This window comes from Nicotiana tomentosiformis, chromosome 8 (genome assembly GCF_000390325.3).
Source record: "Nicotiana tomentosiformis chromosome 8, ASM39032v3, whole genome shotgun sequence".
Lineage (NCBI taxonomy): Eukaryota > Viridiplantae > Streptophyta > Magnoliopsida > Solanales > Solanaceae > Nicotiana > Nicotiana tomentosiformis.
The window spans coordinates 71,335,597-71,407,685 of record NC_090819.1 but is presented as its reverse complement, the minus strand read 5'-3'; the positions used below and the strand labels follow the sequence as shown (position 1 = coordinate 71,407,685).

Genomic DNA, 72,089 nt, shown 5'->3' with positions numbered 1-72,089 from the left:
AACTAGAGATATAAATGCTTTAATTGATATGAAGCAAAGACATATTGATTCTTTATAATTAGAATTATTTAGTATGAATATATTTGATACTTTAAAATCCACTAAAGTACAAGAAAAGATTATATTGATTTCAGAACAAATTGCTATTGATATTTTTGCTGAACATCCTAGTGCTTTTTGGAATCGAAAAAAGCATATTGTCACTCTTCCGTATGAAGATAATTTCTCTGAGGATGATATTCCTACTAAATCTCGACCTTGTCAGATGAACGCTGAATTGGTAAATTTCTGCAAAAAAGAGATCGATAATTTGTTACAAAAGGGTTTGATAAAACCCTCAAAATCTCCTTGGTCTTGCGCAGCTTTTTATGTTAATAACGCTGCTGAAAAGGAACATGGCATTCCTAGATTGGTTATTAATTATAAACCTTTGAATAATTATTTGAAGTGGATAAGATATCCAATCCCCAATAAAAAGGATTTATTATCAAGATTATATGATGCCAATATATTTTTAAAGTTTGATTTAAAATATGGTTATTGGCAGATTCAAATATTTAAGGAGCATACTTATAGAATTGCTTTTAATGTTCCATTCGGGCAATATGAATGGAATGTTATGCCTTTTGGTTTAAAGAATGCCCCTTCTGAATTTCAAAAAATCATGAATGATATATTTAATCCATATCTGGATTTCATCATTATTTATATTGATGACATTTTGATATTCTCTAAAACATTTAAAATGCATATTAAGCATTTAGATATTTTTAAAAGGATTGTTATACAAAATGGTTTAGTTATTTCGAAACAAAAAATGAGTTTAATCCAAACTAATATTCGATTTTTAGGACATTATATCTGTCAAAGAAAAATAACTCCGATTCAAAGATCTATTGATTTTGCTTCAAAATTTTCCGATATTATTACTGATAGGTAGAGGTAGAGGTAGAGGAAGGGGAAGATCGTCCCCACATTCCCAAGGGAGAACATCCCCGTCATACTCTCAAGGATCATCATACGGATCTACATCAAACTCCCCAGTTATAAAAATGGGAAAAAAGAGCTTGATAAATGAGAAGATATCTCTCAAAGGTGAATCCTCATCAGGACCATCTGTTCATCTAGAAGATATTCCAGAGGATAGTCCGTTATACGCACACTTGCAAGCATATTTGGCTGCTCAAAAGCAAAGTGATACTTTTGCTTCAATTACGAAAGAGGACAATGATGATATTAAGTCCTATGAGAACTTGCTTAAAAAGAAATAATATTTCTTTTAGAAAATACAGAGATTCAGAGGAAAGAAGAGCCATGGAAGATATTCCAAAGGTACTTGATAAATGGATTATATTATCCGGGTGAGTTATACAAAACCCATTCTTACTATGAGACTATTCTCACCAGTACAGGCAGTGCAGAATTTCAACACTTTTCTGGTTATAGCACGGACGGGAATGTTTATAACTTCTCAAAGATTATTATCAAACAGATTATATCAGTTGAAGATTGGGGTATATTTACAATGAAAGAAAGGCAGATAAGCCTTAACAAATTCTGTATGAATTTTACCTATTGGGATTATATCCAAGCTTTTGATAAAGTGCTCTATTATAATAATGATAGACATAAGCACACTTGGTTCATAAAGGTATGTTCAAAAATATTTACTGAACCAATTCCTAATTGGTTTTTAAATTGGTAGTCATACCATGGTCCAACATTCAAGATATTACCTGACCCATTTCTTATGTTATACAAAGAATGGACAAAAGTTTCACCAGATTTAAACGAGTTATACCACACAGATCATATTTGTTTTTTAGAAAAGATTGACCAGATATATTTCTTTCTAGAATTCTCTATTCCCTGGATTCATAAGTGGACTCCAGAGTTGGGATTCACCGAAGAACAAATTTTTTGTTTATACAGGACTTTTTATAATACTTTCTGGGATAAATTGATGAAAAAGGATCCCCAAAACAAATATGTTATACGGTCAAGAACTCTTGAATTCCATTAAAGCAAAAATCCAAGAATATTCCAGCAACCCCCAAAAGGAAAAAATTGATGATAGCTCAGTTCGGCACATTGCCAGAAAGATCTCCTTTCAAGAAGGGCATAAAGAAGAAATGATTAATGATTATTTGGAAGAAGTAAAAAGATATTTGCTTCGTTCCATCAACCAATATGAAAAATCTGACATTCGATGCGGAGTGAAACTAGCAACGATGATATTGCAGATGATTCTCAACCTATTGAATCAGAAAAGATATTATCTGATGAAGCCTTACAAAATACAGAAGAATTCCTCCAAAGGATGAAAAGAAAAACAACCTAGACAGTGATAATTGTGGTCAACTACAGTAATAGCTGCCTGGGACCTACAGCACAGTGAAGCCGCCGGGAACCCCGCTCAAACAGTAGATACACTGTTTGTACAGTAGAAACACTGTACAGGGACCCAGAATATGGGACCCTCTTTTACTGTTTTAAGATTCTTTTTTTTCTTCTTATTTGTAGGCGCATTTGTTCAGAGAGAGGCATCAGCCAAAACACTCTCTCTCTCTCTCTCTCTTAAATTTCTCTCTCTATTGTAAGTACTACTTTGTAATCGAAGTTCAAGTAAATAAAATCTCAAGTTCTTCGTATTCAGGCCTTGCATCCTGGCCTCAAAAGGTATTTATTTTATTTTTATTTCAAGTCTTTCTTCTAGTCTCTCCTCTCTGGCCGTGACTATGTCCGGCTAAGAGATTTCATATCTATGTTGAATATCTAACTTCTCTCCTATATACATCATGAAAGATCTGGCCTCTATCAAAATATAAAGGAATTTTTTAATATAGTTTCTTGGCTTGGTTCCGAGATGGTGGTACAATCTAATCTAGCACTACTCTTATTGGCTTTGCCTTAGTGGCTCCGTCTAGCAAGCCGTGAACCTTAGCCCGTTAAACGTGATGAAAAAGGGCATCTTCTTTCACGGTTAGAACCGCTAGACACATGGGCTTAATAAGAATATGTATTAGATTAAGACAGGCCCCTTGCTTGGGTAAAAGGTTAGACCTTCCATACAGTCAGCAAACTATATAAAAATTCTTGTATATTTCGGTTCTTATATCCTTACTGGCCGTGCGTATTATCGCCAGCCTTTAAACTTAAGGATACTAAATTAGCTAGATTGGGATGGCCGTGCGGATTACCGCCAGCCTACACGATCGTGTTAAAATTACACGATCCTGTTAAAATGGTATCAGAGCCTAGGAACTTTTATGGTATATATGAGATAGATCTGAAGTATTCGGCATAGGTATGTTATTTTTATAATGAATTTAGGAGAAACTAGTATGAAAAATACTAGAGTTGAAGAGGTAGATATACCTCAAAACCTTGATTTATTAAACAAATGGACAATTCCTAAAGTCCCTATTAAAACAATTTATGATTATGGATGATTTGATAAACTTTCTTCAAAGCAACTAGTTAAAACTACTGAGCAATCTTTAGCTTTAAACTCGTCTGAACAGACTATTCAGTTGTTAAACAAACAAGATGTAGAATTATATAAAAATCAGTATAATTATCTGCATGTTGGTATGGTTCAAATTGCTTCTAAGCCATTAACCCTTAAAGGGTTACCAGAAACATTTTTGGCTGCTCTTAGAGATGCTAGAAACTTGAATTTTAGACAGTCTCTAATGGGTTCGATTGAATCTACTGTGGCCTATGGTCCAGTATATTTTAATACTCAACCCAATCTTCAATTATCTCTTTCTGATGTTAATATACTTGATGCATTGACATTAAATGTGAAAATGCATGGTTATAATTATGCGCCTGGATCTGAACTTATATGTTTATCTTATAGAATTTATTTTAAATTACTATTTATGTTAAACCCTAGATGTAAACTGTATGATACATCCGATCAGATTATATTGGTGGAAACCAATTTTGCAAAGTCTAAGGTCACCACGAGGAGACCTATTAAGTGGGAAGAAATTAATTTCCCAACTACTTGGACTTTGGATTCGGTTATATCTCCAAGTCAGATAACAAATGCTATCAGTAATACTGAATATTCTCATATTACTCAAAATCCGGATGGTAGGATTTGTATTCAATTTGATAATAATGGATCCACTTACAATAGACAGTCATTTTCTAATAATAGACTTTTGCCTGCTATTAGTCATAGTTATAATAGGCATTCATTTACTAATCGTAGATTGTTGCCTGATATTCAACATATTTCTCCTGTTGAACCAGTTTATGGACCAGCTAAAAATCGTGCTGCATCTTTACACACTATTTCTACTAAAAGTGATAAGCCTGTTGAAAGGGTTAAGATTAACCCCCAAACAAATATTGTTCAGCATAATGATAATATTTCTGATAAGGATATTCCTTCTGTATCCGAAATGGATTTTGACCCAAATGAAGTTTAATGATCCCACACCAAATAGATTTTAGTCCAGGGTCACAAGCAAGAAATTATGTTCAAAAGGATTTCTTTAGTAATAAATAGAACTGGTTTAAAACTTGGTTTTTTGATACTTATAGTAAAGAAGATTTAAATAATATTTCTCAAGAGTTTTATGAAAATTGTGCTTTACATAATCAAATTATATATTTTGTTCCTTGGTTTATAACCACCTATTTACCGCTTTACATAAAGATTTTAGAAAGATCTTATAAAGATGGGAGTGGTAATATTACTAAAGCCATATACCCACCTCAAGCACCTTTTGTTTTACCTAATAATACAGGTATTACGTTTACTGCATTTTAAAAATTTATTGATGAAGATGTTGTTGCAGTCAGCATCGTAGAAATTAATAATTTGATTTCTTAAAATAATTATTTAATTTTATATGTTAAAGTTTTGGGTGAACTATCAGTTCTCTTGATAAAAAACTTAATGAATTAACAGTTTTGATAAAAGAAATGAGTAGTAGCAAGAAGATAACTGATATTGCCTCTACTTCAGGAAGCAAATCAGAAGCTCAAATTGTTCTTACTCATGTTCAAAGACCCCCTGAGATTCAGGATTTTAAATTCAAATCTTTAAATGATTTAAAAGAACTTCTTGATAAAAAATTATCTCGTTTAAATATCAATCTTATTGATTTATCAAAAGATTTTGCTGATAAATTAGATACCACTTCTGATTATAAAAATGAAGTTTGGTCAGAGTTTAATAAACTCAGAGCTTATCCCAAAAAGAATAGTAAGTATGCTGATAAACCCAGAATGCAAACTTATTATTATAATCGGCTTACTCCTCAAGATGTCTTAATAGAGGAACGTGATTGGAATCAGACTAATACATCTTACAGTGGTTCCGAAATTTATGAATGGAATCTTGATGGTTTGACTGATAGATAATTGACTATTCTTGTGCATAGAATACTTATGTATGTAACTATCTGTAAAAGTGTGAAAAATACAGATAGAACTATTTGTAAAATGATTATTGCAGGTTTTACTGGTCAAGAACTCTTGGATTCCATTATTATTATTAATAATAATAATAATAATAATAATAATAATAATAATAATAATAATAATAATAATAATAATAATAATAATAATAATAATAATAATAATAATAATAATAATAATAATAATAATAATAATAATAATAATAATAATAATAATAATAATAATAATAATAATAATAATAATAATAATAATATATAATAATAATAATAATAATAATAATAATAATAATAATAATAATAATAATAATAATAATAATAATAATAATAATAATAATAATAATAATAATAATAATAATAATAATAATAATAATAATAATAATAATAATAATAATAATAATAATAATAATAATAATAATAATAATAATAATAATAATAATAATAATAATAATAATAATAATAATAATAATAATAATAATAATAATAAGAAAGACAGAAATGGGAGTAAAGCAGTTAACTCATAAAAACGAACTCGAAATTCAATTACCAGAGAACCCAGAATATCAAGTCTCATAAACTCATCTCAAAAATATCGAGGCAAATCCTACAGTCACAAACAAATACAACATATACAATCTGTTGTGGCACGTAACCCGATCCCACCATATCATCAACAGTAAATATCACAATCCGTCCTTATTCCGCCATTTCAATTCATTACTTTTCAATTTTCGTTGTAGCGTGCAACCCACTCCCCAAACAATTTTAATCAACAATAGCAATTTTACAACCAAAATCTACAATAACTTTTACATCAAGAGAGTAAATGTACAAGATAATGAAGAATCATATAATAATCAAAGAATCTCTAACAACTCGAATGTCTCAACCTTACCAACTCATTGGTATCTATCGATTAGTCAACCCATACAAGTAAAACCATGTTATAGAAAGCAACAAATATTACAAAACTATAAGGCAAGTAAGACATATGACAATTTAGATATGCAAGTAAAGCAAGTAGAGACAAGAAGCAAATAAGCATGAGATCATAGTAGGGATGGACAATTTAATACAAGAATAACTAAATGACAAGTAACAATTTTGGCATGGAAGTCAATAAAGCATGTAGAAATTAAGGCATGAAACAAGATATATCATAGAGTAACAAAAACATGGCAGCAAGTATCGTGACGGTGTATATAGACTCGTCACCTCGTATATACGTCTTTTCTAATATAATTCACATAACACGTAGTTCAATATTTCCTAATTCCCTCAAATCAAGGTTAGACCCAACACTTACCTCACTCTGCAACTCAAGCAATCAATCAACCATGGCTTTTCCTTTTGAACAAGCCTTCAAACCAACCAAATCTAGCAAATTATTGACCAAATGATTCAAAATAAGCTTTAGAAACTACCCACAAATGAAAGAGGTTCCATTTTGATCATTTTTTAAAAAGTCAACAAAAGTCAACCCTGGGCGTGCTTGGTCCCCCCCGAGCCTGGTTATGTGATTATTTTTTAAATCCGACCTCAATTCGAGGTCTAAATCTCAATTTTATAAAAATTTCCAATTTTACCCAAATCCCTAATTTCTACCATGAAAATCCTAAATTTGATATTGAAATTCTCATGAAATGTAATGGGTAATTGAAAGAAAATAGATTAAAGTCACTTACCAATGAATTTGGGAAGAAAAGTCTCGTGGATAATCGCTTCTAGAGTGTTTAGGGTTGAGAAATGGTGTGAAATGAGCTAAGTCCCATTTTTTCCCTCTTTTACCGAGCTGCAGGTGTCACAATTGCGAAGTCATGTTCGCAATTGCGAACATCGCAAATGCGAGACAATGGTCGCAAATGCGAACCATGCCTTAGAGCCACAGAAGTCGCAAATGCGAAGATATCCCCATCGCAAATGTGGTCAGGAACTTCACAAATGCGAAGCAAATTCAAGTGCACGCTGAGTCGCAAATACAACTCTGAAAGTTCGCAAATACGAACATGTTTCTCGCAAATGCGAGATTACCCAGTCCAGCCCATGCTCGCAAATGCGATCTATTGTTCGCAAAAGCGAGGCTCGCAATTGCAAGCCAGACCTTTCAAATACGAGATCTGTAGCAGAACACCAGCAACAGAAGTGCACCACCTATCTTCACACTCACCAAACTCATCCGAAACATGTTCGAAACTCACCCGAGCCCCTCGGGCTCCAAACCAAATATGCATACAAGTGTAATAATATCATAATAATTTGCTCGCGCAATCAAATCACCGAAATAACATCAAAATCTACAATTCAATCCTCAAGACGAATGAAATTTTAAAGTAAAACTCAAGAACACTAGAATCACATCTAAGCGTCCGAATCATGTCAAATTAATTCTGAATTGCAACAAATTTTGCAGACAAGTCTCAAATAGCGATATGGACCCATTCCAAGTTTCAACACCAAAATCCGAACCCGTTAGCTAAGAAGTCAACTTACGATCCAACTTAATAAAATTTCAAACCTTTAAAATGCTAATTTTCGGCAAAATGAGTAAAATCAATTTTGAGACATCCAATTATAATTTCGGGCATACGCCCAAGTCCAAACTTACAATACAGATCTACTGGAATCATCAAAATACCGATCCGAGGTCATTTTTACAAAATGTTGACTGTGGTCAACTCGAGTTGTTTTTAAAGCCAAAAATCATATTTTCTTCAAATTTTCACATAAAATCTTTTCAAATAGTGATGCGGACCACGCACGCAAACCAAAGAAACATCAAACGAAACTAACGGAGGTCTTAAAATACAAAATTAAGGGCTAATACATAAAATGACCTATCGGGTCATCACATTCTCCACCTCTAAAATAAACATTCATCCTCGAACGGACATAGAAAGGTACCTAGACTGGTGAAAAGGTGTGGGTATCTACTCTGCATATCGGACTCGGACTCCCACGTAGCTGCCTCGATCGGCTGACCTCTCCACTGCACACTAACTGAAGGATAACTCTTGGATCTCAACTTTCGGACTAGCCGGGCTAGAATGGCTACCAGCTCCTCCTCATAAGTCAAATCCTCGTCCAATTGGATTGAGCTAAAATCTAATACATGAGACTGATCACCGTGATACTTCTGGAGCATGGACACATGGAACACTGGGTGGACTGCTGATACACTAGGTGGAAATGCAAGCTCTTAGGCCACCTCAGCAACTCTCTCAAGAATCTCAAAGGGTCCGATATACCTAGGGCTCAACTTGCCCTTCTTTCCGAACCTCATCACACCCTTCATGGGTGAAACCCGGAGCAAAACCCTCTATCCAACCATGAATGCAACATCATGAACTCTACGATCAACATAACGCTTTTACTTAGACTGAGCTATGCGAAGTCGGTCCTGAATCATCTTGACCTTTTCCATGGCATCCTGAACCAAATCGATACCCAACAACCGAGCATCTTCCGGCTCAAACCAACCAACTGGAGAACGACATCGCCTCCCATATAATGCCTCATAGGGAGCCATCTGAATACTCAATTAGTAGTTGTTGTAGGCAAACTCCGCAAGTGGCAAGAACCGATCCCAAGAACCCTCAAAATCCATAACACAGGCGCGAAGCATATCCTCTAATATCTGAATAGTGCACTCAGATTGTCCATCCATCTGAGGGTGAAATGTTATACTCAACTCAACTTGTGAGCCTATCTCATGTTGTACGACCCTCTAGAAGTGCGATGTGAACTGCGTGCCTCGGTCAGAAATAATGGATGTCGGCACACCGTGCAAACGAATGATCTTGCGGATATAGATCTAAGCCAACCGCTCTGAAGAATAAGTAATTGCCACCAAAGTGAAATTCGCCGACTTGGTCAACCTATCCAAAATCACCCATACAACGTCAAATTTCTTCTGAGTCCATGGGAGCCCAATAACGAAATCCAGGGTAATACGCTCCCACTTCCACTCAAGAATATCAAGACTCTGAAGCAAACCACCAGGCCTCTGATGCTCGTACTTAACCTTCTAACAATTCAAACACTGAGCCACATGCTCAACTAAGTCTTTCTTCATTCTTCTCCACCAATAATGCTGCCTCAAATCCAGTTACATCTTGGCAGCACCCGAATGGATGGAATACCACGAACTGTGGGCCTCCTCAAGATTCAACTCATAGAGCCCATCTACATTGGGCACACAGATCCGACCCTACATCCGCAACACTCCATCATCTCCAATAGAAACCTTCTTGGCATCATCGTGTTACAGTGTGTCCTTAAGGACAAGCAAACGGGGTTCATCATACTAACACTCTATGATGCATTGATACAAAGAAGACCGAGAAATCGTGCAAGCAAGAACCCGACTAGGCTCTGAAACATCTAACCTCACGAATTGATTGGCCAAAGCCTGAACATTTGTTGCTAGCGGTTTCTCACCAACTGGAATATATGCAGGGCTACTCATACTCACAGCATTTCTACTCAAGGCATCGGCCACCACATTGGCCTTCCCGAGCTTATACAAATTGGTGATATCATAACCTTCAACTGCCGAAATGCGTATGCAATCACCCTAACATCCTGCATCAATATTGCACCAAGCCTAATATACGATGCATCACAATACACAGTATAGGATTCCGAATCCATGGGTAATACCAACACCGGAACTGTAGTCAAGGCAATCTTGAGCTTCTAAAAGCTCAACTCACACTCATCAGACTTCCTGAATGGGGCACCCTTCTAGATAAATCTAGTCAATGGGGCCCGGAGCTAAGTCAATATCCCTGTCAGGCGGCATCCCTGGCAGATCTGCAGGAAATACCTCTGGAAACTCACGCACAACAGGTACTGAATCCATAGAAGGAACCTCCGTACTAGAATCACGAACATAGGACAAATATGCTAGACACCCCTTCTCGACCATATGTCGAGCCTTCACATAAGAAATAACTTTGCTAGTAGAATGGCCAGGAGTCCCCCTCCACTCTAATCGGGGTAACCCCGGCATGGCTACGGTCATCATCTTGGCATGACAGTCCAATATAGAATGATAAGGTGACATCCAATCCATGCCCAAAATAACATCAAAGTCCACCATATCAAGAAGTAGGAGATCTACTCTAGTCTCAAAGCTCCCGATAGAATCCACACACGAGCGATAAACACGATCTACAATAATAGAATTTCCATAGGCGTGGACACATATACAGGAGCACTCAAAGAATTACGAGGCGCAATCAGATAAGAAGCAAAATAGCATGACACGTAGGAATAAGTAGAGCCCGGATCAAATAGAACTGAAACATCTCTATGGCAAATCGGAACAATACTTGTGATGACGGCATCAGATGACTCTGCCTCAGGTCTAGCTAGAAATGCATAAAATGAGGCTGGGCCCCATCACTCTGACCTTCGTCCCTTGGGCGACTCCTAACTGACTGGCTTCCACCTCTAATGGCCTGACCTCCAGCTCTAACAACCTGACCCCCGCCTCTTGTTGGTTATGCGAGCGGTGGAGCAACTGGTGCCGGCATGATGGCACAAGAACCCTGTTAAGGCTTGCTACTCGATAATCTAGGGCAATACCTCCTGATGTGACCTATGCCCCCACACTCAAAGCACTTTCTCGGTTGTTGAGGCTACTAAAGCTGAGACTGACCCTGACAGCCCGGATAGCCGTTGTAGTAACCCTGAAGCGGTGGTGCACTAATAGGATTTGAAGGTGCAATGAATGTTGGTTGCTCATAACGAGACCCATAAGAACCACAACCTCCCGAAGAACCATGGACCCTGAAGAGCTGGCTGAATCGGCCTAGGAGGATGGCCTCTACGAAAAGAACCTCTACCTCCAGATGAGGCACCACTGAAGCCACCGAAATGATGGGGCATCTTCTCAGATGTCGACCCTCTATCCTGACCACGAACTATCTTGATCCGTCTAGAAATCTCTACGGCCCTCTGGAGAGAAATATCATCCCCTGTCTCCTTGGCCATTTGAAGCCTAATGCCAAAGGTAAGACCATCAATAAACCTCCTCACCCTCTCTCTCTATCTGTAGGAATCAACATAGATGTATGATGGGCCAGATCCACAAATCTGGTCTTGTACTGGGTGACGGTCATGCCACCCTACTGAAGGTGCTCAAACTGCCTACGGTACTTCTTTCTCAGAGTGAAAAGAATAAACTTCTCCGGAAATAGCTGCGAAAACTGATCCCAGGTAAGTGAATGTGAACCAGCTGGTCTGCTCCGCTCAAAATCTTGCCACCACTTCTTGGAAAAACAGGTCATCTAGAACTCTACAAAGTCGACCTCATTGGTCTCAACAATACCTATGTTACGTAACACCTCGTGGCAACAGTCCAAGTAATCTTGTGTGTCCTTAGAGGGTGCACCGCTATAATGAACAGGAAAGAGCTTGGTGAACTTATCCAACATCATCAATCCCTCAGAAGACATTGTGGGCCTCTCCCCGGGCTGTGTAGCAACTATGGGCTGAACTACCCCAACTGCTGGAGTTGTCGAAGTCTGGTATAAAGGATCCATCTGCTCCGGAGTGTGAGTGGCAGGAGTCTGTGCTCCTCCCCCAGCCTGAGAAGCGACTGGTGCTATAGGAAATGCTCCGGTCGAAGCCACACTCTCCATGAGTCTAACTAAGCGGACTAGAGCGTCCTAAAGTAGGGGAGTGGAAATGAATCCCTCTAGGACCTGAGCAGGTCCGATTGGTACGGCCTGAACTGGGACCTCCTCCTCGTGGTCAAGATGAGGCTTCACCATGGGTGTTGTTGTTGTCATACTATAGGATGAGCTCTACCTCGGCCTCGGCCTCTACCCCTGGTAGTGGCTACAACAGGGGGCTCTGGCTCTTGCCCGACTTTGGACATTGTGCGAGTTATCACCATCTACGAGAGAACAAGTGTAGAATGGTTCACACTTCAATAATGGAAATAAACTGCACCATAGAGAAAGAAAAGTGAAATTTTTCTAAAGCCTTATAACTTCTGAGAGATAAGTACAGACATCTCTGTACCAATCCTCCAGACTCTATCATGCTTGCTCATGACTCGTGAGACCAATGCAACCTAATACTCTGATACCAACTTATCACGACCCGGAATTTCCACCGTCGGGACTGTGATGGCGCCTAACATTTTACTTGCTAAGCAAACCAACATTAGCTATATTTATTAACTATTTTTAACAATTCAAATAAAATGACAACAATAAAACTGAATAGTCTGAAATAAGGTGATAAACTAATAAGCAATGTAATCCAAATACAATCCCAGAAACTGGTGTCATGAATACATGAGCGTCTAGAGTACTACAGATAATTATCTGAATAAAACATAATTGTTTGAATCAAAGTAAATAGTTAGGATGACAAAGAAGGGGACTTAGCTATACCTCAAGTCTCCACTGATAGCTAGATACGAGCAATCTCACTCAGTGTTGTTGGGACCAACTCCGGCATCTGCACAAGAAGTGCAGAGTGTAGTATGAGTACAATTGACCCCATGTACTCTGTAAGTGCCAAGCCTAACCTTGCCAAAGTAATGACGAGGCTAAGGCGGGTCACTTACAATAACTTGTACGCAATAATAATAATAATAACAAGAAAGATAGGAAATGGGAGTAAAGCATTTAAAAATGAACTCGAAATCAATTACCAGAGAGCCCAGAATATCAAGTCTCATAAGCGCATCTCAAAAATACCGAGGTAAATCCAACAGTCACAACCAAATACAACATATATGATCTATTGCAACGTGCAATCCGATCCCACCATATCATCAATAGTCAATATCATAATCCGTTCTTATTCCGCCATTTCAATTCATTTTTAAATTTTTGTTGTGGCGTGCAACCCGCTCCCCAAATAATTGCAAAAAACAATAGCAATTTTACAACCAAAATCTACAGGAACTTCTACATCAAAAGAGTAAATGTACGAGACAATGAAGAATCACATAATAATCAAAGAATCTCTAACGACTCGAATGTCTCAACCTTACCAACTCATTGGTATCTATCAATTAGACAACCCATATAAGTGAACCATGTTATAGAGAGAAACAAATGTTACAAAACTATAAGGCAAGTAAGACCTATGACAATTTAGATATGCAAGTAGAGACAAGTATCAAACAAGCATGGGATCATGGTAGGGATGGACAATTTAATATAAGAATAACTAAATGACAAATAACAATTATGGCATGGAAGTCAATAAAGCATATTGCAATTAAGGCATGAAACAAGATATATCATGGAGTAACTAAAACATGGCAGCAAGTATCGTGACGGTGTATATACAGTCGTCACCTCGCATATATGGTGTTTCCCACATAATTCACATAACACGTAGTTCAAAGTTCCCTAATTCCTTCAAATCAAGGTTAGACCCAATACTTACCTAACTCTGCAACTCAAGCAATCAATCAACCATGGATTTTCCTTTTGAATAAGTCTCCAAACTAACCAAATCTAGCAAATTATTGACCAAATAATTCACAATAAGCTTTAGAAACTACCTACAAATGAAAGAGGTTCAATTTTGATTATTTTTTTAAAATCCAACCTCGGGACCGCTTGATCAAAACCCGAGGTTCAGACTAATACCCGATTACCCATTCACCCCCGAGCCCAGTTATGTGAATTATTTCGAAATTTGACCTCAATTTGAGGTCTAAATCTCAATTTTACAAAAATTTCCAATTCTATCCAAATCCCTAATTTCTACCATGAAAATCCTAATTTTGATGTTTAAATCTCATGAAATGTAATGGGTAATTGAAAGAAAATGGATTAAAGTCACTTACCAATGAATTTGGGAAGAAAAGTCTGTTGGAAACTCGTCTCTAGAGTGTTTAAAGTTGAGAAATAGTGTGAAATGAGCTAAGTCCCATTTTCCCCCTCTTTTACCCAGTTGCAGATGTCGCAATTGCGAAGTCATGTTCGCAATTACGAACACCGCAAATGCAAGACAATAGTCGCAAATGCGAACCCTGCCTCAGAGCCACAGAATCGCAAATGCAACAAAATGATTGCAAATGCAAAGATACCCCATCGCAAATGCGGTCAAGAACTTAACAAATGCGAAGCAGACTCAAGAGCACGATGAGTCTCAAATGCGACTCTGAGATCGCAAATGCGACCTCTGATAGTTTGCAAATGCGAACATGTTCCTCGCAACTGCGAGATTAACCAATCCAGCTCACGCTCGCAAATACATGCTATTGGTCGCAAAAGCGAGGCTCGCAATTGCAAGCCAGACCTAGCAAATGCGAGATCTACAGCAGAACACCAGCAATAGAAGTGCACCACCTATCTTCACACTCACCAAAGACATCTGAAACATGTCTGAAACTTACCCGAGCCCCTCGAGCTCCAAATCAAACATGCACACAAGTGTAATAATATCATACGAACTTGTTCGCGCAATCAAATCACCAAAATAACATCTAAATCTATAATTCAATCCTCAATAGGAATGAAATTTCAAAGGAAAACCCAAGAACACTATAATCACATCTAAGCGTCTAAATCATCTCAAATTAATTCCGAATTGCACCATATTTTGCAGACAAGTTTCAAATAGCGATATGGATCCATTCCAAATTTCAACATCAAAATCAGAACCAGTTATCTAATAAGTTAACTTACGGTCAAACTTAGTAAATTTTCAAACCTTCAAAATGCTAGTGTTCGGCAAAATGAGTCATCAATTTAGGGATCTCGAATTTTAATTTGGGGCATACGCCCAAGTCCAGAATCAAGATACGGACCTACCAAAATCATCAAAACATCGATCCGAGGTAGTTTTCACAAAATGTTGACCATGGTCAACTCGAGTTATTTTTAAAAGCCAATGATCATATTTTCTTCAAATTTTCACATAAAAGCATTTCAAATTGTGACACGGACCACGCACGCAAGCTAAGAAATATCAAACGAAGGTCTCAGAACACAGAATTAAGGGCTAATACTCAAAATAATATATCAGGTCATCACAACTGGCAGCTATGGTTAGAGGTGTTTTTAACAATTGTGCAGTGCTAACCGATCCGTTACCATTTTTGTAAGTCCCTTAATCACTGCGTATATTTCTTTTTTTTATTAGCTCCATATTTAACGTACACTTTTTATAATATTTAGTATGTGGAGGAACTATTGTTGCTGATGCGTGTACGAAACATAAAACGTCCACGCCTTGTGTACTGCATGGGATAAGATCAAGGAGGCTACCAGTAAACAGGGGAAGGATTTGGACTTTTGTGAGACAGTTGATGTTCCCCAAGACTTGTGCCTTATACCCCTAATTTTATATCCTCAAGGAAGCATGCCAAAACCTGGGGCTATGGAGTGGTGCAAGGCTAAGATGTTATATTGTGTGTGGCAAATTGGTAACAAGTATTTTGTGGCTATTGTTTTCCACTTGGCAGAGGGTTTGATTCGAATTTAAGATTGCAATGTCAGTTTGTATGATGATGGTAAACTAGAAGAACTTGTACGACCCCTCCCACTCATGATGCCTAGGATTTTGATGAAATTTGGCCAGTTTACAGACTTAGGCCAAGATGTGCTTACGAAGAAATGGTCCTGGGAGCGTATTAAGGATGCGCCATCCATTCTGCGAAAGTAAATTAAATGTGTCATCCATTATGTTTTACTCATTCTTCTAGTTTCTTTAATAACTAACTGTGTCTTTGATTATTGTAGTGAAATCAATGGAGCATATATAGTGAAGGTTATTGGCTTCTTCCTAACCGAGAGGCCAATAGTCCAGCTTAATGACAAGCAGATGGAGTTGTTCATTGTAGTGGATATCTTCAAGGGAAGGATGGACCCTTCTTAGCTTTATTAGTGTAATTTATGTTAGCGTTGGTCATGGGACAATTTCATTTTGCGTAGTAGACATTGGGTCCATCAATAAACTAGCTACTTGGTAATACACTCAAAGTCGCGTCTAATAACTTCATCAAATATGATATTACATCAGTACAACATTACATAATCCAAAAGACTTCCAACAAAACAAATTTATAGTAACTAAACTATTCCTACCAACAACAAACTCATGTTCCTTCTCACTTCATAATCCAAGTTGCCACGAATCTGACAACGACGCACAAGAGCATAACCCACTTATTCAGCCTCATTTCATTCATCTTAATCATCCCTCCAACATAATCATTTACAGTAATATGCCCCCCTTTAGTTCAATCTCTCCATCATCATCACTTTCCTCGTAAACATCCATTGCTAATATATTTTCAAGTACAGACACCTTCATCTGCAGAATAATTGTTTCACGCTTAATAGTGTTCCTTTCACAGTTCAAACTACTGATAAGGTCCGCAATCCTTGGATCTAGCATACCATTGTCTCATTCCCAAAATTAGCATCTTTTACCCTTTCGAGTGAAATGGAAAAAATAATTTATCAGTAAAATTAAATCCCTAAAATTAAAAAAAAGATAAATCTGTGGAATTTATCTTACCTTAGGTTTGAAAAATTTTGAGAATCGCCTACCAGCATTCACCGGGGTTGTAGCTATGAATTGACTGGCATCCATACCGCAGTGACAATTCTTTCTCGGCCAAAAGGATGCACTCGACCCTTGACCCATATTCCTTCAATTGTTTGAATATTATTTTTCAGAAGTAAAATTGGGGTTGAAATGTGATCAATTTGTTTGTTGAAATAGTCGGTAGAATGGGTAATTTTAAATGGGTCAAATGGGTAAATTTCAACGGATCAAAAAACAATATAGTTAAAAATGTGATCAATTTCATTTTGAGATAGCCGATCAAATGGGTAATTTTAAATGGGTCAAATAGCATTTCAACGGGTCAAAAAAATATATGGTTAGGGATTGGCCACATGGACATATTTTAATTTCCTAAACAGCACGAGCTATCTTCCATCAATCACTAGTCGCTGATAAACTTCTTTTATGGTTTATAAACCCTAAACCTTAACACTGGAGATTCAACATAAATCAATAGACTTCTTTAATGGGCGACTATCAACTTTAGGTTTTGTCCTCAACTCTTACTGCGGTCGAGGGTAAACTAATAGTCGAGAATATACTAAAATAAGAAATACACCACATTCGACCTTTATTTTTTTTATTTTATAATGTTTAAATATCTTATTAATCATCATGGAACATTTAAAGTTATTATACTTGGCGGCATATTTTATACCATTAAGAGTTGGTCATTCTAGAATATGTAACAACTCAAGAAGCAAGACATCTAAGTATAAGAGTGTTGTCTAGTGAAGTATTGTCAACAAGTAACACCTCTAAGTATGAACATTGTATATTGAATATTAGGTTGTAATATGAACGTGTGTTGATACTAATTAATATTGTGATCGATTATAATAGGTAATTAGTCTTCAAATTGCATGCATTCCCTTAACATTATGTTATAATAATGGGCAATGGCTATATAATGAAAGTTGTTTTAACCAATTATAGGCTAAGGTTGATACTGATATAATAGATACGTTATACTAATCCATTTTATCCAATTCAAAGTTTGCAATTTGTTAAATTTAGTACAACTTTAAGTTATTCACAAAATTGTCATTTCTTGAATTAAGGTAACTAAATTAATACTTTACAGTAATGAACAACTAATAACCGAGGACCTACCCTTATGCCTGTCCAATTTATGATTGATATACTGTTCTTCATTCTTTACAATGGAATTCTATTAGCTTATATTTACAATGGATCTATAGACCACCAGTGGGGTAAACTATATATTGTATGTTATTCAACAACTCATGTCAAATTTTTAATTCATTAGCGGGAAATTCAAATATTTGAAAGACTGAAATTTATATCCCCCGAGTTGTATATTTCTATTGCAACCTCTATATTTTATTTTGGGGCTTTTTTATAATTAACTGTTCTCAAATAGGAAAAAAAACAAGGAAGAATAATAAAAAACAGGGCAAAAAATTTAAAAATAGACAAAAATTTAAAATAAATATTTTTATTAAATAACTCCCTTCACAACAGCATACATTTTTCCCTATTAACTAAAGAAAAAAAATTAAACTGCATAGGGGAGAAGGATCACGGAGAGGGAAATTTTCTGGGGTAACATAGTGGTGAAGATTTGCACCAGCCCTATGAAAGAGAATCTGCAACATGCGTGCGATACGGCGAATGTTCCTCTCTTGCCTTACCTTGTCTTCTTGGATCTCTCGGATGAGCCTATCCAGTGATTCCCTGATGAAAATTGCATTCATGATTGGCCTTGGCCTCGGAGGTATTTCTCTGTTAAGTGATTGGACTATTTGGAAGAATGAGAATAAGTTTTTTCATCAGATCTAGTGAATTTATAGGCAGGATTGACACAAAATGGTGCCTTTCCATATGACTTCTCGTAAATGATGTGATTGTTTAGAGTTTTGAGAAATGAATTGATGCTTTGAATCGGCATATTCGATGGATTTCAATTACTTAGACAAGTCCTTTTTATATTGGCTGTCAGCACTTATTAACATTAGACATTAAATTAACTACCTAAATCAGTGATTGTCAATAGACTACCTAAACCAGCGCAACAGGTCTTGGTTAAATTAAAAATATCGATGGGGTTAACAATAGATCTGTAAGGCCACGTAAAACTTTAACCTAGAACCCGGGGTTTCATGATGCCAAGGTGGACTTATATGTTGATGATTGTATAGATTCTTCGCAACGAGCTTGCTCGCCGCGGTATGGACTTTTTAGGTTGAACAGTGCGTTGGGGAGTTGAGAAAAACCTTTGGCAGAGTAGGGCATTTCTGCATTCCACTATGCGATCGCAGAATCGCTCTGCGGGCCACAGATCGGCCGCAAAGTGCAACAGAAAATGGTAAATTTTGGAGGGTCATTTTGCGGTCCAATATGTGACCGCATAATTCTTTCGTGGGCTGCACAATCCATCGCATATTCGGCATGAAGATTTCTGAAGGGGAGTTCTGCGGCGCATTATGCGACCGCAGACCTAACCCGAACAACCTAGTTTTTGACATCACTTATGCAGCCCATTTTGTGAACCGCATATCCATTCTATGATCCACTCTGCGACCGCAGAGCTGTGCTCGAAGGGTCCATTTTCTGATTTTTATAACCCGACCCTAATTCGATATATAGACGTTAAGGACCATTTGTTAAGTAAAAATCCGATTTTTTGAGAGTGAGGAAGTGCTATAAAGTGAGAGGGGGTTCCTAAACTAATTGTTCATCAATTTTTGCTCAAGGCTTGGAGAATTAACAGGAAAAACTCACTAGGTCTTCATCCTAGATGTAAGATTATACTTCCTAGCTCTCAATTTCGAGATTTAACTGAAAATAGGTAATGAGAAAAGCAATTCTTGGGTGCGGGAGTTGTTCATTATGCATGCATGTACTATCAAGATTTGTGAGAAGATTGTTGAGCGCAATTGGGTAGACTTTTGGTAGTGGGATGAAGGAATCCACCATAGGAAGACCTTGAAATCATAATGTCCACCTTGCGTTTGATAAAATGCTCAAATGAGCTGGAACCATGAACTCCTTCCTAATTTGTGTTCAATTTTGTTATATTTTCAAATAGATCGAAGTGTATAAGACTTCTGAATCATTGTAATAATTTAAGGAAGCTCAAGGCACGGTATATTGGCTAAACTTCTCTCTTAGAATTGAATCCCACGATGTTCTTGTAAGTCCCGAGTTGTTCATTATAAATTGACTATTCCGAATAAGCTTGGTGTCGATATATATACTATATATATATATATATATATATATATATATATATATATATATATATATATATATATATATATATACGTTCAAAATGTGTTCCGGATATTTTTATCATATTATGTTATTCTTCGAGAGCGTGTTCAAAGTATGAGTTATGTATTAAAATGTTGTGACTTCAAGTTCAAGCCCAAATGAAAGTTATTCTGCCAAATTGTGTAAGAAATCTCTATGTTCCTAAGACTCTTATTTGCTCACATGTGTATTAAAGTCTTAATTTGAAAATCCTTGTTGTTGATGACCCATGATGATATTTGAAAGTGAAAGAAGGGAGTATGAAATATTAAGTACGGCCAACGTGCCAAGAATGATATTGCGTTATGGACATTGATGCCAATGAAATGAATGATATGTAAAAGATTATGAAATGAGTGGTAAATCCTTTAAATACTAAATGCTTTGGGAGTATCGTTTAGCCACAGAGGAAGGGTAGGTCGAAATAATCTAACCCTGAAACTAAACGTGTCGGTGTAGAAGTGATTGAGGGGTAAATCCACGTGTTAATGTGATGAGGTTGTTTCCCCTTATATGGGATGAGATTGATGTGTTGTGATATTTTTCCTTAAATAGGATGAGATTATTGCTAGCGAGATGTGATGTGATGTCGACCCACACAGCATTGTGGTGAGACGTCTTAGCCGATCGGGCCGAGATCGGATGCCATGCCGCGCACATGGTGGTATTGTGAGTGGATGTCTCGGGGTGAGACGGCTTAGCTGATCGAGTTGATATTGAACTTCGTGCTAAAAGCATAGTGGTATATCGGTACTAAAGATCTCCCAACTTAAAAAGATTGAAACTTACTTGAAATTTACCTTTCCCCTAACTTGACACTTTGATACTGTTTGAGTCTCTTATTAATTTCATGTTTCCTTCTCTGTTTACTGTTACTCATTATATTGAGAGGGTGTTTATTTTTACATACTAGTATTATTTCATATGTACTAACGTCCCTTTTGCCGGGGGCGCTGCATCTTTAATGGATACAGGTGGTTCCATAGCAGGTGGTATTAATCAATGATAGCAGCACACCCTCTCCTCAGCTGACTTGGTGAGTCCCACTTCATTTCGGGGTCATGTATCTCTTGTCCTTTGTACATAGCATTTTGAGATATAGTCGGAGCCTTGTAGTCGGCACTGTTGTAGCACTATTTTGTTTCTGTTAGAGGCTACGTAGACATAGTATGGATTGTATCTTGTTTGAGGAAAGTTAAACTAAAATTGTTGGAGTTGTATCACATGTTCCATTTCAACTATGAATGTATAGTGTACAATTTTGGAGACTTGTTAATGACGTAACTAATGGAAATGAACCGGTATTATTCACATGACCTCTTACTATATAATTAATGAAATTATTTTCTCTTTATTCATGGGTGAATTGGGTAGATGGCATTGTGCAGGCTTGCTCGACAGGGATATCTTGGTTGAGCGTCGGTCGCGCTCCCCAAGGTCGGGGCGTGACAAGAAGGTTGGTTAATTACATGTGGTTGAAGATAGAATAATGGGGTTGATCGTAAAACATTAGTCTATGGGATAAGTTGGTCACATGACTCCTTCTTAAAATAAGGAGGTTGATTCTAGATTATATGTCTACAATAGACAATGTGGGTGGTTGATTCTAAAACAGTAATCTATGACAGAAGATCACATGACTCCTTAAAATTCTACAATAGACAATGCTGGTGGTTGACTATAAAATAATAGTCTATCATGTACAATGCAGCAGTTGATAGTAAAAACAACAAGTGATTACAAACAACAAGTCTAGAATATTAAAAGAGATAATTATCTTTATTACAACACCAGTAGATAAAAGATCAAGAACACTAAAACAATACTTTTCAAGTCATTTTCTAGTTGTCAAGTTCTTTGCAAATAGAACATTTATTTTTTCCTTTTTTCCTGTTGCCAGAAGAACTAGGTTCTAAAATGCTTGGTCATCTCTTAGTCTTTCTTCTACCCTTTGTAGGCTCTACATCAGGTGGAAGTATTTTTGTGGACTGAATCTCGTTAGACACCACCCATTTTTCTTCTGTAAGGATTTTGTGAATGGTTCCTTCGTATGCAGCCAAATATGTTGAAACCTTATAGAATGGAGAGGAGTGCTCGTAAATGGAGGAACCATATCCATCCCAAAGCTCAATCTCAGAGCTGTCATTGCATGTGGGCAGGGTATATTTTTTAAATCAAACTGACAACAAGAATATGTATTCAAATCCAGATCAACTACTGCATCCCTGTTGTGATCGATAATGTTAAACTAGTTATTCTATAATTGATGCACTCAAAGCGTGCTGCCGACAACCATTTTATTCGTAATCTTATTTTCAGTAGAAGGAACAAAGAGGGTCAAAATATTTTTCATTTCAGTATGCCTCTCTTCAAATTTTTCTGCAAACTTTCGAACAATATGATTGAATAGGCCAATGATCGGGAAGTCTCTTTGATCCTTAAGCATTGCGTTAAGCGATTCTGCAATGTTTGTTGTCAACACGCCATATCGGTTTCCTGGAAAGAAGGCCCTGCTCCACTTTTTGGAACCCAATTTCATTCGCGAGGTGCATATTTTCAGTAATGTGATGCATGAAAAAACCATGATGTGCGACAGTAAAAACTTCTTTGAAGCCATTCCCAATAGACAAATACCGATCAGATATAATGCATAATTCATAATTGTCATCAACAATGTGCCGCGACTGTTCAAAAAAGTAGGTTCAAGAATCATCGCACTCTTTATCGACTGCATACAACGCAATTGGAAAAATGTGATTCTCTGTATCTTGTGCCACAGCATACAACAAGTAACCTCCATACTTGCTACTCAGAAATGTCCCATCAACAACAATAAACTTTCTCATATGCGCGAATCCCTTAATAAAAACTCCAACATATAAGAAAAAATATCTAAAATGCAATTTATCATCCACCTTCAAATCAACAATACTTCCTTCATTATAAGACAGCATAACATGGCGATACGCTTCCAACAAAGCATACCTCTCTTCCTGAGTACCCCTGATTATAGCCTTAGCTATTTCACCTATCTTCCAGCTCCTCCAATAAGTAAGATTTTGGTTAAAATCTTCAAAAATAGCATCCTTCAGATCTAACAGAGATGGGACTTTACCAGTAACATACTGTTCCTGTTAATATGCACCCAAAGTCTTTGACGACGTGTTAGGATGATGGCTTGATATGTGTTGTACCCCGCATGTGTGCTCGCCATGGTACTTGGTAATATAAAACCTATCAGAACTCTTGTACTTTAAAGCGCATAACTTCGACGAGCAACTCACATCTCAGCATGCAACCAAAGTTAATTTACTGCTATTCTTCTTCATATGAAATGTAAAATGGGTTTTCATAGAAGCAACCTCCAACTATTTCATTAGATCCAATTTGTTTTCGAAATATTTCCCAAGGAAAAAATATGTACCATCAGGGTGGCTGTGTTGTGTAGCTAACGAGTCTATCAAGCCTTCATTTCCAGCTGCCCGATTGACAATATTTGGGAGCTCTTCCGCTCTATCTATATCTTCCGGACCGTACATGTTCATTTTATTGTCACCAAAATCATATAAGTCATGACTAAATCCACTGAAGCCATCTTTCACCATTATTTCCTCCTCTACTTCTAAAATTAGTGGATGTGTTGGTGGTGGTGGTGTGGTGCAGCTGCGGCATTCGAACCTTGATGGGACCTTTCAACAGGAACTTCAGCCCCTTTTTCAAACTCATTTTCAGCCACAAATATCTTCAAACAAGGCCTTATACCATCAATTATAATATCAAGGAGGTACAATTGCAAATCATTGTCATTCTTAACGAAGGAAGGAGAAATGATGTCCCTCTTTGGCACAGAGCTAAGCATATATGTAATATTCAAATTTCTTGGGTAACATGTTAGTTTTCCACGTTTAATGATGACATCAACAAATTCATCAAATGTACAATTGTTAGGTATACGGATAAGTAATGTAACCTTTGTATAAGAATTCCAATTCCAACTACTTGGTGCCTCAACCCATTCACCAGAATATAGACCGCATACTAATATATAATCTTCCATCAGTCTATTGTGAACTATTGGTCTATTGTACACTAGTGATCGAGCACTATGCAGAAAATTTTTACAGAAATCCAAATTAACAATGAAGAAGAAGATGAGATGAAAACACTTATCAGATGAAGGAGTTACATAATATACCACCTAAAATGAATTATAAATCCAATGTATCGCCAAGTTCATCCCCAAATTCGACAGATCCAAAAAACTCCCAATTTTTCGATTTCTTCTCCGTAAATGATAAATCAAAAGAATTAAGCTTTAAGAGGAATAGAGAATAAGGGAGACGACCTATGTGTGTGAATGCAAGAAAAATAAGCTGCAAGTGAGGAATCAGCCATGGGAAATGGGGATTAGGACGGGACATGAGGCGGGAAAGGATGGGAATTTTTTTATTTTAAATATGGTAATATTAAAATTATATATGTTGGGGCCAAAGTGTAATAAGTAAAACTTTAGGAATAAAGACTGAACTTTCCCTCTTCACTTTATAATCCCACTTAAGCAGTAATTAAGCATGAAGGTCAGTCCTACAATAATTAAAACTTGAAGGTCACTTGGCCAATTCAATTTGAAATGAGGTCACTTCACCAACTGCTCCGACTAACTCCTACTAATAATGTGCAAACTGCAAAGTACAGAGAATAATCAAGTTTGAATAAAGATGAAGAATTGCAATCGGTTAACGGGCAATTCAAAAAAAATAAAATTATGAGGATAGCAACGTTGAATAAATACAGAAAATCCACCGAAAAGTTCAGAATTGAGCCGTGCGTAACTGATCCATTGATTGATTTTAGGATTAATTTCAGAGACCTCCCCTCAGGTTTGGCCTCATCACAGTCATCTCCCTTGTGGTTTACGATATTACGTATACCTCCCTCATTTTAATTTTGTTGTAATAATTCTCTAAACCTATTTATTATTAATTTTTATGAATTATGATATGACTAATTGACCCTTTCTAATATACTCTTCTCTTAATTAATTTTACTAACATCTTTTTTTTTTAAACTATTTTGCAAGAGAAATCTCTTGAACCGAGAATCTCTTGCTCATGCTTAAAATGGTCCCACGGCTATGTAACGCGGGGACAAAGTTATACTAATCCATTGATTGAAGAAATAGAGGACAATAAAACCATTAAGATCGTTAGCTTGACTTTTTTTCTGGTTTCTCACCCAGTTTTCAGCATTCGCATTGGAGCCCGACTATATCCGAATTCACGTCGCGTGGGACCCCATTCGGGAGGAACCGCTCCCTAACAATGATTTTTTCATACACAGAGCTCGAACTCGAGGCCTCTGGTTAAGGGAAGAGCAGCTCCATCCGTTACACCACATACTTTGGTGGTAGATCGTTTGCTTAACTTAATCATGAATAAGTCAAAGACTCAAAATCAGACTATCTCAAATCGTCACAATTCCTGCCAATGCATCTTCATTCTTTTAGCACCAAAAAACACAAATACTTCAGATTTGCCCAAAATTCCTCCTTAGCATCATCACCCTTTGGATGTCCACTCTCATCACAGTATCCAATCCTTAATTTGGCCATATGATTCCTAATTTGCTATTTAGGGATATTCTTATAATCTCCATACACCAATGCATACTCCAATATCTATGGCAAGAGATGGTGAGCCAAAATATTTGGATACTTCAATTGGTTTTAGAAGTTTTCTTTTCGAGATCTTGGTGTTGAGAGAACTTGTGGGATAGAAACGGGTTTGGGTTAGAAAAGATGTTTGAAAAATTAATTAAAGAGAAGAGTGTATTAAAAATGGGTAAATTAGTCATATTACAATTTTTAGGAATTAATAATAAATAGGTTTAGAGAATTGTTACAACAAAATTAAAATAAGGGAGGTATGCGTAATATCGTAAACCACAAGGGAAGTGACTGTAACGAGGCCAAACCAAATCGAATCAACTTATGAACTTCAAGTTCTTCCAACTTGCTCCGAACGCGCCGAATCATATCTAAACTACTCGAAATTATACCAAATTTTGCATGCAGGTCTTAAATCACTATACGAAACTATTCCTAGGCTCGAAATCCCAAACGGACCTCGATAACACCAAAACCTACTCCAAACCAAATTTAAAGAATATTTAAACCTTCAATAAGCCAACTTCCAACTTTAGGTGTCGAAATGCTTTCGGGTTATCCAAAACCCGATCCGAACACATGTCCAAGTTCAAAATCATCATACGAACTTATTGGGACCGTCAAATCCCGGTTCCGAGGTCGTTTACTAGAAATGTTGACCAAAGTCAAACTTAGACTTTTAAAGTCAAACTAAGGAACTAAGTGTTCCGATTTCAACCTGAACCCTTCCAAATCCCGAACCAACCATCCCCGCAAGTCATAAAATAATAAAAACATATACGGGAAGTCTTATTTAGGAGAACGGAGATCTAGGAAGCGAAACGACCGGTCGGGTCGTTATACATATAGCTGAAATTTCTTTTCTACTCTTTGAATTTAAGAAGAAAGAAAAATATAAGGATGTTGTTGAAACAATGCAAGCAGAATTCAAAAAATATTTCTTTCCAATTCCTCCTATTTACTTAATTGGTGTTGTTTTAAACCCTTCTATTAAGATGTCTAATTGTCATCAATTAATCAATGCTTTATATACTTATATGGAGATTGGACCAACTGAAACCCCTATATATATATATATATATATATATATATATATATATATATATATATATATATATATATATATATATATTATTGTATGAACAAGATAAATGATTATTTACAACAATTATATAATTATTATGCAAATATAATGGATGATGCTACTATTAATGTAGGCAATGTTAATCTCACTATGCATTGTACTACTTCTACTGTATCTGCCACTATGGATGAAGATGAAGGCTTTGATGGTTATAATATTTGATCTACATTTCCTTCCACCCAAACCAGTAGCAGGAACATTGATGAACTTCAATTCTACTTGCAAAAGCAAATAGAGCCTTGCACAAAGAAATTTTTACCGTTGAGATGGTGGCATGAGAATGAAAAGCAATTTCCATTTCTTTCCGATGTGGCTCGGGACGTGCTAAATGAGCCAATTTCAACGGTTGCATCAGAGAGTGCATTTAGTCAAGCAAGACAACAACTAGGAGACACCCGTCACTTATTGGGAAGCAATGCTTTGGAAGTTTTAGTATGTTTCAGAGATTGGATCAGATCGGAACGAAGAAATCAGGGACGTTAAGATGTTGATAAAACAAAAGACAAGAAACTTGGAGATATATTAACACATGGTAACCCATCTGAATTTAACACTCCAGAAGATGGACAAGAAGTTCATATTGATTATGAAGAACTTACTAAGGCAATGCAAAACCTTTGAAGTTCTTGATTTATACTTAATAATTAAAATTTAAATTTACTATTTTTTCTTTAATTTAGTTGTTGTAAAATGTAAACTTTAATTTGCAAGTTTGAATTAAAAAAAGAACTTGCAAATTATAAGTTAAATCTTTTTCCATCTTCATTGTATTATCTTAAATTCTTAATGAAATATTCAAATATAAGGCTTTTAAAGCCTTTGAAATTTATTCAAACACTCTTTTTATAATATTGTTTTTATATTTTATATTTTTACTTTATCTTAATATAAATTACGATAGTTATACAAAATACATAATAACAAAAAAAAACCGGCTCGGGCCCTTAGGCCCGGAACCGTTCCGATTCAAATTTTCGCCGACCAGGCACAGAACCGGTAAAACCGGTAATTGGCCCGGTACGGAAACCGGTCGGTCTCCTTTTCCAATAACCTGGCCCGGCCCCTTGACACCCATAGGGCGAACTATCTAGACCTCACTACTAATTAGTAGTTTTTTTTTTTACTCCTGCAAATAGCACTTTATATTAAGAGGAAGTTCAATGCATTCAGGTTAAAAGTGAAACTGAAAATAAAACATTAACGTCGAGACTTATAATGTACTAGATTACTTTTGCCCGTGCTTACACACTGGCCCAACAATATAATTCTGTCGAAGTTCATTTATCCTCCGCTTATGAATTTATTTCTTGTTTAAATTTTTTATTTCAAATTCAACTAACAAAGCTAAGAGCTTTATATATAATGTTTTTAGAGCAATAAAAATAATCATGGGAGCAGATATATATATATTTTTTTATATTATCAACTTGTTGGAATCTTAAGACAAGATCTAGAGAAGATAGGATACAAAAAAGTGAGGAAATTGACACAAACCTCTTTAAGACAGCTTATTTTATTTTATTTTTAAAATTAAATATTCTCAAAAAAAAAAAAACTTGAATAGTATTGTGGATTTTCTTGCTCATTCTTGGTTCTGTCTCGCTTTTTTAGATAGATAATTTAATTATTATGTTGACAAAGTTTTATTTAAATTTGTTGCTCGATAAATATTAAAAGAATTTCAGCATTCTATATTTTCAAGGTTCATTCTTATTCATTCTCATTTTATTTAAGACGAGATCTAGAAAAGATAGGATACAAGAAAGTGAGGAAATTAACACAAACCTCTTTAAGACAGCCTATTTTATTTTTTAAATTAAAATTTCTAAAAATTAAAAAAAAATCTTGAATTAGTATTGTGAATTTTCTTGCTCATTCTTCGTTCTATCTCGCTTTTTTAGATAGATAATTTAATTATTATGTTAACAAAGTCTTATTTCAATTTGTTGCTCTTGCAAGGTTCATTCCTATTCATTCTCATTTTAATGGTATTTTGAAACATTATTTTTTCCCATTAACTTTGTCTTGCTTACTTGAGCGTAGCTACAAGCTATGGACGCTTAATACCTTTTTTGTGCACTTAATTTATCTTATTTATATTTATTTTGATAGAAAGATAAGCTTAGTTAATACAAATTTAACTGCCAAGTAAACGTTAATTTATTATATTTTTATTTACTTTCTCCCTTCTTTATTCTTCACATCTCATTGGCAGATTTGTTTGGAAATCTTTTCAAAAATTTGAAACAGACAAAAAGACTTTCAAATGACATCTAACTCTGCAATGAAAAAAATTAAACAAAGAATATAATCAGAAAAAAATAGTTTTTTGCAAATTATTTTTCTTCAACTTGATTAAACCAAACTACTTCGGAAATATTGTGCAGGTGTTTTAGTAAACAAAATTGTATTTGATACAATTGCTATTTAAAGAGCTTTTAAAATTGAAGTTACCAAGTTAACCATAGTAAAAGATATTACAAAATAATTTAATAAATCTTTTCCTGTAAAATGATTTGGTTCTTGAAAAAAAAAAAGAATTTTTGTTGAAATAAGTTAACATCGATAACTTTATTGTGCAATAATTTTCAAGTAAATATTCAATACCAAATAATATAGTTGTAGTATATGATAGAATAAATCCTAGAGAAATATAGAAAAATCAATTACCACAATATATAATTGTAGTTTTTGATATACAAAATTAGTCCCTGAAAATTTTAATACAGTTTGATAGTGGGACAGTTTCGGAAGTAGCATGAATATATATACAAAATAATTATTTTACGTTTAAAAGTGTTTTTTATTTGCCTGATGCACCATTTTATTTAGACATAAAATTTGAACATGGTTGAAGGCTAGCAATGATTTAGAACATCTTAAATTTACTATAATGACATGAGTTGAATACAACATATTTACTACGATGTAAACTAAATAGTCACATTTGTATGGAAAAGGTTAAACTAAAAACAACTAAGAACACAACAACAAATGTTTAAAGAGCTACAATAAAGTTATGTGTAAACTGTAAAATGGAGAAATCAGTGGGATTATAGGACTTGGAACGTGTGACAAGGGAAGTTTGTGAACTTTTTAGAGCCCCTTTCGATATAAGAAATTTTTCACTTTTTTTTTAATAAGCGTTTGTTCATAAAATTTTTAATTTTCACTTGAAGATGCATTTTGAAAATTTTCGAAAATTTGAAAAACTCCAAAAAGCTGTTTTTTAAAATTTTCACTCAAATCACTCACAAAACTTCAAAAACAACCCAAAATTATATTCATGTCCAAACACAATTCTAAATTTCAAAATATCATTTTCAGTTGAAAAATATTTTCCCCTATTTTGGAATTTTACAATTCTTATGTCCAAAAGCCCACTTAGTACTCTTCTTGGACGTCATTCCCTCTGACAAAATATAGCAACGTGGCCGTAAAAATTGCACCGGGCACCCTATTTGGTCGTCCCCTTTTAACTTATATCCGTTTTATTTTTCAGTTTGCATCCGTACCCTGTTTTTTTGTTAAAAGCATTTTAAAAAGACTATTTTGCCCTTCAGGACTATTGACAAAAATGTAGACTGCAGGACAACACTTCAGCATGTTTTTGGCATGAAATTTTAGCAAATGAACTAAATAACTTAAGCATGTTTAGTCTGAAGTTTTAGCAAATGAACTAAATAACTTCAGCATGCATTAGCAAAAACTCATTAGAAAATTACATATTGCAAGACAAAAACTTAAGCATATTTAGTCTGAAGTTTTCGTAAATGAACTAAATAACTTGAGCATGCTTAAATTGAAGTTTTAGCAAATGAACTAAATAACTTCAGCATGTTTAGTCTAAAGTTTTAGCAAATGAACTAAATAACTTCAGCATGTTTAGACTGAAGTTTTGGATAAAAATTCATTAGCATGAAGTTTTAGCTTCAATGTAAAACAACACTGAAGTTTTACACCATCTCGCATGCTAATGAATAACCCCTGGTACTGTAAAACAACGTCATCTCCAAACGTTAGCATGTTGCTACGTTTATCATGGCTTGTTTTACAGTATGCTAATGCGAATGAGGTCATCTCCAAAGTAGCATGCTAATGCTAATACTATCAGAGGTGTAATTGTCATATTATTACGAATTTTTTGTCAACTGGCTACCAAATCAATAATTTTTAAAAATAGGATACATGTTAAAAGGTTGCACAAATATAAGGTACGGCTGCAAATCCTCCAACGTGGCCACAGATTCAGTAGTCCCAGCAAAATTAAAGCAGAACGTTGGCCTTCAAAGGGTAAGAATGTCTGCACACAAAAAATGTAACAGAGTAACTACCGTAGCTAACTAACGTGGACCTAGTCAGAAAAATTCTTTCACTCATAATTACCAATATGTCCCTACTTTTCAAGCAGGCATATCAACGAACACTTCTTATATAGGAGAATTCTAGTGGTACCGTCAAAGTCTTAACACACGAGTTAAATTCTCATTTTCCCTTCTCTGTCATCGGTTCCCCTGTGTAATTAAAAAGAAATTTTATAAAAGGATAACTAATGATGAGTTCTTAAAAATAAAGTAAAAATTCGCACACGTCAGTCCTGTAAGAACGCACCAACAGTCCACAAAGCAATAAACTAAACGTACTTTGCTTCTCATTTTAGTCACTACCAAAACGTCATTCTCAACGCACTAATGAAGAGCGATTCCAGCCTTAGCACATTGAAGATAGTTGATAAGGTCCGACCCCAAGTATCAGAAAATCTAACAAATCAATTGCACGTTAAGATAACTCTTTGACCACCTCAATCTTGACTGCAAGATAAAGAGACCAGACAATCCATAAAATAATAATAAAAACAATAAATAAAGTAAAAAATAAAAAAAAAATCAGTAGACGGCTACAGAGGATTATAACCACAAATCTATTGAACTATTTCAAATTCAGCACCAATTGGAAGATGATCGCTAGGATGATAATAATTTGGTAGACCACCTTGTACATCTGAGGCTTCAGGCTCTGGAAGTTCGAGGTAGCTGACTGGTTTGATATCCCCTGAAGGAGAGAATAGTATGTAATCTAGAGTTCCAGTAAATCCAGGAGTGCAGTTCGTGAAGTGTGGTTCTCCCTTAGTGCTTGCATATACACTGCACAATGAAACCGGCATATCATCTGAGCTCTCTGGCAGAGTCCCCACTAGTGAGGAACCTGAAATAAGGTACTGATATACCTGAAACAGCAAGAACCAAAACCAATTTACATGAGACACCAATTGCTTTCACTTTCGGCAAAAACAACTCAGAACAATATTTTTCATCAAAAAAATCCAGGTACACCTTGAATAATCGTCAATGAAAATAACAAATACTGAATCCAAAAGTTGAAGTGACTCTACTTGGACACCAAACATCAAAGTAAACCAAAAATGAGACTCTGCTCGAATATCAAGACGACAAGAGAAAGTAGTTCGCGTGTGTATTCCAAGTTGACATGACTACTGACTAATAGTCTAATGTAGACAAGTTAGACAAACTAGGTACCAACTTTTGAAAGTTGGATAAGTTTAGGACAATCTCAATCATTTATGAAGTCTGGAGAGCCAGAAGCTAGACAAACTGTAATACGAATTCTCACATTGGTTGACAGTAGTGTTGTGAAAAGCGCTCGCTTCAGCGCTTAAAGCGCGAAGCGAGGCGGGCACATGGTCGCTTCTGTGTTGTGAAGCGTAGCAGGTGATATGAAGTGCGCTTCTGCCAAAAAAGCGAGAAGCGCGACTAAAGCAAGAAGCGACACTAGCAAGCACTTCATTATATTAAGTGGCTGCCAACGTTAATTAAATAAAAAAACTGTCTTTTTTCAAAACATCATCTAGCAGCAGAGAAAAACAACGACCAGAGTTCCCTTTTTCAGCACTTTTCAAGTTCAATTTCATTAAGTTCAAGCCCAGGTATGTGATTTCTTTTTCCTCCTTCTCCTTCTTCTTCTTCTTCTTCTTCTTCTTCTTCTTCTTCTTTTTCATTTTCTTTCACTGTTTCAGCCTCAAAATAGCAGGGAAATGCTGCCAAATTTTTTTATTTTTCCTTCAGTTCTTTTCTCATTCTCCTCTTCTTCTTTCACTGTTTCAGTCTTAAATTGCAGCGAAATGCTGCCCAATATTTTTCTTACTTACTGCCTTCTTTTTTGTTTCAGTTCTTCTTAGTTCTTACTGCCTTTTTTTTTGTTTCAATATTTATTTTAATATTTTTTTAAAAATTCTGCTTCACTTCAAAAAAGTGAGCTCTTCGCTTCTCACTTCACGCTTTAAGCGAACAGGGGCTTGTCGACTTTCCTCGCTTCACGCTCTTTACAACACTGGTTGACAGTGGGTTGTTGTCTCCTTATACGGTTCTTGGAATCCTCATCTCATGAGTTAGTTTTTGGAGTTGACTTTGGCCCAAGATCTATTTTTCTTTACATGGTAGCAGAGCCAAACCCATCTATCATATTTTGTTTCTTAATGTTATGGTATGTTGTCCACTCTCCAGTATGTCTATGCATAAGGAGGGTGTTAGAGTGTCCCAAATTGAGTGAGGAAATTCATTGTTGTCTCCACATTGACGTTGGATAATCCTCACCTCAAGAGTTAACTTTTGAGATTGAGTTAGGCTCAAGGTCAATTTTCTTAACTGGAAAAAGGATCCCTACTAAAAAGATATGAGGAAATCAAATAAAATTAATGCAGCTTATATAGAGTAAGTCAGTGTCGTTCAATAAAAATGCGAAAGGACCAAATGTTTTCGAAAGGAAAACGGTAGACTAGCTGACCTGATCCCCAGGAGTGGAGTTGAAATCACCGGCAACAACCACAGAAGGCGAGCAATCAAATTTGTCTGATACTAGTAACTTGAATTGAGCCAAGCGTGAAAGCAAGTATCTAGCTTGTGCAAGTTTGACATCGGCCAATTCTGGATCCCTGTAGTATCATTAATATATGCTAACAGTGTATAAAGTTAAGAAATTAAAAATCCAGTTTCCACAAATCCAAGTAAACGTGCTGCAATACCAAAAGATTGGATAATGGGCATACCAGTAAATGTGAGTGTTGGCGACAATGATAAGCTGACAAGGATCCTTCAGCCTGAAGGCAGCCATAATACCCACACAGTCACGTTTTAATCTAACACGAGGATCATTTAGGTCTCCACGATCTGCTCGACTGTTTTTCAAACTGACATCTGAAATTGGAATGAGAAAGATCACAGTTACAAAGGTTATTGGATTATGAAGCTTAAAGCACCCATTCCCACCAAATTTGTGCATTGAGGAGCAACGATGAATCCGTTCCCTATCACCTCACAACACCTTATTCACCTCTCTAAAATGAGATGTGTAAAAAAAAAACCCTTTTAAGTTTCAAAATTTCAAGTCATTTGATTTTGAAAGAGCTGATTCTGTTTGACTATGAAGTTTCCTTCAGAGCCTATTCGAAAATGCACTGCTGCTTTAGGTCCAATATTCACCTCTCTAAAATGAGATGTGTAAAAAACTCCCCCTTTTAAGTTTCAAAATTTCAAGTCATTTGATTTTGAAAGAGCTGATTCTGTTTGACTATGAAGTTTCCTTCAGAGCCTATTCGAAAATGCACTGCTGCTTTAGGTCCAATATTGATTCTTCATACTGCCGATAGTTGAAAAAATATGACGCAGGGGCACATTAGGATGGAAAAGGCTATCCATGCAACAGATACTCAGAATCTACAATTGCTAGTAACTAGATAATTTGCCGTGGCAACTAGCAAGATCCCCATGCTACACAATGCACCAGAATTTGGCCATTCCAAAAACCAAATCACACACTATTGGTGCTGGTTTCAGCCATGGATGCTTCTTTTACCATGGGCATCTTTCCTTACAAAACCCTCAAGTCAAACATAAATATGACTCTTCCGTCACAAATCGCCTGTTGCTACCAAAACTTACTTTAACGTATGATCAAACACAAAAGGTTTTAATTATTTTAACAATTAAGAAAGAAGATAAAAATGGATGCAAATGCCAATCAAGGTTTCTGAATAGGATATGAAAGCCTCACTTATATTGCTCTGATAACAAGTTACATGATACATCAGAGCTTGCTATGAAGTTTCTATTAGTTGATAGAGATTGAGTCGCTACATTAAATTAGAGGCAGACTGTTGAAGACATAATTAAATAAATAAAAGTGTGTTCTCTAACAGCTTAAGCTTTTAGATGAGATAGTCACACATTTCAACGTGGTATTAGAGCAGGCAGAGGTCCTAAGTTCGAGTCTCACCGCCACCCAATATGAAAAAGAATTTCCACATGCCTGGCTCATAAAAAAAGAATCAAGCCCGCACGCGAAGGGGCGTGTTGAAGACATAATTAAATAAATAAAAGTGTGTTCTCTCTAACAGCTTAAGCTTTTAGATGAGATGGTTACACAATTCAACACAAACAATGACAGGTCAACTTTCAAGTTCCAACGGTATTCCATTATTGAGTTTCTGAAGGTAATAAGTACTATTTCAGCTTTTCAAGAATCAAGAGACCCGGTTCCATAAATAGAAAACTTTTAATTATAATTGTACAAGAATCTTTGGATCTTATTGCAACTAGGCAATTCAAATTCTTTCCGCCTCTTTTATTATGATAAAAAGCCTTAGGCATGAAAGTTAAACATACATCAATTGTTTGAAGGCAAATAGCTATAACTGCAGTACTAAACCAGCCCACATCCACCCCCAAAAGAAAAAAGACAAAAAGAGATAGGAAGAAGAGGAATCGCTTTAATTTGCAATTTCATTAGAATGACGTTGGACGGAGATTTTATTTTAGCAGTTTACAGTGTAAAGACATGTTTTGTGACAATGTTTTACCAGAGCATGCTCCAAACGTGTAAAGACAAACACGAGGTGAGCAAAAGCAAGGGAATACCACCTTTTGACTCTAACTTTTTACTTCCACCAGCAGGTAAATTTGCCTCTTTATCCACAGAAGCAGTATCATCTTGAATTGAGGGTACAAGATCATTGTAGTCTATCTTCTCTTCAATGACCAACTCTGCACTATTAGAATAGCATAGAATTTCAGATAAAATGAGTTTTACAGAAATATTTTATTCTCCCTGAAGAATTTATAGAAGCATATCCATCCAAACCATAAGAACTTCTGATATAGAACTTCCTCAGTCCTTAACTGATGCTACGATATAGCTTTAGCATGATACAGACTAGGGAGTAACTTAAGCTATTGGGGTGGTGGGAGTAAGAGGAAATGACGTGAAATAAAATGTAGTTATTTGCAGTATTACTCATATATTGGCTCCCTTGAAGTTTCCAGGATATAACATCAAAGCTTTATTTAAAAGAACATATACCTAATCAGCTTATTTTCTTAGCTGGAAAGCAGTGCATGATCATGTCATGGAACTGTCAAAAACAATGGTTTATAATATGACCAGCAAGTCTCCTCAAATAATGCAAATCATCTCATCGCTTAGCTTAGCATTTCTTTTAATTATAGAGGTTAAGAAAAGAGAGCTTAGATCACCAATCCTGCTTATAAAAGATCCCGCATCCGTCACGCTTCTGCCCACTTCTTTGGGCGTAGATACTTGAATAACCAACACTCTCTATATTTCTTTTATAGAAGCTATCATATTCATCCAATTCCTGGCACATAAAACAATTGATTAAAAGATAACCTAGAAGAAATTAGAAGTTGTTGGGAGAAGGAAAATGGATGAACAGATGTTGCTCAATCTTAATTATCAAACAATTAAAACCTGTAAGCAAAGGAAATCGGCCCCGAGGCTCTTGAGAACTGTCAGTATTGCCTGTGAACGGGCTTTCCACCTGACACAAGCACATAAGATATGTTGATTCAGAAATTTTTAGTAAAAGAAAGAAGTTTAAAACTTTGTCTCAACCGAAGCTTATTGAATCATTGTCAACATGACTTCAAGTTACAATGCTTTTAAAAGAAATTTTACATTAGATGTTCTTCGAATAGTAGAAGAGCAAACAAGTAAAATTGACTTAAACAACTATGTATCTTTCAATTGAGACTAGCTTAGAGAATTACTGAAATCCAATACAAGTCATATGCTCTTGACTCCAAGTCTCGAAGCCTTTCTCGGATAGTCTTGAAGGCATAGGAGAATCCAGGAGTTGAGTTATATGTGTTCAACCTTTAAGATTCTTAGAACCAAAACCATTGTATTTCTAAAATTATGGGGTTCAAATTTACTATTTATTATAATTTTAGTGAATTTTTATGCATAAATTTATGCTCCGCGTCGAAAGTACTAGGTTCAAATGAACATGGTGCAGCAATGTTGCATCCACCTCTGCTTGAAGGCTAGGAATATAATAATGTAATGCAACATGAAGCAATCAGATCGGAGTTTTAGCTATTTTTCGTAGAGGAATGCACTATAAACAAGTCAATTTGGGTCCACTCTAACATGACATCAATCACATTGGAGTTTCCATGGGAGAAGCGAAACAATATCCAATAGACTGTGAATAGGAAATGCAAAAAGGAAAACTTGGATATAGATGACGTACTTGAGACAAGGCGCTGGGGAGTGTGGAAACAGAGCACTCTTTACATATGCCTACGATTTAAAAAACGCAATAGCATGAAACATTGGCAAACAGAATCCATACAGGCCAACAGGTTAAATGACTTGAATCCGTAAGAACAACTAAAACTGACTAGCATTTCAGAATACAAGTGTCGAGGTATGAGATAATATCACTTGAATTTCGCACTATAGTTCAAAATACAAATCAAGACATACCAAGGATGTCAGTATACTTGATTAATTAACATCAAATGTGTGCATCCATCCTACCAGATATGTATGCTCTACTTAATATTATGGTCCAACCACACGCGAGCGGAGGAAGGCCTCAAATTCTTTTTGTTTGGATCAGATCACTCTCTGAGCTATGTTCACAAATTTCACAAGAATAGACTCACAAGATTAATTTGGTTGATGAATAAATACTCTGTTCACTTGGTTTTCAAAGTCAAAAGTATTTTATAGTGTATTAACCATAAGGATGCTAAATAATTTAAGAAAGCAGCACTTAACTTCCATAACTGAAATATTACCTGCGTGTACTTTATAAAAAGAATAAAAGTGAATCGCTTCAAGTAATTTGAACACGTAAGTTTGATTACCTGAGCCAAAATGTTATAGGATACAAAACTGAACCTAAAACCTGCAACAAAAGACAAAGAGTACAACACTAAATCCAGATGTATTACAAAAGCATACAAGCACGAAAAAGAAAGTTAAAATAATTTACTTACCATCTGATTTACTTACTGAAATAATTTCACTTGTTTCAACAGGAATAAATTTTGGAGACAAAGGTCCAGGTGCTGTGCTCATTTTGGTGAAACAAATTGTTCTGAAGATAGCACAAACCAAAAAAAAAAAAAAAAAAAAAAATGAAGTCTTTAATCAATCTTAAAAGGAGATGATACATACGAACCCCCTATTTGGGCTCCGCTTACAAGTTACAACCACCCTAGAGTGCCTAGTGACATAAAGAGTGGTGTCAACTCCTGTGCAGAGCGTGGGAGCCAAAAAAAAAAGGTGAAAACAGCTTATATGTGGCTTTCTCTTCCAACAACTAATTGCCACATACAATGACTATTTGTTCTAGCGGTGTAATATATTCTTCTTCTTTATTTCTCGCATTGTTTTCTTGTGTGTGTGTGTGTGTGGGGGGGGGGGGGGGGGGGTTCTTAGAATGCTGGCTGGTCTGACCGAAAAGAAATAGAATAGTGCCAAATAGCCATACCCAGAAAAAATTGATTCCTAAAAATGCACGAGTTAAACAGAAAAAGTTATTTAATTTAAAACAAAAAAAGTGTGTTTAACATTTAAAACTGTAGCTACGTTGGAAAAATGAAATTCCAGCAAGCTTGTTATAGATCTGGCAGGAAAAAATGGGTTCCAAAAAGTACGCGAGTTTAAACAGAAAATATTTATTCAAGTGTAAGAAAAATGTCACGTGTTTAAAATTTAGAACTTCGGGTACGCTGAAATAAATAGAGTTCCAACCACGCGTTCTACATATCTGGCCGAAAAAAGTGGTCTTAAAAATGCACAAGTTTAAAAAGAAAAATATTTAGTTTCAAGAAAATGCCACGTGCTTAAAAAATCAACATGGCTGGTGTGATTATCACTTCCCACCAGATTTTGGTTCAGGGTGGTAAAAGATATGAAAAAAGGTAGTTCAGACAGGTAATACAACTATACAAGCACCTATAGTTTAGGTGTGTAACTTGCAAAAGGAGCCAAGCTTAGGGGATTTAAAATGTTCAAATACTTTTGAGAAATGCAACAAGATTTTCTTTTTGTTAGTAAGAATGCACTAAAATTTATGATTCTATGCTCCATAACAATATGAACCTGCTTTGTTGTTTTTAGAACTCGCCCTACCATTTGTTTCTTTTTATCAGGGTGCCAATTGGTGGGTAGGACTAAATTTGGGCATGTCAAAATGGGTTGAGTAAATATATGGGCCATACGCAACTCACCCAAAGTTTACTAGTGCCAAAATGATTGTGTCAATTTGGATTAAAAATGCATCATAACCCAACCCGCCCCATTCATACCCGTTGAAAAAGTGTGTGAAAATGTAGGTAGATACACAGTTTTCTTATCGATCAATGTGGGCTACAATTTGGCCGGTTTAAAATGAGCTGCACCTAAATTGACCTGTCAATGAATATAGTTGGAAACCAAAATTTATTTTATATCTCGTGGATGTGAAATAATTAAGATTACTAAAGGAAGAGATATCTTTTTGTTTTCGTTCTCTTATCTTTTCATTTCCCTCCTTAACAAATAAAATGGGCATTTTATCCCTATCAGCAGAAGCTAGGAATCTAAACCTTTTGAAAGCAGAAGCAAATTATTGATGTATCCGAAACAAAATGGAGTATCATCTTTTGGTCAGTGACGCAAATCATCAAACAGGTGACACCCAATAATGTATTCAACCATTTGAGCTGTAGTTAGTTATCTTCCATTTCAATGAAACTTCACATGTAAGAACAAGGAAGAGAGATGTGTAAAAGATTCAGGGGTGACAGATATAACATACCTGTGAGATGGAGAAGATAATGGAAAACGAGGAAGCAAGAAGATTGAGCTTTTCAACATTGGTTTTGTTTTGAAGATTTTAAGATTTTTAGGAGCCGTTATGGTTTCTTATGTTTCAGTTTAGGTTTCAATGAAGCCCAAATACCGATCCATGTTTATCGGAGTCCATATCCAGTTTTAAGTGCTTTGGTCTATTGGGTTCAGAATTTCATCTCGCAGCCCAATAACATTTACACAAATGTCCCCTTTTTAAGCCATTGTTTAAATTTTAGTACTGCAAACATAGCCCTTGGTATACCATTTTTGGACATTGTTAGATTCGGGTCTAATATTTACTCGTATAGTTTTCGGTTTGCTCACAAAATATTAGACAGTGATCTAATATTTGCAAATACTTATAAAATTTTAGATCGTGGTCTAACGTTTTGTCATAGGATTTTCAATTGCTAAAAAATAATCTTTAGACCGTGCTCGAAAAAATCCATCAATTGCAAGAGGAATTAAAATTCGTAAACATATGGCAAAAAATTTCACATAAGTACTACTTTCCATTCTCTCACTTCGTTTTTCGAAGAGAAGTGATAATACTACACACACATAAATATCGAAATATGTTTGTTTATCGCATTTTATATAGACCTCATTGGCCTGCTGCTCTCAATTTTAATTAGACAGAGAACAACAAAGTAGAAACTCAAGAGTTGGTTTGATGAGGGAAAGGTTCGAATTGTCATGCCAAAATCCAGTTTCTATAATTTACTTTCAAAAGGATCCTAACATACCATTTGGAAATTGAATAAACATAAGCGGAACCTCAAGGCTACCTAATAGTACAAACAAAATTTGGGTTCCGCTCTTTTACTTTGTACCTGCTTGGTTGGTATAACTTCAATTTTTCTTTCTGATTATATCAATTATTAGTATTTCGTTTTTATACAAGTAAATTAATTTTTAGAACTAATAAACAGATGAACTTCAAAAGATTGGTTGTTGAATCAAATTTTCTTTAAAAAGCACATCAGAAATGATTCCAACTAAACAGGTTCTGAAATCCTCCAACTTCATTTCTCCTATTTGAATCTACTCAACATTTTTGTTTTCCTTTATGTGCAGACAAACGTATATGGAAACCTAATTCAGGGGCGGCCCAATGAATTTTGTGACCTAAAGCCAAACTTTATGAGGAGCCTTAACTTTTTTATTATTATTATTTAAAGTCTATTTTTTAAAACTTTTTTAGATGCAAAGTTATTAATAATTATTTTATAATCAATTTCTCCTAATAAGTCTTTTCCAATTGACAATATAACTAATCCATTTAACCTCTCATGAGACATTGTTGATTTTAGGTAAGATTTTATCAATTTTAATTTTGAAAAATTTCTTTCCGCTGAAGCAATGGTAACATGAGTTATTAACATTATTCTATAAGCAATATAGACATTTGGAAAAGAATCAAATCTTCTTATTTGATTGAGTATATCAAATAAATTGTTATCTTCTAATTGTACTATTTTTCTTAACACTTTTAATTCAGAAAATAAATCTAAATCATCAATATCGGATTGATTATTATGCTTTAAGGAACATTCAAGATTAAGGCAATATTTTTAAAATTTCCATCATCTAGTGATCTCAGGTTTTTATCGCTAAATAGTGAACCAAAAATATTTTAATATGACTCGAATTGTTCAAATCTATTATGAAGTAAAAAATAGCCTTGTCTACTATGTATAGAAGTAATCAACTCTAAAAAACTTTTCGAGAGATTTGAGATTTCATTTTCAACATTCTCATCAAATGGTTCCTCCTATATATCACACGTTTCTTAGAAATTCGGATTCAATATTCATTTCAAATGCAATTTCCTTAGTAGAAATCATAACAATTGCAAATCCTTCTTCTCTGTGTTTGTTAAAGTAAGAAATCAAACATTTTCATTTCATATAACTTTTTCTAAAACTTATATATAGTCTATTAGGTGTAACAAAAAATAGGCCCCCCTCAAAACTAGGGCCTAAAGGAGTTGTTTTAGGGATTTTTTCATTCCTATACATTATTTGAAATCTTATTACGAAAAATGTCCATGTTTTGATATTTACCCGACCTAAATACATTTTAGTTACAAAATATAACAATCCACCTTAAAAGGCTCCAAATCCATTATTTGTGCCTTCAATCAAGGGATTTAGTTACACTTTTTTCCTGTTTTCTCTCCTCTCTCCCCTCTTCTCTCCATATTGAACTTATATTTAGGGATTTAGAGAATCTAATCTCTCAGATCTCAACTGATGTATATAGCTTGAGTTGAAAATTCGAATTCAATTGTGCCTAATCTGCAACTTCCACAATGAATTCGCCCTAAAGTTCTTGAACAGTTAATTGTAAATGACTCAATTTATAATACGCATGGAGGACTTGCGTTGACAAGTATGAAGGTGCACATACTTTTCAAATAGGCTTGATATTTACAAATTGAATAAAAATGAGAAAAAAGTGTTACGCCTAGACAAAGAAGAGAACATTTATTTGTTTCTTCTTTTTTCTCTCACGTCATTGAAATGCATTAGCTTAATACTCTTTTGGACCCTATGAAGTTGACAACTTCAAGATGTATAGAAAATTGGTTGATGATTGATGGTCTCATGAGTCATGACATGATTGCTTTCACATCGTCTTTGATATATCGGTATTTGAATGGAAAACCCAACTCCTTGGACCTCGATGGAACCACCTTCTGCCCATCCAATACCTGAAATACACATTACTAGGCATTTGGACAATAATTGGTTGAAGTTAATGGAAAAAATAAAAGCATAAAAGTATAATATATATACATAATAATTATATATTGTACAACTTATATACAACTTATCTACAACTTTCGTATATTTCTTCTATCCAATTATATACAACTACAATATCATACCACTTAAATATAATTTTTATATAAATTTTATACAATATGTCTTTTGTATATTTTATATCTCATTTATACATAGTAAAAATAAATTTTATACAACTAATTATATATTATAAAACTTATCTACAACTTTCATACATTATTTTTACCCAGTTATATACAACTACAATACCATACCACTTAACTATAAATTTTATACAATATATCTTTTTTATATTTTGTATCTCATTTATACATAGTAAAATAAATTTCATACAGCTAATTATATATTATACAACTTATCTACAATTTTCATACATTATTTCTACCCAGTTATATACAACTACAATATCATACAACTTAAATATAATTTTTATACAATATTGTTCAACTTTCATATAATATTTAAATAAAAACATATATATATAAACAACAGAATACAAATATATATAAATAATAGAATACAATTTTTCTATAATTTTACTATAACTTTACTATAATTTCGTAAGTATAATGTGTGTCATGTCTTCTTCTTCTTCTCACTACTAAAAATCTGCTAAAAATCGACCAAATATTTTCGACCAACGTTGGTCGGTCAAAAAAAGCGACCAAAAACCGTCCAGCTTGGACGGAAACTGGAAAAAAAAATTACATTTTTTTAAAACTAAATACCGACCAACGTTGGTCGGTAAATTGGTCAACGAATTGACCCAGCTGGACAGACAAGAAAATTTTGGATTACCGACCAACGTTGGTCGGTAATCTGGACCCAATTTTTTAAATTTTAATAATTATTTTATTATTTAAAATATTTTATAATATTTAAGAATTTATATTTAAAATTACCGATCAACGTTGGTCGGTTAATGCAGGGGAAGCATTTACCGATCAACTTTGGTCGGTAATTATTATTTTCTACAAAATAACCGACCAAAGTTGGTCGGTTATTACGTCAACATTGGTCAGACTTTCGAATTACTTTTATATTTACTATCTAAATAATATAAATGTAATTCGTTAACACTTTTGTAATACAAATAATGAATACACTAACATATACTATATATAACATACAATTTGTAAATTGATTCATCGACTTATAACTTACTTAGATGCATCGATGAATATATATATATATATATACACACATACACACACAAACATATACTATAACAAGCTATATATATAGTTAAAGTATTACAATGAAGTGTGTGTGTGTGTGTGTATAGATAGAGAGAGAGAGAGATATAGCCATATATATATATATAAGAACACGAAGCGTTAGGACCACGGGGTCGGATTCTTTTAGGGATAGACTTGTGAAGATCCTAATTAGTATATATAATTTATCATCAAATATATCTATTTGTAAATTAATGTCGATAAGTTTGGAATGTTATAACATGCACTTTGGAGTGAGACTAGGGTTCTTAACATTATAAGGAGGTTATGTTATGAGTTATTTTAGTTGTATGATAGTCGTGTATTATATTTTGAAGTCAAGCGAGTTGTGGAAAAAAAGTTGGCAAAGGTTATCACAAGTTACATTCATAATTGCAATAAAGAAACATCCTCAATTAGGTTAGAAAATGGTAAAAAACAGTGTTATATGGGTCATAGACGCTTTCTTCCTCTTAATCATAAATGGAGGAATGATAAAGAGTCATTTGATGGCACTAAGGAGCAAAGACTACCACCCAAAATTTTATCCGGTGAGGATATACTTGATCAAGTAGCTGATTTAGATAGTTTACCACTAACAAAGGATCCAAAGAATAAGATTAAAATATCACATGAGAGTAGGGGTGATAGTTGGAATAAGAAGAGTATTTTCTTTGATCTTCCCTATTGGAAAACTCTATTGTTGTGACATAATTTAGATGTGATGCATATTGAGAAAAATGTATGTGACAATATTTTGGGGACAATCTTAAATGTCAAAGGAAAAACCAAAGATACCATAAAATCTCGATTGGATTTGCAAGCAATGAACATAAGGAAAGAATTGCATCCAATTAAAAATGGGGATAAATATGAGTTACAACAACATGTTACACGTTATCTCCTGAAGAGAAGAGCAAAATTTTCAGATTCCTAAAGAACTTAAGGTCCCAGATAGATATTCATCAAATATATCTCAGTGTGTCAACACTAAAGATCGCAAAATTTCAGGCCTAAAAAGTCATGATTGTCATGTTCTTCTACAACATTTACTTCTACTTGCTATACGTGGTATACTTTGCAAATCTGTATGTGAACCTCTTATTGAGTTGTCTTTATTTTTCAACTTGCTTGGAGCAAAATATTTAAGAATGGATGAGTTAGAACAGATAGCAGCTCAAATTCCTATAACTCTGTGCAAGTTAGAAAAGGTATTCCCTCCTTCATTTTTTGATGTAATGGTGCACTTGCCGATTCATTTAGCTAATGAAGCTATGATTGCTGGGCCTATTCAATATTAATGGATGCATCCAGTGGAGCGATGACTATACTTTTTGAAATTTTTAGTCGATAATAGGGCTTGCCCAGAAGGTTCTATCGCGGAGGAATATTTGGCAACCGAATATTTGACTCTATGATCAAGGTATTTGCATACAATGGAAATAAAGTTTAATCACCTTGAGCGGAATTATAATGGTGGTGTTATTGAATCTGATGGAGGTTTAACAATTTTTTGTCAACCTCAAAAAGAATTAAGAGCTGAAAAATTAGACAAACTTAATCCAGATGAATTAGAGCAAGCACATATTTATATTTTGAAGAACTGTGATGAAATTCAACCATTTCTCGAGTAAGAATTGATTTGACATAATAATTCAAATATACTTTATCCATGATTTCAATTAATATGACACTTTATTCTTTAATTTTTGGTAGAGAATTTTCACAAATTCCAGCTTATACCTCTCAAAAACATTCAGATAGGGAGTTCATTAGTTGGTTAAAAAAAAGGTTAGTACTAGTCATATACTATTATTATTTTTTTTAATATAATTTTTATATAGTATTTGCTAATTAAATTATATAATTGATTTTGATAGGTTGTAGAATTGTACAAATGTGATAACAGTAAGAAAATGGAAGATTTGCTCACTTTGTCACGTGGTCCCCTGCCATATGTGAGACGTCTCAAAGGTTATATTACTAATGGATATAGGTTTTATGTGGAAAACTATGACAGGGGTTTGAGAACTCAAAACTACGGGGTAGTTGTAGTTGGTGAGACAGATAAAGAGAATAAAAATATTGATTATTATGGAGAACTCACTGAGATTCTTGAATTGCAATTTATTGGAAGAAAAAAGGTGATCTTGTTTAGATGTATGTGGAGGAAAAGAGAGACTCACAAGAAAAATGACACGCTTGTAGAACCTGAAGCTAGTAAAAAATATGTATGTTTATTGATGAACTTCATTTTACATCCTTCATTTTATTTTGATGTATTTTGTTATTTTAATTTTTTTTGTAATTTATAGGCTGAGATACACGAGCTGGTACAATCTGAGCCATCTCTTATGAATATCGAGGTAGTAGAAAGATGCTTCGGACCTCAAAACAAGAGTCGCGTGGTTGGATTAGGGGGTGGTATAACCACTAAGGAGTTGAAAGGCGGTAGCTCCTCAAAGGCTGCAATATTGGCTGAACTGAATGCAATTCGAAAAGAAAAAGAATCACTATAGACCGAGTTGAATGCAACTAAAAAAGCAAAAGAATCACTAGAAATACGTATGGACGACATAGATTCTAAGTATGCACATATTATAAGCTTACTGGTTGATCAACCTTCATCAGCACCATCTTCAAGTCAACAAAGTACAAGCTGAAATTAATATTTAACAGGTTCGTAAGCTTTCTACCATTCTTCCTCCTTGTAGCTCTTGCATATGTAGGAAAAAATAGTTCTGCCCTGCATACTGTAGAGTAAGTTTACTGTACAGCAACAAACCAGTACACTATATTTTCGATCATTTTTGTGTGTCATCTCTCTGCTTCCCTTTGAAACCTTTGCCTGTATTCCATATTGGTTTGGTGTAACAGCATGCTGCATTGATATTTTATCCCACTTTGTATCCAATGTGCCTGAATTTTATTGCCAAAGACTGCATAGCAAGTTTTCTGCCCAGCATTATTTAGATTCTCTTTACATCCAGTAGTTTTTCTCCCCATTGTGCCCCTCTTTTCCTCCTTTTCTAAGCCCCAACAACTCTTATTCTGAGATATAGATATAGAGATTTATCATCGTTCACGATCTTCCTTCCTTGAATATCCAATTCACCAAAACAGCTGCATTCAGTAGGGCCAACATTCAGTGCATAATTAGCAAGGTGATCTGCCAATCTATTGCCTTCTCTAAGTGTATGGGAAATTGTAAAATTGCATCTTGACATTAGTTGCTTGATCTCCTCCACTTCTCTTGCTACAGATCAAGGAAGATCCCACTCTCCTTCTACTGCATTGTTCACTATTATTGAATCTGTGTACAATTCAATAAGAACATAGTCTTGTTCAATACAATATCTAAGAGCCTCCACCACAGCCTTAGCTTCTGCCTCGGTATTAGTTTTCTTCTGCACATTGCTCTCATGGTTGAAGTTTTTTTTTAAATTATAACATCGTCGTATGGTAGCGAGACCCTGCCATTGATAGAAAATAGTTGTACAAAAAAGAGGTGGATTAAACATCCTTACACTTAGCTTTAGTGTGAATGGACAAGCCCAATCAACACTACCCAAAAATTTTAAGCCTATTTAACAGACTTACCAAAATACAGTAGATAGGCTATCAACTGAAGTGTCAACTTTCATCGAAAATGTTTCCTCTATGCTTATGTCCTAAAGAGATTACCTGCATATTGTCTATCCGATAAGGGCCTTTGATATTTTGAGGGAGATCATTACTGGGCAAAAATACATGATCATTTTGGTTATGTAATACAATAACTTGTGAAGTCCTAAATAACCAATAATTCAATCCTAAAAGTTTCTTTCTTGTTAAAGATAATTAATTTCTTCTAAGGTTCTTCCTAAATATGATTGTGCAAAAGGAGGGAGCAGTAATACTTTTTTATATCATAAATTTGCTCCCAATGTTGTGGCTATTATACTGTTGGCGAGCATTTGTAATACATTTCAAGATATACTTAATGTTGGATTTAGTAATGTAGTTGTAAGAAGCACTGATTGTTAATAGTATTTTGAGATGCTCTTTGCTTCGTGGTTTTATATTTTACTGTGTGGTAGCAACAAGATATTAGAACATATTAGTTTAGTAAGAAAACAAGATTTAAGGTTGGTAAGTCGTTGAAAGTACGTACAATTAACGAATGGAATTTCGGTCACCAAATACTAACAACGACTGAAAATTAGTTACTGTTGGTGTAGTTTTTAACGACTGGGACGACATATAATGATGGAAAAATCCCCTCGCTAATCTTGGTATAACGACTGGATTCCTTTCCATCGTTAAAAGAGTTTTTACGATGGGATCAAAATTCGGTCATTTACCTTTAACGACGGAGGCACTAACGACCGGCGATGATCGGGTTTTATCCCATCGTAATTGACTGATAATGATCAAATTTGGAGTTTTAACGACCGAATTTCCTATCGCTAAAGACCTATTTTCCTGTAGTGGAAATCTCAACTACATATCAAAATTTCGTGGCTAGTACCTAACAATAGCCAAAAATATACGAATTTCGTGGTTATTTACAAATTCGTAAAAACTTTTAGCAACAAAAATAAATTGGGAAAGCTAAATCTTTATTTTTGCTATAATTGCTACTATCGTATAATAAACACCTAAATAGCAACAAATTTATTGCTACAAAAAATTTCGTAGCTAATCAAAAATTTTTGCCACGCGTTACAAGTTGTTGTAACAATAGTAATGTCATGACCCAAAATCCCACCTTAAGGATCATGATGGCACCTAATTTCTAAGATTATGTAAGCCTAACACATGATGAGATTAACAAGGTAAAAATAACTTAGCTATTAAGTAAAAACTGATAAATGACATAATATAGTAAAAATAAACAATAGTCATACATCCCAAAACCGATAATACGGAGTCATAAGCTCTAGTGCGAGTACACTAGAAATCTCAAAATACAACACTGTTTGGAAATAAAATAAATAGTAGCAAAAGAAAAAATAAAAGGTGACTCCGAGGCCTGCGAGCGAGAACAACATGTATACCTTGTAGTCTCCACAATATCTGGCTCAACTCACTAGCGGCCGGCACGATCCGAGGTACCTGGATCTGCACAACAATATGAAGAAGCGTAGTATGAGTACACCATAATCGGTACCCAATAAGTTTCAAGACTAACTTCGGAGGAATAGTCATGAGGTTCAAGTCAAGACACTTACTAGACATAAAACATGTACAAAATATCAATATAAATCTAACAACGGAAAACCATAACCAATTAAATGGCAACAAGGAATAGGCATATGATAACAAGGTAAATTAACCAAATTAAACATGTAAAACAAAAGGTTAAATCATTTAAGGAAAACAAAGAAATTTTCAAATCACAAAATTCTAAAAATAACATTGTCATAGCCCGAAACCCTACCCGTCGTTATGGCGCCTATCTCAATACTAGGAAAGCCGACAATATCAATAACTCACGATTTCCCTTAAGTTTGAAAACATGATGTTTAAATATAATACCAAAAATCTCGCAAATCCCAATACAAACACTCCCAAAATATAGTGTCGCTGAGTACATGAGCATCTATACATTACAAGTCTGGGAAACACGGTCTATAATAATCTGAGACCAAATACAATAAACAAAAAGAGAAGGAGAGACAAGGTCTGCGAAACATGGCAGCTACCTCTAAATCTCCGGAAAATCAACTGTGTGAAAAAATCAACACCCATTGTGTCTGGGATCACTTGGATCTGTACACGAAGTGCAGGGTGTAGTATGAGTACAACCAACTCAGTAAGTAACAATAATAAATAAGAACTAAAAGTAATGACGAGCTTCATAGTAAAGTCCAAATACAATAATTTTCAACATAAAAGGGTAGGCATGCTATCAAGTTCAACATTTAAAATTTCACAGTAATTTCATATCAACTTAGACTGAAACAGAAGAAAATGTCTTTTAGAAAATTTTCCAAAACAGTCATATATGACAGCTGAAATGCAGCAATAATGAAATCAATACATTCTCTCAGAGTAACAACCTGTCACGACCCAATTTTACCTATAGGTCGTGATGGCGCCCAACACTACAGCTAGGCAAGCCAACTAATAAGTCAAACGTACATTGGTTAAATTTTTTATTTCAAGAAAATAATAAAATACCAAATTCTACCAATGTGTGTGTGCCAAGACACGGCGTCACAAGTGCATGAGCATCTAGTATATTATACAAAACTCCAAATAATGTCTAAAATGAAATAGACAGAATATAAATATAAGAAGAAACACTGGTAGCTGCAGAACGGCTCAGAAAGGCAGCTTACCACTATGCCTCGGGATGACGTAGGTATGTGATGATAGGTCCTCCACTAGTACCTGTCTCAGATCCTGCACAAAAAGTACAGCAAGTGTAGTATGAGTACGTAAACAACGTGTACCCAGTAAGTATCAAGCCTAATCTCGAAGTGGTAGAGACGAGATGACCGACATTGACACTCACTATGGGTCAATAATAATAACTGAAATAAAATTAGGATATTTAAATCAGCAAAATTTATAGAATTTACAATAATTTATTTAATCAGCAGAAATAATCAAATTTCCTTCAAATGTAACAATTCTCAATATATTAATTAAATTCCCTCAATTCAAATAATTTCCAATCTATCAATTAAACCTCATCTACAGGAGTAACAATTAATTCTTTAACAAGCAAGAATAATAATTCATTAAATTTCAAAGATTTTTTCAATTTATTAATTAGCTTCACAAGCTGAAATAAATTATTAAAGTATCGTGTAATTATTATTATTAAGCACGATTTCTGCCGAGGACGTACGGCCCGATCCAGAGTGTCGTGTACACTGCCGAGGAATGTGCGGCGTGATCCATAGATGCATCTATCCTACCGAGGCGTTCGGCCCGCTCCAAAAGAAAGGAGGACATTTTCTTATGTGCCTTTGGAAGGAGAGTATATTTATTATAAGATGAATTTGGGAGGAGAACAATTTTTTTTAACAATTAATTGATTTAAACAAAAATTAAGCATATGAAAATTTTATATTTTACTACTTTTCATAACAATTCACAATATATACATCAATTATTTTAATTAATAAAGAATACAATTCACACAAGTAATTCATGCTTTGAGTCTTAAACTACCCGGACTTTAACATTAATAGTAGTTACGTACGGACTCTCGTCACCTTGTGCGTACGTAGCCCCCGCAACTAGCAACAATTATTCAATTTAATCCCTATGGGATAATTTCTCCCTCACAAGATTAGACAAGAGACTTACCTCGTCTTGCTCCAATTAATCCACTATAAGACCTTTTCCATGATTATCCAACTCTGTCTGGCTCGAATCTATCCAAAATAATTTGATACAATCACTAAAAATTATAGGAATCAATTCTATAAGAAAATACTATATTTTTAATAAAAATCCCAAAATTAATTAAAAATTCGTTCGTGGGGCCCACGTCTCAAAAATCCGGCAAAAATTAAGAAATCCGACAACCCATTCAATTACGAGTCCAACCATACCAGTTTCACTCAAATCCGACTCCGAATCGATACCGAAATCTCAAAAATTCGTTTCTATGAGATTTCTAAAAATTTTCCAAATTTAAATCTCAAAACACTAATTTATGGTGAAAACAATGATATACTTGTATATGTAGACCAACTCCGAGTTAGAATCACTTACCCCATTGTTTTTCCCTTGAAAATCTGACAAAAGTCGCCTCTGCTCAAGCTCAAGTTCGTCAAAAATGGCAATTGGGACGAATGTCATCTGTTTTTATAACTTACAGCTCTGTCCAGTTCTATCAAGGAGCTCGATCTCGGGAGCTCGATCATCAGGGGAGCTCGATCTCGGGAGCTCGATCTCAGGGAACTCGATCTTGGGAGCTCGATCAAGGAGCTCGATCTTGGGAGCTCGATCTTGGGAGCTGGTCATGGCCTCGATCAGGCCTCGAGCCTGGGACATGGTCATGGTCTCGATCAAGTTCGATCTTGGGTCTTGATTCTGGCCCTCGAGCCTTGCCTTCGATCATGGCCCTCGAGCCTTGCCTTCAATAATGGCTTCGATACTGAGCCTCATCCCTGACTTCGACTCAGGCCTCGATCGTGGGCTCGATATCTGGGTTCGATCATACCCCAGAAGGGAAAATTGCAGCAGCTTTTTAAGTCCAACTTTTGATCTGTTAACCATCCGAAACTCACCCGAGGCCCTCGGGACCTCAACCAAATATACCAACAAGTCCTAAAACCTCATAGGGACTTAGTCGAACCTCTAAATCACATCAAACAATGCTAAAACCATGAATCATATCCCAATTCAAGCTTAATGAAACTAAGAGTTTTCAACTTCTACATTCGATGTCAGAACCTATCAAATCAACTCCGATTGACCTCAAATTTTATACACAAGTCATAAATTACATAACGGAGCTATGAAAATTTTCAGAACTGGGTTCTGACTCTGGTATCAAAAATTCAACTCATCGGCCAAACTTCCAAACTTAAATTCTTGTTTTTAGCCATTTCAAGCCTAATTTAACTACAGACTTCCAAATAAAATTTCGAACACGCTCCTAAGTCCAAAATCACCATACGGAGCTATTGGAATCATCAAAATTCTATTCCGGGGTCGTTTTCTTAAAATGTTGACCGAAGTCAAACTTAGCACTTTAAGGCCAACTTAAGGAACCAAGTGTTCCGGTTTCGCCCCAAACACTTCCAAATCCTGAACCAAACATCCCCGCAAGTCATAAATCATTACAAGCACCTACGAGAAGTTTTATTTTTAGGGAACGGGGTCATAAAAGTTAAAATGACCGGTTGGGTCATTACACAACCACTCAGTCCTCCCATTCACTCCAACCTTACAGTCACTCTTTCCTCACAGTCACTCATTCCTCACAGTCACTCATTACTCACATTCACTCAGTAGTCGGCACTCGCACTCGCACTCAATAGATACTTGCGCTCACTAGAGGTGTGTACAGACTCCGGAGAGGCTCATTCAGCCCAAGCGCTATAACAAGCCAATCATGGCATAAATCAATAAAACATGCTGCGGTGTGCAACCCGATCCCATAAATATCCTCACAATTAGGCCCTCGGCCTCACTCAGTCATCAACCTCTCCAGTCTCCCGGGCTCTCAGAAATCATAATAAGCAGCCCAACAACAGTGATATGATGCATCAATAATGAACAAGAGATACTGAGATGTAATATGCAAGTAAAATCGTGACTGAGTACAAAATAATAATTTAACAGATAATTCAACATGTACACGACCTCTGTGGGTCCCAACAGTGTCAACACATGGTTTAAACATGATTCATAGTTCTATTTCCCTAATACGTGGAAAAATGTACGGTTATCAATCGATTATTCAACTACACAGTTCCATGGAATTGACCAAGTCGCAATTCCTACCGTGCATGCCCATACGCCCATCACCTAGTATGTGAGTCACCTCAAAACCAATCACAAAATACATAATCCGGGGTTTCATACCCTCAGGATCAAATTTAGAACTGTTACTTACCTCAAATCATGTAATTCTTTATTCTGGTATGCCTTTGCCACGAGAATTTGTCACCGAAAGCCTCGTATCTAGCTACAATTAATTTGATTTAGTCAATACAAATTATTGTAATTAATTCCATAAGGAAATACAAATTTTTTCAATAAAATCCGAAATTTAACTCAAAAATAACCCGTGGGCCCCACGTCTCAGAACTCGACAAAAGTTATAAAATATGAACGCCCATGCAAACACGAGTCCAATCATACAAATTTCACATAATTCCGGCATCAACTCGACCCTCAAATCCTCAATTAAAATATTTGGCGATTTCTACAATTTTCAACCCAATCTTTACCCATTTGAACTCAACAATCTTTTCACAAATCTTATTGGTATGTGTATGTATAAGTGATACTCTTACATCCAAGAATCATAATCTTAATCTCCCATTTTTTACCCCAAAAATCAAAATTGAAGAATTGGTGGAAGAAATTCTTACCTCTTTGAAGCCCTAGCAAGATCCTTGTGAAATATTCAAACCTTGAACAAGAATTGATGGACACATGACTAGGTCTTCACTTTCTCTCTCTAAGATGCTCTCACCTCACCCCTCTCTAAAATATCAGATGAAACCCTTCAAAATGACCCCTAATAGTATTTTATAAGAATGTGATCGGGTTTATAAAACCAGAAAAATGAAGCCCTGAAACACACTCTGCGGTCGCATATGACCACATAATGCTCCTACGGCCCGCATAATGGGTCACAAAGATGGCCTCCGGAACTGGGCAATGCTGCCTCAGTCTACGGTCATTATGCGGTCCGCAGACCTGTTCTACGGTAGCATAATGCACTACAGAACTGTTCTGCGGTCGCATAATGCGCCACAAACTTTCCTTCACACTTTCCCCACTCCTGATTCATTTTGCGGCCATTATGAGGTCCGCAGAGTGATTCTGCGACCACATAGTGGGCCGCAGAAATGACCTTTTTTCCGAAAAAATTTCCTTAACACATCGGTGCATTGTTCAACCCAAAAAGTCCAAGATAATTAATCTTTCTCGGCACCACCAAACCTTAATTTTCACTGCAAAACTTTCTTCGGGGTCGTTATACATAAGTCAACATCCGGTCACCCTTTTTAACTTATGTTTTAAACATTGGAAGTAAGTATTCCAAATCATTTCAAACCTCACCGGACCCAAACCAATTACCCTCGAAAAGTCAAATAACAACCGAAAAGCACAATCTGAGCAGTAAATGGGGAGACGGGGTTGTTATACTCGAAATAACCGGCCGGATCGTTATATTCTCCCCCTCTTAAACAAGCGTTCATCCTCGAATGAGTTAAGAATTATACCTGGAGTCTCAACTAGGTGTGGATATTTTCTCTGTATCTCCCGCTCAGTCTCCCAAGTAGCTTCCCCGACTGGCTGGCCTCTCCACTGCACTTTCACTAAAGCTATGTTCTTTGATCTCAACTTTCGAACATGCCGGTCTAAAATGGCCATCGTCTCCACATCATAAGTCAAACTACCATCCAAATACACTGTACTGATATCCAAAATATGATACATATCCCCGACATACTTACGGAGCATTGATACATGAAACACTAGATGAACATTCGATAGACTAGGCGGCAATGCAAGTTCATAAGCCACCTTTGAGGTCATCCCATCATATCATCTTGGCCACTATGGGCAAATCATCACGTATACCAGCTGATTAGGTGGTGGTGTGTATATAACGCCGTAACCTTTTCCCATATCCCATATACATATATACACGTATATAACACCATCTGGTCATGGGTCAATGTACATGTATAAATGCATGAAATGTATAAGAAATACGTTAATAAGATTTCTCGGAATGTCATAAAAATAATATGTCAGTCGGATAAACTTTATCAAATACGTATCTTTCTGAGACCCATGAACAAAAGATATATTAATAAGACTTATAGGAAAACAAGAATATACGCATCTCTAGCATTTCTACGAATATAGTAATTTATGGACGTTGTGCATTTGCTCGTTTTGTTTGTTCATATAGATTATGCAAAAAAGAAAGAAGGGATAGTCTTAACATACCTGTGCCGATTCTCTTGAAAATCCCTCTAACACACGTCTTTTATAAAAAATACGTAACGGCGGATCGAAGTAGGGAAAAGTCCGTATGATGTTCTTGAGAAATATTGTACTGTACTCCCTTAGAATCGCAAAATACCGTTGATATTAGGCTAATAAGTCTCGTATGAATTGAAGTAACTTATGTTACTATAATGTATGATCTTGGATGAATTTTTGTTGAAGTAATTTCACGTTGCCATCACTTGTAGGAGTTTGCTGGAACACTTCACTTTGCTATGAAGATGAGATACAAGCATTTCTCAAGCAAATCACTTTGCTATATTTTTGAATGAGTTGCTGAAGCTTTCTTTGTCATTGTAGAGACTCAAAAATGAATTAGAAAGGTTCTCTTAACCTTTGGGAGTAGGCCCCACTTTGTGGCTTAGTTGGCCAAAGCCTTCTCCAAATTTTTGTGAATTTAAGAGTCATTACATGGGTCTTGATCAAGACTACTTGGGCTGCTACGTTTGGGGGAGGGGGGGGGGGTGGTTAGCTTATCCAAAGAATTGTAATTAATTTTCCACTAATTTTAATTAACTTGCTAATTTCCCCATTAACCAATAATCCATATAGTTAATAATTATCTTAAATTACTTAAAATAGTACTCACGTTTAATACACTTTATGTACCCTACTATCGTGGTCATGGGGTACCTTGTATGGTACTAGTCCATAAATACGGGGTATTATAGCTTGTACCGTATTTTATCTCAAAATATCAAACATCGACGAAACTCATTTTTTTTGATTTGCTTACCCTCTTACCTTCACGAATTTACTTATCACTTGTTTGAAATAGCATAATGCTTATAATCTCAAAATAATCTCATTACCAAACTTACGTCGATTAACTTACGACGAAACCTTAACATACGAAAATGCGGGATGTAACATCACATTTCCGAGCTTCCATCAATTTACTTATGGCGTACTTTCACGTACGGAAATATGGGGTGTAACAGACAAACAGATGGGGATCATCATACTGGTGCTCTCTGATGCGATCATATAAAGAAGGCCGAGAAACCACACAAGCCAAAACTCGACTCGGAAATATCCAATCTAGCAAACTGGTTGGCCAAGGCCTGAACATCCAAGGCTAAAGGCCTCTCTATTTCCGGTAAGTATGCTAAGATGCGCAAGCTCTCTGCCTTACGACTCAAGGCATCGACCACCACATTAGCCTTTTCGAGATGATAGAGAATGGTGATATCATAATCCTTAACCAACTCCAACCACCTCCGCTGCCGCAAATTAAGATCCTTCTATTTAAACAGATGTTGTAGACTCCGGTGATCGGTATAAACCTCACAGTGGATACCGTACAAATAATGCCGCTAAATCTTCAAGGCGTGAACAATAGATGCTAACTCAAGGTCATGGACCAGATAATTCTTCTTATGTACCTTTAACTGTCTGGACGCATAGGCAATCACCCTATCGTCTTGCATCAGCGCTGCGCTGAGACCAATACGTGATGCATCACAATACACTGTATAAGACGGTGAACCTGTAGGCATCACTAATACTGGGGTTGTAGTCAAAAACTGTCTTGAGCTTCTGAAAGCTATCTTCACATTCATCCGACCACCTGAACGGAGTACCTTTCTGGGTCATTTTAGTCATAAGCGCCGCAATAGATGAGAAACCCTCTACGAAGCGACGATAATAACCGCCCAAGCCGAGAAAACTCCGAATCTCAGTAACTGAAGATGTTCTGGGCCAGCTCTAAACTACCTTTATTTTCTTCGAATCCACCTTAATCCATTCACTGGACACTATGTGTCCCAAGAATGCCACTGAACTAAGCCATAACTCACACTTAGAGAATTTGGCATAAAGTTTCTCCTCTCCCAGCCTCTATAATACAATACCCCAAGTAACGTACATGTTCCTCCTGACTACATGAGTACACCAGGATATCATCAATAAATACCACAACAAATGAATCAAGATTTGGCTGAAACACACTATTCATTAAGTGCATAAATGTTGCTAGGGTGTTGGTCATCCCAAAAGACATCCCGAGGAATTTATAGTGACCATAACGAGTCCTGAATGCCATTTTTAGAATATCCGAATCCCGAATATTTAACTGGTGGTACCCATAACTCAAATCAATTTTGAAGAACACCCTCACTCACTGAAGCTGGTCAAATAAATCATCGATACGCGACAAATCATATTTATTCTTGATTGTAACTTTGTTCAGTTGTCCGTAATCAATGCACATCCGCATAGTACCATCTTTCTTTTTCACAAACAAAACCGGTGCACCCCAAGGTGACACACTAGGCCTAATAAACCCTTTTTCAAGGAGTTCCTGAAGTTGGTGTTTAAATTCTTTCAACTCAGCCGGTGCCATACGATACAGAGGAATATAAATGGGCTGAGTGCCCGGCACCAAGTCAATACCAAAATAAATATCCCTGTCGGGTGGCATACCCGACAGGTCTGCAGGAAATACATCTGAAAAGTCTCGCAATAGCGGTACTGAATCAATTGTAGGAGTATCTGCATCAACATTTCTCATAAAGTCCAAATATGACAAACACCCCTTACCAACCATACGCTGCGCTTTCAAATAAGAAATTACCCTATTGGGAACATAATCTAGAGAACCTCTACATTCGACATTCGACAACCCCGGCATCGCCAACAATACAGTTTTTGCATGACAGTCCAGGATAGCATGACATGGAGACAACCAATCCATACCCAGGATTACATCAAAATCAACCATACTGAGCAATAAGAGATCAACTCTAGTCTCCAGTCCCCCAATAGTTACCACACACGACCGATACACACGGTCCACGATAATAGTATCGGCCACTGGCGTAGATACACATACAGGTGAAACTAATGACTCATGGGGCATATCTAGATAATGAGTGAAGTAACTGGTGCTGAAGTCATAGTCTAACTGCTCTGCTGCACTTGACCTCCTGGGCTATGAGCACTATCTCCAAATATGCCCAAATTCCCCACACTCAAAGTAGCTCCCAAGTACTGGTGGTGGTGCGGACTGAATCGGGGCCCGAGAACCCAAATAACTGTGAGAAGTACCCGGTGCAAATAAACCTTGAACTGAACGGGCACAAGACGAACTATGGGCTGGAAGAGCACTAAGAGATGACTGGCCCTGATGAGAACTATATAAACTATGGCCGGATGACGCACCACGGTGAACTGGACGACCCATCTGAGCGTGTCTGTAAGGACGACCCCTACCGCGGTAAAATTGACCCCCATGAAGGAACACCGCTGAAATCCCCTGGACCACGAGGCCTCTTGGCCTCCCTCTCTCCACGCTCTTGTCTACGGACCATCTCTATCTACCGAGGAATGTCAACTACCTCATCAAACATAGCACTAGATACCCTCTCCCGAGTCATAAGTAACTGCAATTGATATGTGAGGCCATCAATGAATCTCCTAATCCTTTCCCTATCAGTAGGAACCAACCAAACTGCGTGATGATCCAACTCAGAAAATCTCATCTCGTACGGCATCACATACATGCCATCCTAACGTAACTGCTTGAACTGTCTGTGCAGCTCCTCACTGTGAGACTGCGGTACAAACTTTTCCAAAAAGAGAACGGAGAATTCCTGCCATGTAAGTGGTACTGCACCGATCGCCCGGCGCCTCCCATAAGCCTCCCACCATCTGAAGGCAGCCCTAGAAAACTGAAAAGTAGTGAACGAGACCCCACTGGTCTCCAGAATACAAGCTGTCCGAAGCATCCGATAGCACTTATATAGAAAACCTTGAGCATCCTTTGACTCAGCACCGCTAAATGATGGAGGTCGAAGCCTCCCAAATCTCTCAAGTCTCCTTTGCTTATCATCTGCCATTACGGGGACTACCAGGGTCTGAGCAGCTGCAGCCGGGTGGACTGGTAGTGCCTCAGGTATATGAAGTCCCTGCACTACCTGCTCTAGAGTATGGGCAACAAGGGTATGAGAGCCTCCCCTGGCCTGCGCCAAAACCACTTGACCAAGGTCAGTGCAAACTGTCAATAAATGAGCCAAAGCCTCTTGTAGGCCTGGAATCTCAATGGGCACAGCTGCTGCCTGAGCAGGTCCTGCTAGCTCAATTACATCTAGAATCTGCTCCTGAGCTGGAGCAACTGGTTGTGCTACAGGTGCTGCTCCAATTATTGTATGAGCGACACCTCGACCTCTACCTCGGCCCCGTCCTCTACCACGACCCCGACCTCTCACGGTCCTATCTGTGAGAGAATAGAATAACAAAAATTTAGTTTTCCGGAATCAACAAGTTTGCACGATAGAATACAAGAAAGGGAAATATTTCTAAGGGTTCGACAACCTCTCGAAGTTAAGTACAGACGTCTCCATACCGATCTGCAAGACTCTACTGAACCTGCTCATGACTCGTGAGACCTATGTAACCTGGCTCAACTACCAACTTATCATGACCCAAAATCTCACCCGTCGTGATGGCGCCTATCTCTATACTAGGCAAGCCGACAACATTAATAATACGCGATTTCCTTTAAATTTGAAAACATAATGTTTAAATATAATACCAAAAATCATGCAAATCCCAATACAAACACTGCAAACAACTGGTGTAACTGAGTATATGAGCATCTATACATTACAAGTCTAGAAAACACGGTCTATAATAATCTGAGACCAAATACAATAAACAAAAGGATAGGGAAGGAGGCCCAAGGTATGCGAAACATGGAATCTACCTCTGAATCTCCGAAAAATCAACACCCATTGTGTCTGGGATCACCTGGATCTGCACACGAAGTGCATGGTATAGTATGAATACAACCAATTCAGTAAGTAATAATAATAAATAAGAATTGAAATTAATGACGAGCTTGACCGCTAAGTCCAAATATAGTTATTTTCAACATAAAAGGGTAAGCATGCTCTCAAGTTCAATATTTAAAATTTCATAGTAATGTCATATCAACTTCGACTGAAACAGAAGAAAATGTCTTTTACAAATGTTTCCAAAAAGTCATATATGACAGCTGAAATGCAGCAATAATGAAATCAAGGCATCCTCTCAGAGTAACAACCACTCAGTCCTCCCATTCACTCCAACCTTACAGTCACTCTTTCCTCACAATCACTCATTCCTCACAATCACTCAGTACTCGGCACTCGCACTCGCACTCGCACTTAGTAGATACCTACGCTCACTGGGGGTGTGTACAGACTCCGGAGGGGCTTCTTCAACCCAAGCGCTATATCAAGCCAATCATGGCATAAATCAATAAAAATGCTGCGACGTGCAGCCCGATCCCATAAATAACCTCAGAATTAGGCCCTCGGCCTCACTCACTCATCAACCTCCCCAGTCTCTCGGGCTCTCAGAAATCATGATAACCATCCCAACAACAGTGATATGATGCATCAATAATGAACAAGAGAGTCTGGGATACAATATGCAAGTAAAATTGTGACTGAGTACAAAATAGTAATTTAACAGATAATTCAACATGTACACAACCTCTATGGGTCCCAACAGTGTCAACACATGGTTTAAACATGATTCATAGTTCAATTTCCCTAATACATGAAAAATGTACGGGTATCAACAGATTATTCAACTGAACATTTCCATGGAATTGACCAAGTCACAATTCCTACTGTGCACGCCCACATGCCCGTCACCTAGCATGTGTGTCACCTCAAAACCAATCACATAACACATAATCCAGGCTTTCATACCCTCATGACCAAATTTAGAACTGTTACTTACCTTAAACCGTGTAATTCTTTATTCCGCTACGCCCTTGCCACACGAATTGGTCACCGAAAGCCTCATATCTAGCCACAATTAATTTGATTCAGTCAATACCAATTATTGTAATTAATTCCATAAGGAAATACTAATTTTTCCAATAAAATCTGAAATTTAATTCAAAAATCACCCATGGGCCCCACATCTCGGAACTTGACAAAAGTTACAAATATGAACGCCCATCCAACCACGAGTCCAACCATACAAATTTCACACAATTCCGACATCAACTCGACCTTCAAATCTTCAATTAACGTCTTTGAAGATTTCTACCATTTTCAACCCAATGTTTACCCATTTGAACTCAACAATATTTCGACAAACCTTATTGGTATGTGTATGTATAAATGATACTCTTACACCCAAGAATCATAATCTTAATCTCCCATATTTTACCCCAAAAATCGAAATTAAACAATTGGGGGAAGAAATTCTTACCTCTTTGAAGCCCTGGCAAGATCCTTGTGAAATCTTCAAACCTTGAACAAGAATTGATGGACAAATGACGAGGTCTTCACTTTCTCTCTCTAGCATGCTCTCACCTCTCTCTAAAATATCATATGAAACCCTTCAAAATGACCCCCAATAGTGTTCTATAAGAATGGGGTCAGGTTTGTAAAACCAGAAAAATGAAGCTCCGAAACACACTCTGCGGTCGCATATGCGACCGCATAATGCTCATGCGGCCCGCATAATGTGTCGCAAAAATGGCCTCCGAAACTGGGCAACACTGTCTCAGTCTGCGATCGTTATGCGGTCCGCATACCTGTTCTGCGGTCTCATAATGCACCGCAGAACTGTTCTGCAGTCGCATAATGCGCCACAGACTTTCCTCCATACTTGCCCCACTCATGATTCACTTTGCAGCCAATATACGGTCCGCAGAGTGATTCTTCAACCGCATAGTTGGCTGTAGAAATGACCTTTTTTCGGCAAAAAGTTTCCTTAACACATCGGCACATTGTTCACCCCAAAAAGTCCGAGCTAATTAATCTTCCTCGGCACCACAAAACCTTAATTTTCATAGCAAAAATATCTCCGGGGTCGTTACACATAAGTCAACATCCGGTCACCCTTTTAAACTTAAGTTCTATCCTTGGAACAAAATGTTCCAAATCATTCCAAACCTCACCGGACTCGAACCAATTACCCCCGGCAAGTCAAATAACAATCGAAAAGCACAATTTGAGCAGTAAATGAGGAGACGAGGTTGTAATACTTGAAACGACCGGCTGGGTCGTTACAAACACGAACCTACTCAAGGCCTCAAATCACACCAAACAACACCAAAACTATGAATCACGCCTCAATGCAAGTCCCAAATGAGATAATAGACTTATACCAACTCCCAGAACCTCAACCCGAACCTGATATCAACATGGTCAACCTTCGGTCAAACCTATCAACCTTCCAAACCTTTAACTTTTCAACTTTTGTCAATTCAAGCCAAAACAACCTAGGAACTTCCAAATCCAAATCCAATCATATGCCTAAGTCCAAATATACCATACAAAGCTATTGAAACGATCAAAATACCATTCTCGAGTCATCTATCTAAAAGCCAAACTCTAGTCAACTTTTACAACTTAAGCCTCCAACCAAGGGACTAAGTGTCCCAAATAAATCCAAAATTCTCCTAAAACAACACCAATCAACCCTGTAAGTCACATAATCACAAATACACATATGTAAAGCAACAAATAGGGGAAAGTGGGCTAAAATGCTCAAAATAACCGACCAGATCATTACATTCTCCCCCTCCTAAACGAACGTTCGTCCTCGAGCGGGACATACCCGATGTGCCAAAAAACTAACGATGCCGGCTCCATATATCATGCTCGATCTCCCAAGTGGCCTCCTTGATGGTTGACCTCTACACTGAACCTTCATCGATGCAATGTTCTTCGACCTCAACTTTCGGACTTGCCTATCCAAAATAGTCACCTTCTCCTCAACATAGGTCAAATCCTTGTCCAATTGCACTGAGCTGAAATTTAACACATTTGACAGATCACCATAATACTTCTGGGGCACGAAAACACAGAACACTGAGTAAACTCTCTCAAATAGTATACTTCTGGGACATGGAACACCGAGTATACTTCTAGGACAATGCAAGTCTATAGGTCAACCTACACACTCTCTCAAGAACCTCAAAAGGACCGATATACCGAACACTCAACTTGACCTTCTTTCCGTATCTCATCACTCCCTTCATGGGTGAAACTCTGAGTAGAACCCTCTCATCCACCTTCTCCCAACAACCTAGCCCTCCTATCTGCATAATTCTTCTTCCTGGACTGCGTTATACGAAATCACTTCTGAATTAACTTCACCTTCTCCCAACAACCTAGCCTCCCCAGGCTCAAACCAACTAATAGGAGAACGACATCGCCTCATATATAAGGCCTCGTAAGGAGCCATATGGATACTCGACTAATAGCTATTTTTGTAGGAGAATTTTGCTAGCAGTATAAATTGATCCCATGAACCTCCAAAATCAATGAAAGGGGCACGGGACATGTCCTCAAAGATCTGAATAGTGAGTTCAAACTGCCCATCCATTTGTGGTTGAAATGTCGTACTCAACTCGACCTGGGTACCCAACTCACACTGCACGACTCTACAGAAATGCGATGTGAAGTACGTGCATCAATCTGAGATAATGGACAACATCATACTATGAAGGAGAACAATCTCACGAAGATAAATTCGAGCCAGCTGCTCTGAAGAGTAGGTAGCCATGACTGGAATGAAGTGTATAGACTCGGTCAGTTTATCTGACGAGCACAAAACATATATTTATATATGCTCGCTAGTCGAATATAGTAAATTATAATATCGTATCCACAAGGATTAGAGTTAAACAATATTTTCATAGTTTATAGTTGACTGCTATCCAAGATGATCAACAATTGAGACTTATGTGATTAAAACTAATTTTTTTTAACACTCTAAACTATCGACTAATGACAATCAACGCAAGTAATAAGAAAAGAAGGTAATCAATTGGGAGAAGATAGTGTTGATAAGATGGGTGCAAGACAAATATTTGAGATCTAACTCTAGATAATTCACTTCTGATGTTCAATTGATTCTCTCGAATTCACTTGGCTGCTAGTTCAATTCTTTAGTAGAAACTCCTCTCTCGATTAAGTCTAAACCTCACAAGATGAACCAATTTTATGTACGTGAAGATATGCAAGAATTTGTAGTGGATTGGTCTTTAGGAGAACCTATCTCGATTATCCTCCTAACTAGGTTTAATCAATAATTCAACAAGCCTCTTCCGATTACTAAGAAGAATTAATGACTTCAACAAACAAAATGTAATGCAAGGATATCACAAGTCATGCCTCTCTCGATTACATTAGCAAGTGAATATAGATGCAATGATTAAAACATCCAAAATGATTCAATACATAAAACTAGAGTTATAATCTATAAACAAGTATCAAAACACCAAATCCATCAAACCCTAGAGAACCACTCCATGAATATGGAGTAATTCATTACAAATATGTTTAAGTTAAAGGGAAACATAAAACAATCCAAACTCGTGTCTTGAGTGAGGATTGAATGATGAATTCCTTGTGCTTTTGCTTCTCCAACTCCTCTTTAGTCTCCTTAGGTTTTGGATGTGTCAAAAGTCCATAAAATAACATTTTTTCATGTATATATACCAAGTAGGACCGGACCCAGATGAAACCACCTTCTCCCAGTTGAAATAGGACATTGGCTCTGTAAAGTTTGAGCAGGCGCGCCGCATGGGGCGACGCGCCACACGCCGCGGCAGTGGAGATCTTCTGAAGGCTTAATAATTCACAGGCAGCAGGATTTGTACTGCTGCGTCGCATAGTATGTCGCATCAGTGCAAATTTCTCTGAGTACGGATTTTTCTTGCGTTTTGACATCCAGATGTGGTTCTTGACCCCCGAACATAATCCCCGCTGAATCCCTTGGACTTTTACTCAGACTTCAAAGCTCCAAATGGCTCAAATTATCTCCATAAAATCTACATCATTCGGAATCACTCCTACAAGGCATAAAACGCATAATTAGTGCAAAATACTAGCGGTTAAAGTTCAAACACAATTAAAGTGCAATAAGCGACTAAAACACGTAATTTTAGCCTCCCATCAGCACCTTACACTAAAACCATTGCTCGTCCTCGAGCAATCAAACTGCACTTTATATAGACACGACCTTATTAAACAGCTCTCCTAACTCATCACACCAAGAATATTTAAAATAGACTAAGCACTCTAATGTAACATCCTCGCCTCAAGATTTGACTCAAAAGTATCACACATTATTCACAACTCACTCACTTACTCTAACATATAGATCACCGACATTACCTTTCTTTCATGAATCAAGTTCCCTCACACAATAATAGTGAGTAGTTCCACACACAATAAAAGTTAAGAACAATTAGGAACTCAAGATAAAAAAAAGCGTACTCACTCTCAGAAACAACATGCATATGCCACAAAAGATGCACCATAGGCTTGCCCGTAGTGTACTACTCTACTAATTGAGCTCATTTAGTCAAGGATCAAGTAGGACTTTAACTGGTTGTAACATAGGCTGCGGGACGGGTAAGATATATTTAGATATAAGAGTGACTACACCTCCCTAAGCACTTTAATACATACACTTTACCTTTCAAAACCCCACACTTATGTCAAACCATACTCCACCTTCACATTAATATACATCAACTCCATATTCTTTAAGCACAATTACATTAAGAGTTACCACTTATCACTGAATATTTTTCACAATAACATAACTATTTTTCTTTCTTTTTCAATTCAAGCGGCTCTTAATTATTTCAAAACAATCACCTTTCTCCTTATTTCATTAGTTCCACTCAAACGCCAAATCAACCACCCCTATGCTTTAACTTTTACAAAGTTCATAACAAATTCAAGTGCTCACGAGAGTTACAAGATTCAAATAGATGGTCAATTCAAACAAATGGGTAAAACTTGCAGTGTGGTTGCCAAAGAAAACAGGATTACATGCTCTAAGGGGTTAACTAAGACACATAATAATCAGGTGGGTGAAAGCATAAAATTGGCTCAACAAAGAAATGCATATATCACTTCCAAGACTGAATAAAACTACTATTTATCTTTGCAAACACACAGGGCAAATTCTAGACATCAAATGCAATGCACAAAATAACACAAAACCTCACACACACATGGCCCATAACTCACTCAGTATCGGACTATCAAGACACTCTAGTCAAAGCAGTTAAGCAAAGTCAAGATCATACAAATTAAGCTACTTATCCAAGAGTCCAAAACTGAGCCTAAGCGTCACAACTAAAGCACTTACTTTTCTCAAGGCATAATAAAGTCAAGAGACATTGCTTCAATTCAAATCATAGCACAAGGTTTCCTACTCCTAACAAAAATAAAAACTAACTACACTTGGTTCAAACAAAACCTTGGAAAAGAACCGCGGCCCAAAGAAAAACCAAGGAAAAATTAATACACTACCTACAAAAGAAAATATTTTTGGTCCTTTCTTTTCGACTTTAATCCCTCAAGAAACCCGTCGAATGATATCCATCGTAGGAGAAAGTCAAAATTTTTAATTTTTTTATGGTTTTTCAAATTTGTTTCTCTATCTCTACTACTACAACTATCAAAATAAAAACTACAACTAACATACAAATATCCCCCACCCCACACTTTAAGCTGTAGCATGTCCCCATGATACACAATAAAAAAAGCATAAGGTAGAGGAAACTTCCCTGAACATCTAGGCGGGGTCTGAATCAAAGTCGGGCTCCATTCCACGCGTCCAAACTAGTGCACACATCCACGTAGACAACTTCTTCTCAGCTTTCTTGGGGTACACATCACTAAGGACTTCTCTTTCGAACTCTTCACTTTCCACTCAACACTTGCAGCTGGTTTATCCTTTTTCACCCCCGTTTCTACATTCATCTCGAAAGTTACGGTCTCATCACCCACTCTAAGCATGCGTTTTCTATCATCTATATCTTATATTTCTCTACCCGTTGCTAAGAATGGTTTTCCTAAGATTAGGCGTATCTTCTTATTCTCTTCCATCTTTACCAATATAAAATCCACTGAAAATACAAACTTATCTACTCGAACTAAGACATCTTCCACTATCCCCTCGGGTATTATAGTCATTTGGTCTGCCAGCTGCAAAGATATTGGTGCAAATCTTACCTCTCCAAGCTCATTCTCCGGTTTCCTGTAAATAGACAAAGGCATTAGATTAATTGAGGCATCAGAATCACATAAAGATTTATCAAAGTTAATAGTGCCTAAACAACAAGGTATAGTAAAACTCCATGGATCTCCAGACTTTTGTGGGTGTTTGTTTTGCAATATTGCACTGCAATGCTCTGTGAGCTTGACCACTGAGGTCTCCTCTATCTTCCTCTTCTTTGTAAGGATCGCCTTCAAGAATTTGGCATAAGTTGGTATTTGTGATAAAACTTCTGTGAATGGCAAATTTACATTAACCTATCTCAGCATATTTAGAAATCTCTCAAATTGCTTGTCCAGCTTTTTCTCTATAGAGCTTTTGGGGAAAAGGTAAAGCAGACATGTGCTTTCTCTCTTTATTAGACTCCTCCATTCTTGAAGTTTCCTCCTTCTTTTTCTGTACTCCCTTCTTGGCTTTCTTCTTCTTATCATCTTCAATTTTCCGCTCCTTCCCACTTTCATTTTTAGGCACAACCTTTTTTTGGACTGGAGTGGGATCTTTTAACACTTGCCCGCTTCTCAAGGTCACGTCATTAACCATTTTTGGGATTCTTTTCAGTATCAGCTAGCAGAGTATATGGGATTGTTCTCCGACATTATAGTTGCAATTTGTCCCACTTGTCTCTCCAAGTTACGCAAACCTATCCCAAGTTCTTTGATAGCTGCACGGGCATCTAGCCTCTCATCCATCTTGACAATGAATGACTTCATCAGATTTTCTAACCCAGATTGAATTAGCTATTGAGGCTGAAACTGCGGCCTTGGCTGATTCACAAAACCAGGAGCTCCTTGAAATCTGGAGTTATTTTGTTGCCATGCATTTACTGTGCCCCCAGGTGAACTCCATGAAAAAATAGGGTGCTTCTGACCCATTTCATTGAAGTTATAATTACCCACATCATTAACTTTCTCAGTTGAGGCTTGACATTTATGAGTAGGGTGTCCTCTTCCACATATGTCACATGTTGCATAAGGCTCATTATGTATCGAAGCTAAGGTCAGCTTCCTTATTTATTTTGCCATGGCATCAAGTTGTACCTGCACAGATGTGTTAGAATCAATCTGGTGAACAGGGGTTGAGCTTGTTCTTTCAGCAATCTCAAAGGGCCACTGATTTGCATCTTCAGATAACTCATCTAGAATTGTGACTATCTCCTCTGGAGTCTTTTTCATCAAAGGGCCTCCAGTTGCATTACTCAATATTCTCCGTGAGGCCGGTGTCAATCCATCCCTGAAGTCATGGATTTGCATCTAGAGTTCAATTCCACTATGTTGATACTTTCGCACTATCTCTTTAAAACTCTCCCACACTTCAAACACAATTTCAGTCACATTCTGGCAAAAGCTATGGATTTCTCTTCTAAACTTGCCCATTTTAGATGGGGAGAAATATTTAGCAAGAAATTTTCTGGTCAGCTCATCTCATGTTCTAATTGATCCCTGGGGCAAGCTTCGAAGCCAGTGCTTTGTATCATCTTTGAGTGTGAAGGGGAATACCCTTAAGTAGATTGTATCTTGTGACACATCATTGTATTGAAAGATGTTCATAATCTCCTTGAAGTCCATCAGATGATTGTTTGGGTCTTTGTTCATCTTTCCTATGAAGATACAACTATTTTGGAGGGTTTGGAGCAACCCTTGCTTTAGCTCAAAATTATTGGCTACAACTGGAGGTGGTTTCACACTTGATAAGACTTGGTTATAGACCGGTCTAGCATAATCGCCAAGTGGTCTCCCAGCACCGGGAACTATGTTTCCGAACTGATGTGGAACCAAAGGCTGATTCTGAGCAATTCTCCGAGCCCTTTATTCATCATATGAAATTTGTGCATCTCTAATAGCTGCTTCCTCAGCATCCTAAGCAGCTTTTTCTCTTAGTTGGGCTGCCTCTCTCGTAGCCAAATCTACATTATCATCATCTCCATCCATATTTTCTTCGGTTAAGGATTGCCCAACCATCTTTGTATTCTCGGGGAGATTTCTTTCCTTCCTCAACTACCGTAGTTGTTTCTCGATTTTTGGTTCGTATAGTAGTAATTATTTTTCAGAAGATCGAGTCATGCACCAATCTAACATGCAGCCTGCGCACAGTCAATGAACACCAAAACGTAAAAAGAGAACCAATGCATTTTATTAGTTATACATCCCCAGGAAGGGTGACAACCAATGGTTACAATAGATTACTACTGAATATCACACGATTACCTCTAGAAACAGTGCATGATCACCTATATACACAAGTTCTAGAAAGTAAAAAACAGGAAGGACTGTGTGTAGCTATATAATAATTTGTTATAATGCAGGTACTGTTCTGGATTCTAGACATCAAGAAGCAGAAGTAGATGGGTGTGTTTGGTCGATAAAATGCAACACTATACAAGGACGAGCATTGGCACTCCAAGGATATGATAAGGCAGGGGTGAGGATTTTTGTGGATACCACACACATTGCTGATGATCATATGAGACTCATAACCGTAACTAATGTTTTTAAATATGAAAAGAATGGTCTCACATCTGGATTCAATTTCAGCTATACAACAAAAAGCTGGACAAAAAAGCAACGACACATCCTTAAATCTAGGCAGCAAGGGTGGTATTATATCATGGCTAGTTAATACATCACGGCTTAGTTTCTTTTTTAGAAGACATTATGTACCATCATTGTTGAGCACTTGCTCAACTTTGATAATATGACCTATGTTCTTGACAAATTCTATTGCATTCATCTTGTAAGACCTCCTGACTTTTGTCTTTAATTTTATTTATAAATATAAAAAATATCCCTAGGCACACTACCTAGTGGATTTACGAAAAAACAAAAACTATTTCAAACATTATTGATTGCCAATCCCCGTCAACGGAGCCAAAATTTGACGAGAGCAAAACATATACTTAAATATGCTCGCTAGTCGAATAGAGTAAATTATAATATTCCACAAGGATTGGAGTTAAACAGTATTCTCGTAGTTTATAGCTGATTTCTATCCAAGATGATCAACAATTGAGACTTAAATTAAAACTAAATTTAAATAAGAGTATAAACTATCGACTAATGACAATCAATGCAAGTAATAAGCAAAGAAGGTTATCAATTGGGAGAAGATAGGGTTGATAGGATAGGTGCAAGATAAATATTTGGGATTTAACTCTAGATTATTTACTTCTGATGTTCAAATGAGTCTCTCGAATTCACTTGGTTGTTAGTTCAATTGTTTAGTAGAAACTCTTCTCTCGATTAAGTCTCAACCTTACAAGATGAACCAATTTTAAGTACGTGAAGATATGCAAGAATTCGTAATGGATTGGTCTTTAGGAGAACCTCTCTCGATTATCCTCCTAACTAGGTTTAATCAACAATTCAACTAGCCTCTTCCGATTACTAAGACAAATTAATGACTTCAACCAACAAAATATAGTGCAAGGATATCACAAGTCATGCCTCTCTTGATTGCATTTAACAAGTGAATATAGATGCAACGATTAAAACATCCAAAACGATTCAATACATAAAACTAGAGTTATAATCCACAAACAAGTATCAAAACACCAAATCCATCGAACCCTAAAGAGAACTACTCCATGGATATGGAGTAATTCATCACAAATATGTTTAAGTTAAAGGAAAACATAAAACGATCCAAACTCGTGTCTGGAGTGAGGATTGAATGATGAATTCCTTGTGCTTTTGCTTCTCCAATTCCTCATTAGCCTACTTAGGTTTTAAATGTGTCAAAAGTCCATAAAATAATATTTTTTCATGTATATATACCAAGTAGGGCCGGGCCCGGACGAAACCACCTTCTCCCCGTCGAAATAGGACATTGGCTCTATAAAATATGCACAGGCACACCGCATGGGGCGCCCCGCCACGCGCCACAGTAGTGGAGATCTTTTAAGGGCTTAACAATTCACATGAAGCATGATTTGTACTGTTGCGTCACATTGTGCGTCCTATCAGTGCAAATTTCTCAGAGTACGGATTTTTCTTGCGTTTTGACATCCAGATGTGGTTCTCGAACCCCAAACATGATCCCCGCTTAATCCCATGGGCTTTTACTCAGACTTCAAAGTTCCAAATAGAT

General features: G+C 36.4%; 2 protein-coding genes and 1 long non-coding RNA gene across 6 annotated transcripts; 1 reads left to right on the top strand and 2 right to left on the bottom strand.

The window, feature by feature from the left end:
• Positions 1-31,192: 31,192 nt before the first annotated feature.
• On the bottom strand, positions 31,193-40,345 carry LOC104094011 (carbon catabolite repressor protein 4 homolog 4). 4 transcript variants are annotated; one of them, XM_070182420.1, is made up of 13 exons: positions 40,206-40,345; positions 38,398-38,498; positions 38,266-38,306; positions 37,644-37,693; positions 36,860-36,929; positions 36,625-36,746; positions 36,010-36,140; positions 34,143-34,290; positions 33,881-34,028; positions 32,072-32,306; positions 31,723-31,890; positions 31,466-31,593; positions 31,193-31,382 (listed from the first exon to the last, which is right to left on the bottom strand). In XM_070182420.1, the coding sequence occupies exons 1-11, from the start codon at positions 40,262-40,264 to the stop codon at positions 31,859-31,861; spliced, it is 1,137 nt and encodes a 378-aa protein (XP_070038521.1). In that variant the 5' UTR covers positions 40,265-40,345; the 3' UTR covers positions 31,193-31,382; positions 31,466-31,593; positions 31,723-31,858. The 4 variants fall into 4 exon arrangements, with proteins under 4 accessions (XP_070038521.1, XP_070038522.1, XP_018625559.1 ...); XM_070182421.1 differs by having other exon boundaries at positions 31,480-31,593; XM_018770043.3 differs by lacking the exons at positions 31,193-31,382; positions 31,466-31,593 and having other exon boundaries at positions 31,790-32,306.
• Positions 40,346-46,444: 6,099 nt separating this feature from the next.
• On the top strand, positions 46,445-46,829 carry LOC108947657 (uncharacterized). Its single transcript, XR_001972180.3, has 2 exons — positions 46,445-46,498; positions 46,583-46,829. It is a non-coding gene; the product is annotated as an uncharacterized lncRNA (long non-coding RNA).
• A 20,939-nt stretch (positions 46,830-67,768) lies between these two features.
• Positions 67,769-68,546, bottom strand: LOC138897655 (uncharacterized). The gene is made up of 3 exons (XM_070183653.1): positions 68,347-68,546; positions 68,071-68,238; positions 67,769-67,988 (listed from the first exon to the last, which is right to left on the bottom strand). The coding sequence occupies exons 1-3, from the start codon at positions 68,544-68,546 to the stop codon at positions 67,769-67,771; spliced, it is 588 nt and encodes a 195-aa protein (XP_070039754.1).
• Positions 68,547-72,089: the final 3,543 nt, after the last annotated feature.

What these genes read in the sequence shown, in the direction of transcription:
- LOC104094011 (XM_018770043.3), bottom strand. Translation starts at nt 40,264, where the DNA reads ATGTTGAAAAGCTCAATCTTCTTGCTTCCTCGTTTTCCATTATCTTCT. An exon ending in TTCAGTAAGTAAATCAGATG is followed by an intron (nt 38,307 to 38,397) that starts GTAAGTAAATTA and finishes CTTTTGTTGCAG; the next exon opens with GTTTTAGGTTCAGTTTTGTA. An exon ending in CCTATAACATTTTGGCTCAG is followed by an intron (nt 37,694 to 38,265) that starts GTAATCAAACTT and finishes TTTAAATCGTAG; the next exon opens with GCATATGTAAAGAGTGCTCT.
- LOC138897655 (XM_070183653.1), bottom strand. Translation starts at nt 68,546, where the DNA reads ATGGTTAATGACGTGACCTTGAGAAGCGGGCAAGTGTTAAAAGATCCC. An exon ending in AATAAAGAGAGAAAGCACAT is followed by an intron (nt 68,239 to 68,346) that starts GTCTGCTTTACC and finishes TGCCATTCACAG; the next exon opens with AAGTTTTATCACAAATACCA. An exon ending in ATGGAGTTTTACTATACCTT is followed by an intron (nt 67,989 to 68,070) that starts GTTGTTTAGGCA and finishes GTCTATTTACAG; the next exon opens with GAAACCGGAGAATGAGCTTG.